The sequence below is a fragment of the Crassostrea angulata genome, chromosome 8, assembly GCF_025612915.1.
Source record: "Crassostrea angulata isolate pt1a10 chromosome 8, ASM2561291v2, whole genome shotgun sequence".
Classification (NCBI taxonomy): Eukaryota; Metazoa; Mollusca; class Bivalvia; order Ostreida; family Ostreidae; genus Magallana; species Magallana angulata.
Genome location: NC_069118.1, coordinates 39563222 through 39619628, shown reverse-complemented (window position 1 = coordinate 39619628; position 56407 = coordinate 39563222). Strand labels below are relative to the sequence as shown.

The following is a 56407-nucleotide window of genomic DNA, read 5'->3' as shown; positions in this document are numbered from 1 at the left end:
TCTAAATGCATTGATGCTATGCTTGTTATTAAATATATAGCTTTTTCTGTGCAACATATGGTGCATGATATACTTATGACCATGTTGCATGTATTTATAATTAACTTGAACTACATGTTAACTACAACAACAATGCAATGTAAAAAAAACCCACGATAAAACAAACATTAATGTGTAAAAAATAGAACTTGATACGAAAACAACTGGATTTGCCTTAAATTCATAAATAATGTTTGTTGTAAAATGTTCAGAGAGAAACTGGGAGAGAGAGGGGGTGAGGAGAGGAGGGCGAGCAAAATTATTTATTTTCTTTAAAAGCATGGCCCAATTAAACATTTCCGAAAATGACACTTCAATTGTTTTTCTTTTCTCCGATAATAATTTGAGAAAAATTAAAATGCAGAAAACGCATGGATATGATGTTTGTGAAATTCGTTGCCTCTTGGTTAATGGTTCATGTAAGCGTATTTGGAGAATTTATGAATTTTTTCTACTTCCACACCAAGAAAGATAAACTGAGTGCATGTTGTTGGTGTATATGAAGCCTGTTACAATTGTAAAATTAGATTCTATGCTGTACATTTTGTCATTACATGCCAGTAAACCAAGACTAGATGTTCAGGCGTTTTGGTAGGCCAAAATGAACAGCATTGTTTTGATGTTTATAATGACGTTTTTTTAAATACTGATTTTGTACCGTATTGTAAGAAGTAGTCCATAGTGTTTGAAGTAAATCTCTTTGTCTTCCCTACACATTGATAGCTTTAAAAAGGATAAAGTGCAACTTCAATCACAAAAAAGCGTCAGAACTATTAAAGTTCACTACATTTTCGGGTATAATTTTCATTTTACTCATTGACAAATGACCACAAAAGCCTCTGGGTCTCTTTTTACCAAAATTTTACAATTTTTGGCACCTGGAACTATGATACAGATCGACAATCTGAGATTCCTACGACGCTTGCCCCCTCACTCCCTGATTTAATGAATTGAGGATGTTTGCAAATATCAAATAATAATAGTACGTTTAACAGGCAGAGTAGTCATTAATTAGGGTATATATCAAACAACAAAGCTTATAATAAGAATTTAAAAATTCAAATTGATGAGACAACACTGATGTTTTTTTTTTTAATCAAGCATCCGTTAAATTAAATAAGGCGGCCCATGTTAATAAGATCCATGGATTAGTTTTCTGTAGAGAAAAAAATAAAATATAACATTACTATATAATATACAATATAAAATTGTATTTTGTCGGTTCTGATTTCCTTTCTACAAGAATTTTTATAAAGTGTAAAGAAAAAAAAACATTACTTTTTGACAGATGATACGAAAATCTATATTGATGAATGATTCAAACATCTCGTTTCTCGCTACAGATCAATACAGTGTGTCTGCCTCCAGCTGACGTGTTATAAACTGATACCAGTCATTAGTATCAGGTTACAAATGCACTGTAAAGTGCAGGTTTGTTCATATAGAAATGTAGTCTAAAAACAAAAGTAAAATTTTTAACCAGAGTGCATGTTTAGATAATAAATCTATGATACAACATTCCCAGATCTAGACGGGTAGGTTAGAATGTGTTAGGAAGTAAATAATACGGTGTCATTTTCATTAAATAGCATAACGATTTTTTTAAAACATTTTTAACATAATGTTTAAACTATTAGACACAATAAATAAAAATATATATTTAAGGTGGTATGGGACATCGGTCAGTATTTATGTTGATTAAAGTTCATTATAATTGATAGACTTTCACCGGTTTAGACATTTCATATCTAAAATATTAAACCAAAATATAACTTCTAAAAATATTTGGAGAGGTAAAAATTGTAAATCCCCCAGCTGGATTCGAACTCATGACTTGCATATTCGTAGTAAACACTCTAAACCACTGCGCTACTCTGATAGGTGACACAATTGGTAAAGAAACTACTTATTATAACTTCACTTGGTTGTTTGTTTCTTTCGATAATCAATACGTCACAACATGGAAATGTCCCATATCATTTTAACTCTAATTCAAGATTTTCTTTTTTTCATATTTCTCATAAAATGTTGTAGTTTTTCTTTCCAAAATTGATGCCAAATAAACAGAAAGTGTTAGCAATATTCAGTCATTAACAAACCGATTACATATATTGGATGCCAAAATAGTGTAGAAAAACTTCAACGTGTAATATTACCAGCTAAGAAAAATTTAACGTAAAATCTTGGTTTACAGTAGCTCACATGTACTATTAACATATTTGAAATCATAACATGTGTTCAAATTCTGTGGTTTTAAGTTAGAACATCAAAAGATTAATCATCCAATTTCCTAAACTACTACATCTTGATACGTGTGTGTGTTGTGTGGTTGCATTGTAATAACCATATTATTCTTTTTAGTATTTTTTTTTTCTTTGGCTACATGACGTGATTATTTTTACCCATCATATGTTCGTACGTACTAGCATTAAATTACTCAGCTTTAAACAAGCCCATCTGTCAATATATATGCAGGATTCAATTTTGCAATTTTTTGTAAATTCAAGAGCATGTATATGAATATCTGATGTAAACGTGTTCATTGCAGCAGGACGATAGTTGATAGCACAACTTGTGTTCCATCAACTGCTGTCTGATGACCAAATATCTGTTTACTGGAAAAAAATCATGTGACTGTTTAATTGCATGACCAGTAAAATATATCTTAGAAAGATTGCTTTTATGATAAAGCAGTCCGATAAACGCACAGTCACATTTAATAAGAAATTATATGAGGAATCGATAAGAATATACATATCTGTTTGTGGCGTTTTAAAAATTCGATAAGGATTAGTAGTGTGTTGAACTAATCGACAAGAATACAAGTGATTGTGTAGGTGAGACCGAATTCGTGCTAGTACAGATTCTCAAAGTTAAGTGCCGAAATATTAACTGTGGCATTACTAATGATGTAGCAATAGACTCCAAACATGTTACAGGCCGAGGAGGTAAAGCCTTGGGTGTTAACTCCAAATTACCTGCAGGTGAACATTATTTCTTTTGAGATATGTAAATAATTGAAAATAAACAATCAATTTTATAGTAAATGAATTCTTACATTGCTAATAAACATTTTCTGCAGAATAATCTCTTTTTTTAATAACTTTGGATTGTATGATAGACTCAGATTCTTCTTAATTTGAAAAATGAGAAAAATATCTTCCAGTATGATAAATGGAAGCTTTGAAGAATCCGATGTCAACTCTCTTTTGGCCAACTGAATTATCTGGGTACATTATGTATGTCAAAAAGAGGTTAAGTAAAGAGCAAGAGAAATAGGGACCACGTTTGACAAAATGGCAGATGATTTTTTGTCGCGAATACTCCCAGGAAGAATCTAAATTTTAACTGTTACTAATATTATTCTTGTTATCCAATTCAGTATATTTACATATGAACAGTTTTTAATCCTTTTATAAATATTACAAATTTTGTTTTTAAAAATGTACCATTACAATTAACCATTCTTCCATAGGAGCGATATCAATATATTAGTAATTTTTGATGCTCACAATAGCCTCACAGGTACATGAATTATATCTCATTTTAGGACAGATGGTAGGCATTTATAATTACATATAAGAATACAGTTTTTCTAAACGTTTTTTTGAATCGCTGGCAAGACATAAGAAAAACAGTAACAGTTTAACTGAAACCTGGAAGTTTGATCAAATGACTGAAGTTTGTCTTCAAGGATATTCTTCCTTAATCGGCGTGAAGGCCAACAAAATGTATTGGGTACTCTGTCAAAAGTAAAAGATGCCAAATTCGCTCCTCCGCTCAAAACAAAAAGTGTGTACCAATCGTTATATCAGACCAGAAGTAGAAATTAGCCTTGAAGCAACAACGGTCACTGATATAACTTGCGTCGGAGTGATCATGATTGCTCTAAAGAAAAAGGGTGTACCTAAGAACATGCATTTAAATTAAATTGGACAGGATTAGATGAGGTGATGGAGCCAGCTATGGCATATGAAATGTTGCAAAACATTTTAGATCAAGATGAAAGGGTATATACATTGTACATTGATAATGATGAAAAACAGGTTGAATACCTGAAGTTGTTTGTTTGTTTCTGTTGTTTTTGTTGTTTGATTTGACTTCTATATTTTTTTGCCTTTGTCCAACATTCACAGTTTTCACTAGAATATCTTCGAAAGGAATTCAAATCAATGTACATGTTTTGTACCATATGGCACTGTTACGGGAAAGTTAAATATTAACAATGATACAATGTTTATGAAAAATTACCCAAATATTTTGACTTTACAGTTCATTTCAGGTAAAGACATTAGTTATGGACAAAGACTCCACCACCATAGCTAATATGCGAGATACTGTGAACCCTGTCCGACAGCAACCATACAAAGAAGGGTTTCGCCAGGATTCTTGTCAATCTGAGTACTTCACATAAAGTTCTAAAAAATCTGAAAGTTAGAGCACACATACAAAGATGGTTAACATATTGTATGAAACAAGCCAGAGGATGTGCTGATCATCTATCTTGTGACTTACTGAAAATGAAAATCGTCCCTCACTTGTATGGTAAGTACATAATAAGTAGTAACAAGCATTCCGAGAGTATTGCATAAGCAATACACGCCCCCTACTGGTTTGTATTATTCTATGAAAGCTTTGAATTATGCGTCTATTTCAAAACTATTATAAACGAGATGTTATGCTTTAATCAGAAATAAAAGAACAGAAGAAATTCAAACTTCATAGTTGATATCAAAATTAAATTGGTAAAATAATACTCTTTATCTTATCTCCTGTAATTTCGCCAAGTCCATTAAGTATTTGCGGGGAGAAATTTATGACAACAATGCACTATTATGCAGAATATCATTTCTTATCGTCTTCTGTACCCCGAATCAACAGACCAACCCAATAACAAACCCGATTGTAATAATACAAAAAAAACTGTGGATTATATTCACAACACAATGCTTGACACTATTTTACATACCTGTTTTGTTTGTTAGAAACAATAAAAGGAATTGTACAAGTAATTAACGATATCATTACTGACGACATATTATCGTTTTACTAACAGCGTGCCAGTTTGCTTGTCGGGCCGTGCTAAAATGTTGTATGCCGGTTATTATATTACTCACCGATTGGTTGGTCGACTTCATTGATGTGAATGCTAATTTGCATATCAAACACAGAACCCAGAAACGCACTGACCAATGACATTACATGATGTTTTGGTAGTAATTATCACCACGTGGACAGTCCAAAGCTTGTTTATTAAATTTATTTCTTTACGTTTTTAACTTCGTTAATATCCGATAGTTTCCGTAATATTTGGTTTACATGTACTTCAAGATTGGTTATTTCATGCAAGAGCGCTTCGACTCCCAGTATAAATAGATTTACCGGGGAGTATTATATTAATGCGACGTTCGATTAACAAGTAAAAACGATTGAGGACGTTTATTTCATTTGAATACATTGTCCATCTTCCCCTTTCTAGCGTTTTGTTGAAATGAAAATGGATGAAACAGTATGTAAATGTTAGTACCATATGCAGAAGATCCCGTCGAGGAGGTCCGAGTAAAATGGTGAAGGCATGCTACTATAAATCACTTATTTCTAGGCATATATATTTATACATTTAACAAACAACAAGCTTTGGACTGTCCACGTGTTGATATTCACTACCAAAAAATCATGTAATGTCATTGGTCAGTGTGTTTCTGGGTTCTGTGCTTGATATGCAAATTAGTATTACTTCAATGAAATCGAACAGCCAATCGATGAGTTATATGGTAATCAGCGTACAAAATTTTAGCACGGCCCGACAAGCAAACTGGCACGCTGTTAATAAAATGATAATATTTTTCTCGTTTATTCAATACATACCGAACCCGATAACCAACCCGAACATTAAATCAAAGTACTGAAGTACTGACGATAGTTGATTTTATCGATTATCATTTATTTTAAAATCAACTTATCTTGCATGGCAATTAGTTCCGAGTCTGTATTGAATTTCGCGCTTTTTTATTACATGTATATGAGTTTTTAGACTTTTTCAACAAGAATTTCGAGAAACCCCATATGAATCATGTTGTGTAATATTTAAAGATAGATTTCAAACTATGTAAAAGTAATCGAAACACTTCTAAAAAATCGTATGGATGCAAGCACTATTGATATCAAACTCTAGTCTTGTTCAACTAGACGCTCGGCTGTCTCCGTTACTCTATGACAAGCAAGAGAGCCTCTGTGCTTGTAAGAGATTTACGGAGACAGTCGAGCGTCTGGTTGAACGATACTTTATTAATCTCTGGCGTAGGAACACGTGAGACTAAAAAGATATCTAAATTGTTCGAATTATAAAATTATATAAAATCTGACTATTTTCAAAGTGTTTATAGATAAGTTTCCTTGAAAAACAATGCTTCAGCATACATTACATCGAATTATTCTATTATTTTCAAAAACTGAGTCTTGCCAGCGGTGATGATTTGTGCTTAGGTCCAAACAATGTTTCACTTTCGGTTTGCTAGAGTAACTGCATAGGAGAGTTGATTAAAATCAACTCCCAAAAATTGTCAACCAGACGCTACAAAAGTGTAAACTTGATCTGTAGTTTGAAAATTTGAAGCTGTTCAGCAAATTTCATATTAATCCTCAAACGCATTAAGAAAAAAACGTGTGGAAAAGTGAAGTGGGGCAGACAAACGGACAGACAGACTGACAGACGGACGGACTGACGGACGCAGAGGAAAGCTAAAGTCTCCTCCTGTAAAACTGGTAGGGGACTAATAAGCATTAATATTTGCAATGATACACGAATTGTTTTAAGTTGATTTTCGTCTGTTAGTTTTGTATGTTCTATTAATACACTATGTGATAATCAATATATAAATTAGGTAAACATACGTCACGTAGTTCATAATGTAAGAGCGAAAACGATGGTTACAGGCCCAAGAACCTGCCTTATGGGATACTACTTTCAAATTTGCAATGGGGATAAGCTCTAGAGAACCTTTTCCAAAAGTATGCAGCAAATGTTGATGAGTTAGTTGAAATGGGTTTTACACAAGTGAATGAAATTTTTAATCACAACTTTTTTCATGATTTCTTAACGATAAATCATAATGTCCACACAATAGGTTTTATGGCAGTTCCGAGAGTTTTTAGACAAGAGTGTCTGCAACAGTATGCCAAAAGAATGAAGGGTGTAATTATAAAAGTAAGGTTCACCAGTGTTTGGAATTACCACATCTTCAGTTTTTGACAGGTTTTCCGTTGGTTTGTTTCCGAGTTGTAAATTAGCTTGGATCGATAAGTCTGGGATAAATAAAAACACCAAACTTAATAAAAGAATTCGATGATTTAAATGCTGCTTCTCCTTAAGGTCTACTGCTTACAAAAGTAATTTCAAACCCTGTCTGTTAGCAACATTTTCTGAAATAAGATTGTTGGAATTCAATACACCTAATGTTAATTTAAGGTCAGACGACACGTTACTCAATTTTAGATAACTTTTTCCAGGAATTTGTTAATGGTTTACTACTACTTTGACAAGCTTTCCTGCAAAAAATTAGGGTACCTTACCAGGCATTTCTGCAAAATACTAGAGTATGCAATTTCCTTTATAATCTTCTTGAAAATACACTTGGATTGCTGATATAAAAATAAATACATCTACATCACAGCGAAATTCACTATTTGAGAACTATATATATCTTCGCCGGGGCAGGCTTTGAACTCACGACCTCAAGAACCTATAGGCTTCTGGCAGTGAGCGGCCACGGTTCTAACCACTCGACCATCTAGACACATAACCAAAGCCAAGTATTTTTTTTTTATCCTTTTTAAAGTAATTATAAATTAATATTTGGTATTGGAACTCTTTTTTACGAGGAGATACAAAAAAGATTCTCGAGGAACGTGTCGTCTGACCTTAATTTATTTTTCATTTATTTTTTATGCTAACACCATTTTTCTTGATTTTATTTATGCACGTTATAATTGATTATTTCTGCATGAATATAAAGTATAGTTTTGGATAGATATGGATATTCACTTTCTGATTCACAAATGTTAAAGATTTAAAAACCTTTTTTTCTACAAACAGCTTAATACGAAGTTAGCTATGTCTCCAGGAATGTACACCGTAAAGCGTTCATAGCTTCTCACAAAAAATCTAAAAAAAACTAGATGCTGTCATTAGACAGTAATACCCGCACCATGTGTTTGCCCCTAAATAACACTGTTTTGTACCAGTTTAATTAAAAATGAAGGCTATATGCAAGCTCCGGTAATACAATTAAAATTTATAATTTTCATATGATAATACACATCGTGACATGAGCAGCACTTTATGTGCAATATGGGGTAGAACTATTTGCATTGAATTTTCAGTTTATCAATAATCTTAACATTTTATGTCATAGAAAGTATAATGGTCTATATAATTATTACAAACAAAATTGAAAATTAAATTATGCCCCCTCCCCGTGGCGGTTGCCGGTTTTAGATTTGCTTCTGTGTGCCTACATGAACATCATCATGTGCACAGATTTAGAGAAGGGGTGGGAGTGAGGGGTCCAGACCCCCCCCCCCTCCCCATGAAAATTCATTTATATCAATTGTAAAAGTACCAAAAATACACCTTGGACCCCAATCCTCTTACAGGCATGTAAACGCTCAAACCCATTGCGCTTCAATGTTAGGTAACATTATTTGCGGGGTAAATATTTAAACAATATTTGATATAATTTATTGTTTATCTCAATAGAAAGTATACATGTACATCACAATATGCAGGTGTCCTGCACCACCTTAAAGCTGTTATTTACCTAATAAAATAGTGCAAGTGGATTTGAAGAATAGGTCATAAAAATACATGCATGTTACAAATGATCTTTGTCTGAAGTTACGTACACAACACAGGTCTGCATGTCTCATTAGCGGGTACTAGTTTTACCCAGCTCTTCGATTAGATGGGTTCACGTGTATACATACATGGGTGTTGCTAAAACGCGGAACGGAAAACGGAACGGAAAGCGGAACGGAAGGGAAAACGGAAAATCTTATCTAATGTTATTTACCTCATAGATTTGTTAATCATGCTAAAACGATATACTTTATGTACCTTTTTATTTTTTTTTTGGAAAGATTAGCAATATTAGATTATTTATTCAAGAATATTTATTACCTCAAAATTAACAGTACATGCATTGACCACTATATTCTGTCCCAAAATATCCTCGATTCACTTTTTGCTGTATATTTATATATACCTCAGGGTTTAAGCGATTCTCTTTTAGAAGCATTACACATTCTCATTATTCTTTCTTTAAAACGTCCTCTCTAGCTTATCAGCTGGTATAAATACACGGCTAAAAACAAAGAAGTCTACGGGGTTTTGCATTTCAACAGACCCGGATTATAGTGTTGAAAAATTGTGCAAGGTCTTCTGAGTGAATTCCAAATGGAGAAAAGATGTCAACATTTTCCATTATAAATCGTCCAAATGTGCTGCATGAATGTTTTGGGATCGACATACTATAGTCCCAATATATAATCTTAAAATCAAATTAGGCAACGTCTAGAGCTCTCTATTCGGATCATATGTTTATAGCTGCTGGAATAAACAACTGCTTAGTAATGCAAACGTAAACAAAATTGCATTGCTAAAAATACTAGTTTCACAAATTACTAGTTTCACAAATTACCGGGTATATTTTAATGTTTTCTGTATTTTAATTTTTAATGTCGTCAGTCCTACGGTTTTTTTTTCTTCCATCTCAATGATACTGTATCGTCTGTATGATAAAAGATCGTCTAGAACACCGACAATTCAATTTTGATGTAAGTATATACATGTACATCATCATATTTGAAATATAAAAATGTATACATTTGATTTTTCCGTTTCGTACTCAACTAAAGCCGAATGAATACAATGCTATAATTGATAGACATTCATATGAATATTAATAAGATAACAACATGTTGATAATCATTCATTAGATATAAATAAAAGATACAAAGTAAATCGTTTCTGGCCAGTCTTTACCCTTTTTAAGCGATAAACGTGATGCTATTTTCCATTCCGTTCCGCTTTTCGTTCCACGTTTTAGCAACACCCATACATACATGTCTGTGTTTTCCGTATGCAGAAAAGGATTAGGCCCCTAGTTAAGATCAGCTAAAGGAATTCATTATTGTGTTTTAATTGGATTATCATTATGATGTTGACCAATTTAGGTAAGCATAATAGCATGTAGTAGCAATAGCGCAATACAATGAGATGCCAGCATGCATATATAAGTTCTACTTTCACTTTCTAAATGTGATCTCCCTTTGACAGCATACTGTATCATCATCTTTTAATATTCAAATAAGCTTATCATTGTTACCTATTCTATCGCATTTGTAAAGTTTCTGTCATTTTAGTTGCAAAAGTTATTTTTTTCATTTGTCAGACTGCATGATCATGCACTATTGAGTTGACCCCATATTGACCCTGTATAAACAATTTCTTATTAAATTTGTGTATTACATGTAAGTAGGTGTAGACACTTATCATTTTTATATGAGTTATAATAGGAAGGAAGGAGTATTTCTTTCCTAATGTATTATAATGCATCAAATACAATGTAGGTCATGACCTTATGGGACTGTTCTGACCCTACGAAACAGGAAAATACAAAATATCTTCTAATGTCATTATGCATGCATGATGCATCAAATGGTGTAAAGTACATTAATGACCCCCAGGTGTTGTCTTTAACCCCCCAACCCCCATTATAATGTATTTTATCTTATTCATATGTTATACAGTAGTGTTTGATCCATGTGCCGGGTAATTCCTAGCCTAATGATATGTCACTGCTTTGTTTAGGAAACTTTACAATTGCCCCAAATAGGCGATTAATACACATGGAAGTGATGCATATAACATTTTGTTAATCCAAAATGTTAATCACAAGAGAAAAAGCAATCAAGAAATGATTTAAAATGTGCTTCTGTACACATGTAAGAATGTATTAAGAATCTTGACTGAATCTTTTTAACCAGATTAGATTGGGGGGGGGGGGGGGTGAATGTGGATATAAACATTTATAATTTGAATAATTTATTGTTATTAATTTTAACTTGTCAATGAATACTACTTATTGATCCCAAGGTAGAAATATGACCTCTGATCATATCTCAATAGATCATTTGTCAATTATGCAAGGTGTAATATAATTTTTTTAAGAATAACATTTTTTACCAGTTTATGTAAGTTTTTAGACACCCAAATTATATTTTGATTTTGATAGATCATTCGACAAGGGAGGGGGGGGGGGGAGAACAGTTTATATTTGAGTTTGTTTGGGAGTGGGGGTTCCAAGTCATATATTTGACAATTTTTTAATGTAATTTAAAATAAGACTTAAAGCCATACTACAGTCATGAACATGAATAGTATAGAACAAAACAAAAACTAATACATATACATGTATATATACATAGGAAGTATTACAAAACAGATGATTGATCTATATCTGTGTTCTTAAATTGATCGATCATATATCATGTACATATTATATTATTGTTTCTTTGTTCAAGGCATTTAAGATGGTATGTAGGTCATGATCCCAAATGCTCTTCCTGAAATTATTAAATATCATAAAAACCATCCCCACCTTAATCCAAAGATATTATTCCTCCTTAGGTCATGCAGGCGCATCAGATCATTATGGCATGTAAGGCATGACCCTAAGGGGTCAACCTGACCCCCTTAGAATCAGAAATTGTCAATTATCTTTAAATTATTGAGATGTTTGATGATCCTATCTCTATTTAATCTTTATTATTAAGTCTCCCGAATAAAATTTGAAGACTTATTGTTTTTGTACGGTTCTTAATACATGTATTATTATTCTTCATCTTCTTTTTCTTCTTTCCTGCTCTGAACTTGTTTCTTAGAGATGGCTGAACAGAATTGTACAAAACTCTAGGATTTGATAGGCCTGCATATCTAGTTGTGCACCCTGGTTTGATTTTTCTCATTTTGGGTTAGACAACCACTTTTCGGGGGAGGGGGGTGTCAAAAGGGTGTGGGGTCTAACATTGAACCTTTTAGGAAGAATCGTAGACTCTATTGTAAATGGTAACTTGAAAACGGACAAAGATAATAATATAGGGTTTTCAAAATCATATATTGGCTGTTACTGGCAATATATAGGGTTTATTAGATCTGACCCCTGGGGTCATCCCCACCCCCCAGGAATTTGAAATTACTATATATCTCAGAAACTGTTATAATCATGACCCCTAAACCATATATATTCATGTTTCTGATGTCAAGGGGCATCAAATGTTATGTAGGTCATGGGCCCTGTGGGTGGTCCTGACCCCCTCAAACAGCAAGTCCCTTAATATCTTCAAAACAGTTGAGATCCCCACCCTTAAACCATATATATTCTTGTTCCATGTGTCAAGGGGCATCAAACGGTATGTAGATCATGGGCCCTGGGGGTGGTCATGACCCCCTTGAACAGGAAGTGCACGAATATCTCGAAAACAGTTGAGATCCCCACCCCTAAACCATATATATTCTTGATCCATAAAGGGCATCAAAAGGTATGTACCGGTTAATTTTAAATTAAGGGTTAAATTTAATTTTTCAAAACCGTAATGCACATCTATGGAACAGTTCCTATCATATCCCAAGATATGATGTGTCTATCCATTAAATCATAAAAGGATTTCTAGGATCTATGTTTTTTTTTTAAGTGATAAACGTCAATTTTCTGCTACTTTTTGACTCCCTGGATGAAATTTAAATTTTTAAAACCTTACTGCACATCTATATAACAGTCCCTATCATATCCCAAGATATGATTGTCTATCCATTAAATCATAAGAGGAGCTCTTGGATCAATGTTTTGTTTTTTAGTAATAAACATCAATTTTCTGCTACTATTTGACTCCCTGGATGAAATTAAAATTTTTAAAACCTTATTGCACATCTTTAGGACAGCCCCAATTATATCCCAAGAGATGACGTAGCTACTCCAAAAGTTGTAAGAGGAGTTCTGGGAACCATATTTTTTTGGCCAAAAAACGTCATTTTTTGTTGCCCACTGAACCCCTTAATAAAAAAAAAAATTCTGGAACCTGATCACGCCTCAATATGACACCCCCAATCATATTCTAGAAGATCATTTGGCTACTGCCAAAAAAAAGTGACGTTTTTGAAACCAGTTTTTTTGTAAAAAAAAACGTCATTTTTCAGCCATTAAATGACCCCCAGGACAAAATTGAAAATTCCGAAACCTTATTGCGCATCTACAGGATACCCTAAAACATATTCCAAAAGATGATTTGTCTACTGTTGAAAATGTAGGAGGAGTTCGAGGAAGAAGGTTTTTTGTGAAAAAACGTCATTTTTTACCAATTATTTGACCCCCAGGACTAACAGAGAATTTTTGAAACCTTTTTACAAAACAACATGATACCCCAAATCAAACTCCAAGAGTTCAGTTTGCTGGTTTGTAAGATGTAAGAGCAGTTTGAGAAAGTAAAACGTGACAGACGGACGGACGGACGGACGGACGGACAGACGGACGGACGGACGGACGGACGGACGGAACAGGGTAACAACAATATACCCGAACTTTCTTTAGAAAGTGCGGGTATAAAAAGGGGGACTCAAGGTTATTAGCAAAATAATCCCTCATCTGTTTTATGAGTTGGCATCAGAGTTTTGAAATAACCAAGCCAGTGATTTTCGAAATTTTATTTCACAGCTGACACATATTATAGCAACATTGGGCTTTATAACTATCCTGAAGATATAATTTTTGACCAGCCAGATCCTTTTTCAACCTTTAAACCCTTCTTGGTTTTTCACTTGTAGACAAGAGGTTTAATAAGTATGGTACATGTATTTGACTTAATAAGAAACATAAAATTAAACAAAAATATTAACAAATTTTCTTTAGAATTCATATGATATATGTCTGTTTCGATTATAGCAGCTAATCATTACATCAGACCAGAAGAAAAAATTAGCCTTGAAGCAACAAAGGTCACCGATATAACCTGAAACAATGGAACTGCTGTTGAAAGAAGTGATCCTGGAGCAGGACTCCAAGACTCATTGATTTAATCAATTTATTTTGAGAGCAAACCAATAGTTCTTGGTCACAATATCCAGTCTTACGATATTCCTGTTCTTATGCATCATCTTACCAAATCCAGGTTATTAGATGGTTTTAAGATCAGTATCTCTGGGTTTCTTGACACTTTGAAAGTGTCCAAGAGAGCTTTCTGTAAATCAGTTACTGAAAACTTCAAACAAGAAACTCATGTGAAAACTTTTCTTGGAAAGCAGTATGAAGCGCACAATGCTTAAGCCGATGTGAGGGCTCTGAAAGAGCTTTTTGAAGCAAAATTACTGCCGTTTTGAGGTACAGTTGATGTCTTTAAATTTTATTATTATGTCATTAAATCTTCCAAAGACAAAAGCTATCTCAACTGTCACATCGAATAAACCTATTGAAAACACATTGACCTTGCCCAGATTAAAGATAATTCATAGGTGAGATCCTGATCATGATATTTGACACGTTTTTAGTGAGCCTGTTTCCATACATTTATCCAAACCAAGGATTTTTAGTGTACAAATGTCATCACTTAAGTCAAAATTACCTAAATAAATTTTGGTCTGTGTAACATCATCACATTGATGCTCATTTCATTGCTGGAAAATTGTCAAATTGTGTGATCAATTGAAATTTTGTGCTGATTCAGCATTTTTCATTTATTAATATTGAATTGCCGTTCTCTAGCTTTGGTACACGTTCATAAATGATATTTGTTTTATCCTATATCAATATTCATCTTACAGTTTTTTTTAATTATCACATTTTGTCATTTATTGCATATGATGTCCATGTTATCATTTTTCAGTTTCTTCACTAGCAAGGGTTGTGTGTACATTTAACTACCATACATGGCAATATGAGCAATTACCTAATATGCTTATTTAAAGTTAAATGTATGCCTTATACATCAATGTTGATACTGTAGATTCCTTATTTTACGCGAGTACTTAATTCCGCGATTCAATAATTAACCAACAAATCGCGAGAACATAAAATCGCGAATGCCGAAATTTTGTCGTAGTTTCATGTAGTTTTCATGTGTCCCAAAATTAAAAGCGAGATTCTAGAATTCGCGAGACGGGCTTCTCGCGATTTTACGCGGATATTAATTCCTTGCGTTTAATTAGGAATTTACAGTAATCAAGAACAAAAAAGTATGATAAACACGGTAATATTTCTAAGCTAAACATTAATTTTTTATAAGGTGCCACTTTTATTTTTCACTCACTTTTGTCTTTATATGTTTAATATTTTCCTTATTTTGTATTTCATTTTGGTAAACTTTCTGTGTACATTTGCTTACTTATAATGTTCCTGAGAAGTTCGAGCAACCTTCGTATACAATTTGTATTTCAACTCAAAGGCGCTAATTACAGGACACTTGGTACAATCCATTCGATACTTTTCAAATTAAAGTATACAATTACATGTAAAGTATACGCAGCACTGTTAAGCTTCAGGGATATGTTAACTATGACATCACACAGAACGACCATTCGTCACAAATGCAAATTAATAAAGAAATTTCCAATTGTTATGGGGATGACACTAAACTACATTGAAAATTACTTGTGCGTGCAACTTTGTAGTCAAACAACTGACTGATCGCGGTGCACTTGTCGATGTGACGTAATACATTAAATTTTGACGCATATTTTAAGTAGAGAGAGGCGGATCAATCAATTTTTCAACATGGAAAAATGCATTTTATAAATCAACAGGGCCTAATCTTAAAACAAATATTACAGCGATAAATCCTATATATTAGGGCTTTTCGACTTTTGGTCGAAAGACCTATTGTTTTCGTTCTGTTTCGTCAGAGATTTTTTTGAAAACGAAAGAAAATAATCAAAATTTAATGTGAAGTTCTTTTGACAATTGTTAAGATCTCAAGTATGTCCCTTTTTTGACTTCTGGTCTTTAAACTTCCGGTTTACACATGCTAAATACAAAATATAAAAAAGCCACATGTGTTGTTTTTTTTTATAAACTAAGACATTTTGGATTTAGATACTTCATGATATGATATACAAAATCGTAAGCGACAACTTCTTTCTATCTCTTACTATTTTCGAGATATTAGACTTCAAACTATGAAAACGGGGGAATGAAAAAAGTAAAAATTGAAGTAACCACCAAATTTTTTTAATGAGGCACAGTAAATGTCAAAATTGTCATAATTATCATATATTTTCGTTTTGTTTCGTTTAAAACCATTGAGAACTTCCGGTTTTTTAAGTTGATAAAAAGTTGATAAGAAATCGCCTATGGGAGTTTTAATGTTAAACTGAATTAACACGTGGCACGTTTTCTCAAACAGTTTTCAAGTCAATATTTTCAAATACTTCCGCTTTTAACAAGGGCATACACGAAAAAGATCATTACAATCTTTTGGACGTAAATTAGGACAATGTTTAGTTTAGGCTGAATCGTAAAGTTTAGTAGCCGCCCGATCCATTTCATTATTTTGTACTGTATGATGAGGATAATTAAATCGCGATGCGATTCCATTTTGTTAGAACTATTTAGGAATGTATATTATTTCAAACGCGATGAAAAGAATATTAAGAGAACTTTGGAATTAGATTCCGAACCAGGTATATTCGTTCTTGAATATCTTACGGTAAAACAGGACGCTATTGGTCCATTTATTACGATATTTTTATCTATATTAAAAAAATAAGTAAAAATCCATTTATTCTGTTTATTATAATAAATAATAAACACAAACGTAATAAATACCAAGCTCGGTTCCCTTATGTTTCTGTTGAAATAAGGTATCCTGAAAAGGAGTTGTAGTGGCCCTGAATATTTCGGTCGTGCGCAAGACGTCTCACCCAGACCCTATCTCCTTTATCCATTGACAGTACCACAATTCTTGTACTACTTTCCCAAGGTGTGTTAGCCGATGACACTGGTAAAACACTCTGACCGTTTTTTATGATTCCGAGAGTTATTGTATTTGCATTCGTTGCCATTACTGTGCAACTAAAAACGTAAAGCCCTTTTGTAGGTACCACAAAGTGTCCACACCACTTGTCATATCCGTTTCCCAAGTTTGTAAGGACATTGTTATATTTTATTGCATCATCATTGCCCAAGTGAGTATCGTTGCTTAAAACCGCGCTGAAGCCTATAGCCGGAATGGTTAAGCCTAAAGAAATATAACGTCTAAATTTTACGCTTTAAAATTTGAAATAAGAAGAAATCATGAGTATGAGATACATGCACTAGTTATTGATCTTTTTAGTCAAGAAAGAAAGAAAGAAAGAAAGAAAGAAAGAAAGAAAGAAAGAGAGCCACAGAGAGAGAGAGAAAAGTTTACCTTGTTGGATAACTGTCGATACAGTTACTAAGGTTGCAATGACGTTTGCTCTATTCATACTCTTAAATCGTTGTCTGTGGCAATTCAATCTGCAATGAAAAAAAAAATTTCATTGATATCTAAGTAAACTTAATGATTTGAACATAGTACATAAAACAAGAAAAAATAAATATCAATTTTTGACCGCCAAAAACTTTCGAAAAACTTGACATTTTTTGTTAAGTTAAAAAATAAAGACAAAAGTGTTTACTCATTCCAGTACGGAATTGTCTGATCAAAATCTGATCCACATTTTATAATACAAATATATTAATTTTGAAATTGTCTAAACTTCATTGCCCTCTCTAACATTTTTTTTTCATATAATAATAATAATAAACATTCACATGGCATATACTAATATTGAAATATTTTAGCAGAATATTTAACGGAATAGTCTACGAAATATTTATGTAAAAACTAGAATAAGTGAGTATTAAAATAAACCCGTTAAAAAATTGCTTTTTTAATCATTTTTATGAAAGAGAAAAATAGCAAAACTGAGATTACAATGAATTAAATTTTAAATTTATTTTAAAAAAAAATAAGCAACTGCGTAAGCAAATAAAACATTACCTTATCTTGCCTATCCTTGATTTTCAATGCATTGGTGCAATTCTGGCTGTTATATATAGAGCTTTCCACAGTGCAACACCTGATATACAACATACTTATGACCATGTTGCGTGTATTAATTATCAGCTCGAACTACATGTAAAAAACAGTGCAATTTAAAAAAAAATAGACAAGGAAAGCTTTCAAAGTTTCCAGATTTACAACTTAGTCTTGTTTTAGCAATTTGCTCATATTTTCTCTAACTGGTAGCTTTTACTTTTGCCTAAACGATTTTTAAAGAGTAGTAATTCACTTTTTGGGCACCAATGTCCAAAATATATTTTTTTTTCTTTTTTGCGAACATGATAAAAACATATAGTTTATTATTCAACACTGTCCCGGACAATTATGCCAGTGCAAATGTGACATATTTGCACCCGCACAAGATTCAGTTTCGTATAACTCCATATAAACTAAAAGGTAGACCATTGTCTAGAGAGTATATAATCACATTTGTTCTTAAAGTCTCTTATCTGCCAGATGATATATTCACCTTTAGAAATTAATATAACATTAGAAAATAATAAATCACATAGGAGATATAATTATCCTACTGAAATTATTGAAATCTTTTAGGATTTTCTAAAAGCCTTATTTATATAGAAGACTTAGTATATTTACTATAGGTTTTCCTGTATTTCATTTAAACAGGAAGTTTTCCTGCAGGATATAAAAAATCCTACGGCAGTTTTGTTAAAATCATATCAGAATATAAATTCTTACAGGAAGTTCTTTTATTCTGGTAGGGAATTCCAAATATTCTTTAGTAAAATTGCTTTTCGGATGAAAAAATATTTTCCTTTCGGATTTTTTTTTAAAGGTATATATCTCACCCGACCGGTGCATATATTTTAACCATAAGCAACGCTTTATCATATGACATATTTGAATTTTTCGACACATGCAGCTTAGACGGGTGCAAATATGCTTTCTTGGCACTGGCATAATCATCAGACATATTATCATTAATATTCGCTGGATTCGTACCTTTTATTCAAGGTATAGACGTCAATTTGATACAAATTAACAGTGTCCTATTTTTTATTTGATAGGATGTTAATGGTTGTTTCAAAGTTTGGCTAAATATGAAGGAAACCTCGGCCTAGCATTGTACATGTAATCATCAATACCCGTCAATATAGAAAAAATATATTTGAAATTTTCAGCTCAAATTTTACAGTGCAGCGTTAAACAAAATAAGTCGATTGGAAGAAGTATATAATGTAAAGTCAACTTTTCTACAAATGATAATTATTGTTACTAATATTGTACTTACATTTGTTACATTTGTTGAAACAACGGTGTCTTGGTGACAAGTTGTATTTGGTTATTATTTATTAATTGATTTATTTATTTGCTGGGTCTTTTCTTATTTAATTGAAGTTTCTTTATCAATCTCTAAAACTTACACTTTAAAAAGGTGTAACATACCCATATTATTTTGAGGCCTTGTGTTATCCTTTTGTCTTTTTACATAACTCTTATTTTAAAGGAGATCAAAAGCATTCTAAAATAGCCACGATATACACCTCCCTTATAGTTTGAATTTAATAGATTAAAGTGTAAAATAGTTTGTACGTCAATTTCTAGGATGTTTGTTTATTTTTTAAACGTATATATTACTTTTCAATTAAAGTTCATGTAAACTGGCTGCAACAAAAAACAAATAAAATCCGTTTGTGTGCGAAAGCGGAATTATTATTTCACATACATAAACTATATGAGTATTTGGAGCATGCACTGATTTTCTTTCTGTACTTTGCCAATGGCTGGAGATAAATTAAATGAATCGTTTTGATGTCTATAATGACGTCTTTATGTAACTAATTGTAAATTGTATTCCATAGTATTTGAAACAAACATATTTGCCTTCACTATACAAAGATAGCTCCAAAGACGATAAGAACGTGCAAACTCAATCACAATTATGCTTCAGGGCTATCAAATTTCACTACAAGCTGGAGTATAATTATTTTTTTTACTCACTGACAAATGAACACAAAAAACCTGCATGTCTCTTTTTACCAAAATGTTATAATTTTTGGCACCTGGAACTATGATACTAACAATCCAAGATTCCTACGATCCCCCCCCCCCCCTCCTCTCCGGGTTAAATGAATTGAAGATGAAGATGTTTGCAAATATCAAATAATAATAATTATAGTAATTATAACAGTCAGAAGAGTCAGTGATTAAGGCATATATACTCAAATACTGAAGCTTAAAATAAAATTTTAAAATCAAAATTGATTTGACAACACTAATGTTTGTAAACCAAGCATCTGTTAAATTGAATAAGATGGAGTTTCTTTATAAGATCCATGAATTAAATTTTTGTCGAGGAAAATAATTCATAACTTTACTAATTTTATATGTCTGATCCGATTTTCTTTCCACAGAGAGGTGGGTAGAAATTATTTTAAAGCGTAAAGAATAAAAAAAACAGTACTGTTCGAGAGATGATACGAAAGCCTATATTAAATTAAGGAATGATTCAAACACTCGTTACTTCTACCTATCAGATCAATACAGTGTGTCTGCCTCCAGCTGACATCGAAGTGTTATAATTTGATACCAGTCATTAGCATCAGATTACATAAGCACGGACAAAACATGTTTCCATTTTTACCAACACTGTTAAGGGAAGCTTTTTTTCATATAGAAATAGAACTGTAGTGTAAACGTCAAAAGTAGAGTGTTTAACACATTACTTTTTAGGTATTAAATCTATGAAACAACATTCTTAGATTTGTGAGGCTAGGTCAGATTGTGATAAAAAGTAAATAATAAAATGTCATTTTTATTCACTATTATAAGGTAATGTTTTTGTACATTTTTGACACAATGTTTAAATTATTAGACACAATAAATCAAAAAAATATAGCTAAATCTAATACAAGGATTTTATTTTATTTCAAATTTCACATAAAATTGTGTAGTTTTTTTCTCCAAAATTGGTGTCGAATTAACAGAAAACGTTCGCAATATTAAGTCATTAACAAACTCATTACATATATTGGGTGCCAAAAAAGTGTAGAAGAACTCAAACGTATAATATAAACAGCTAAGTAAACTTAACGTAATATCTTGCTTTACAACAGCTTACATGTATCAAATTTGAAATCATCACATGTGTTCAAAGTTTGTTGTTTTAAGGTAGAACATCAGAGTAATAATAATCTAATGCATCCTGAGGTATGTGTGAGGTGTATTGCATTAAACATATCATTTCTTTAAGTATTTTTTATCTTTGGCTACATTACGTGATTGCGTGTATTTTTCGTTCAGGTGTTCGTATGTATACTAGAATTAAATTACTCATCTTAAAAGAAGCCCAGCTGTCAATATATATAGAATTCAATTTTTAAATTATTCAGAAAATTTTAGAATATGCATATGAACATCGATGTAAACGTGGGTTTTTTTTGCAGCAGCACGATAGTTGATAGCATAACGTGTGTTCCCCCAGGACTCTAATGACAAAGATATGTTTACTGAAAGTATTTTTATATGTTTGATTGCATCACCAGCAAAATATATCAGAGAATTTTTTTATTATGATAAAGTTGTCTGATAAACGCAGTACATCACATTTACACGTAATAAGAAATTGATTAAACATATACATATGTGTATGTCCCGTATATATATATATATATATATATATATATATATATATATATATATATATATATATATATATATATATATATATATATATATATATATATATGTTTTAAAAGCAGTTGGTATTGTGGATTTTATTAACTTAAAACATATCTTAAAACATATTAAGTACTGTAAATATATCCACAATACAACTTTACAGATTATCAGTTATGCCTAGAAAGAATAGAAAAAATATCATTTTTTATAAGTTATTAATTCAAAGTATTTATCAACACAAAAACAGAAAGTTTAAACGGCACTTAATATGCAACAACAACCATTTTTTGATTTTATTACAGATTTTAATACAGAAAATTTTATTTAGCTATGAGCAAAAAAACATATATCTGTAAACAATGAAACTATGTTTAAAAGATTACTCTTTTACATTTCTTAAAAAGAGGATTTAGTGTATCATTTCATAGTATAGTATTTGATGTTAAAAAATATATTTACGCCCAACGTGGGGCTCGAACCCACGACCCCGAGATTAAGAGTCTCGTGCTCTACCGACTGAGCTAGCCGGGCTTATGATATAATATAAATGTCATTGGCAGGTTCGGCTCACCTGTACCTTTTGCTTAATTTAAGAAGGGTAGTGTGTGCAGGTAAATCACACACTGAACGGCCGTAACATCGATAACAATTGTTTTATTAAGAAAATGATTTATTCTATCCAATTAAATTTGTTTCCGATATCAAAATGAAAATATTTAATAAGATTTAATCTGCTGAAAAAGTCAAACGTATTTTCCCCACCGGGATATTTCAAATTATTGAATCATATCCCATAAAAATTATTTTTTTAAATTCTAAATGAAGAATATTTTTAGAATATATTACTCGTAGTAATTTGATTTTAATTACATCAAGAATTCGAAAAAAATCCTTTTATGAATATTAAAATCCTTTTATAGCACAAGATACCCGCAAGCCACGTTCATAAGAGGACCATTACCCTTAGAAATCTCTTATAGAGACTCATGTTGGCATTTAAAGTTTCATCTTTAGGTATATACCCTAATTTGAGACTTTTCTGACTGTTACCTCAACTTCTTTCTTTTAACTTTTGCAAACATCATAAATGGGCGGGGGTGTGGGGGCGAGAGTAAAAAATATCAGATCATCCATATTCCTAGCCCCACGGGACAGAAGTTATAAACGCTTGATAAATAGAGACCTGCATGAGCTTTAATGGTAAATCTTTTAAAATATTCAGTTTCATTTTAATTGCACAAACACATACAATGCACAGGAAATTAAAGTAGATTTCCAAAAACACATATTTGATTTAATATGGCAAAGTGACAAAGTTTAATTTCCTGTTAGTTATGTTTTTAAATCACAAACAACGAGCGTCCAACAGCTGTAGATTGCTTCTGTGTCTAAAGTGCCTTTCAAAAATACATGCTCACTACATGTATAAATACATACTTGTCACTCCCCCCCCCCCAATCCATTATGAAAATTCTCAACTCCTGAATTTCACTATTTAGACAGAGGACATCATGGCCATAATAATAACAATGCACTTATTTATCACCAAAAACAGTGAAAGTACTGAAGAAACTATTTTTAAGTTAAAAAAAATTTCACTATGTTGCCATATTGACTATTGACCTTATCGAATGCGCCTGAACCTCTGATCAAGGGTCACAAATTTTACAATTTTGGTTTATTGGACCTTTCATACAGTACATAACTTCAATACACTAGTAAGTCAAAGTGCATTTATTGTAATTTATTGAATTTGTTTATTTTGATACCGAAATTGGAAATCATCCGCTAGTAATGAAGATTATCCAATAATTTTAAAAAAGATTTTGATTTGAATTGAACATATTTTATTGACTAAAGCGTTGTCAAAAGGATTGAACACAACTTCATAAACTAGGGTAGTCCTTTTCTTGTTACATAATTATATATTTAATATTACGCTGCCATAAAAGACAAATTTATAACAATTGTGGTACAAAAATGAAACAATTAAAACATTTGTTTTTAAACGCTGTAACAATGTGTAGAAATCGTTGTTGAATGTGAAAATTATCGAAATCCAATCAAATAATTTTAAATAAGTTAAATCTTTCACATTCAAGAAAAATTACATTTTCATCATTGCACAAAGATTTATCCCCCCAAAGTATTAGATGTTCATCAAATATATTTAAAAGTTCAATGATAAAAGATTAAACATAAAGACTTGTCCTTCTAAAGTATATTTTTTACACACAAAAACAGATGTTGTGCATTTTCTAAGATTCCAAATGAACACATTATATTTCATCGACGAAGATCAGAATTAAGAATGCAATTGACTGTGCCTTAGTTTTTTACGAATATGTTTAAATATCTTCTACAGAAGGAAAACTATTTTGGAGGTTTTGCTATATTGTAATGTAGTTTTTAAAAAACAACTTTATGAGGTAGATTTCTTCATATGAAATATGGTGATAACGAACAATGTTCATAATTCCAAAGTCCAAAGGTAAATACAACACAGGAGCAGAGCAAATACGGGCCTCTACAAAAATTAGAGGTAGGATAAGGTGCCATTAAAGAGTGAGCATCCTCTGCTGTCCAGTCACAACCGCCATGTGCTTTTTGTCGTAATCGGAAAAAAGGGAAGATCCGTAGACAATTCAGTGATTAATAATGGCCTAATAATAAGTATGAAAAAAGTCAGCATTCGACCTAGCGGAGGATTGTATTTGCTGACAAGGTCGTAGTATCGATCATAGAACTTACAAAATGATGACTTCAATCTAGACTGTTGATAATCCTGTTTTATCAACTTGTTTGTCAAGACATGTAGTTTGCCTCGTTTTAGAAACTGTTCATACGTAGAGTATGCCCTTGCGTATCAAATCAACTTAGGAACAATGCTAATTCCATAGGCAGGTGATGAAGGTATATCGCTAACTAAGGAAATTAACGATAGAAAAATTGAAGTCATCATGTTTATCATAAAGTTTTGTTGTTAGGTTACCATTAGTGTCTTTTCTAGTAAAATATATAGATATGAAATAGATGACTAGGACTCTGTGGTGCCTTTTTTTTAAAGTTCAATGGGATATTTCGAGTCGACGTATTAATGGAAGTAACAATTGTTAACTAATAATACGTCACTGATATACCTAAATCACAGGATGAATCTCTGCCATTCAGTCAATTGAAATAAGACAGAAAGGTAACTGAAAAGTGACTGAATGGCATATTTGTGCCATTCAGTCACCTTTCCAGACCATTAAGTTATCATTCAGTGTACTGAATGGCAGAGCTTCATCCTGTGAATGTCGAGTTGAAAGCCTCAGCGAGCGATTTCTTTTGTTCATGTACAAATATTTGAATAATGTCTGTTTTATATATATATATATATATATATATATATATATATATATATATATATATATATATATATATATATATATATATATATATATATATATAGGCTATATATATATATACGGTTACCACCTTAGCTGTACCTGAAGTATGTAAAACATAGTGCTTAGCGCCGTCATGATTTTGCAGGCTGTTTTTTAAACAGCCTGCAAGTTCATGCTCTTTGTATTTGAGTGTCGTTTACTTATCCGTAAATCTTTTTCACAAAAAAGAAACTACAATGTTTCAGCTTTCAATTGGTGTATGAATTTTTAATGTAGACAATAATAAAAAAGAGTAATTAGACATCAAAGGTGGGTACCCTCTCGGAGTGTATATCGAATAGGGTAAAAACACTGGCTTGCTGGACTATGCTGGTTTTTGTCAATTCTCATTCTTAAATTAGATATATAAGAAGATGCCTGTACTATCTATCTATGTAAGGAATACTATTACATCTTTGATTGAAAGATCTCGCCTTAAATCTCCTGCTTTTATTCATAATCACTGTTTTTCTATTTTACCTGTGCAAGTTTTACAGTTTGTTTTGATGTATATAACTACGCATGCTCAGTGCATCAAAAATGTTATAAAATAGGTCATTACAAAATGGCGTCTATGTTCGCTTCGAAATGCTGTTCTGTTATGTATTTGATGATTCGTTTATGTGTCAATTTAATGTTAAAAATTTCTCTGTGGAGTCATAGTGATTTACCATGAATCATGATTATGATGGATAAACATAAAGATTTCGGTATGGCAAACAGAAGGCTATTCAACTTCTCAAAGATAAGTATTAAATTGTTTATACAAAACGTGTATGTTATACGGTATAGCTCTCCAAAGATATTATGTATATGGCAAAACACATTTTCATGTATTCTTTTTAATCGTCATAATAGTATTGCTTTATTAACTGACAGTGGTATAAATGATAAGCAACATATCTGAATTTATCGACACTCTTTCCCCTTGTAATGTAAACGAATTCAACACCTCATTTTTTTTTTACATTTTGATTGCTGGATAGAAAATACGGTTTCGATTAACTCACTTAATAATGTTTATTTGTGTACATAACAAACTAACAAGGAGGACATTTTCTTAACACAGATTATTATTGAAATTAAACAAACGTAAACAAATCCATGGCACAAGCTTGTTTACATAATGAAACTCAAATGTACCCTTGACGGGATTTGGGATTAAGTTAAACAACTAATCAAATCGCTATCTACAAAATAAGCAATATTTTACTCATGTTTAAAACTACACAAAATCAACGATATTAATGAAATGAATATATAAAAAAAGAAACGGCGATTTTTGATTAACATCCAGATAGCTTAAAGAAAAGCAGCCATGAACTCATTATGGTTTATCTAGGTTCAAGTCCTAGTCTGGATAAATTATTGACAAAAATCGTTTCCGTTTTATTTGAGTCTCTTTGCAAAAAAAGAAGATAAATCCTTCTAATTCCACTGAGTTACCGAAAAACCACATTCCAATCGTGCACTTTAAGTGAACCGATGACCCACATAACGTTACCTCCCTTCCATTAGGATTTTGCGTTTCAGCACACATATATCTCATTAGTTTGTATCAAAGATTATTTTCCAGTAGCAGCATGTTTATATTTACCTTACTAGTTACTAGAAAATACTTCTGATATTAAAACAAAAACATGTACTTTTAGTTTGAATTAGCACTGATCCTTCTTCATTCCTAGCACACGCTCAATATGAATACAACACTGAAAATATATTTCTTCCATCCTAGAAGATCAAAAATACATGCTGGATATTATTTACAAAAGTCATTTATAAAGTATTTATATACAAAGAATTACGGCATAGATTCCTATTTCAATCTTTTTCAGTTTAACTAAGAAATAAGAAACTGTTTAAAAGTATGAGTTTTTTTAAAGAAAAAAGACCCTGAGTACAGAAATTGTAATTTTATTATTTGTATATCTTCAGCTTAATTTGGGAGTATATGTAATTTTTATCTGATGATTATATTTTAAGTTACATATTATCATGGCAGATATCTTGCGTACTTGTTTACAATTACACTGATTAAGCATCTATCAATATCTGTTCTTTTAAGGAGGCTGGGGGTCAAAATATAATATAATATAAAACCATCAGATTTATCTTAAAAAATTATAGGCGATTTCTGAAGCTATCAACTACTACTTGATAAAGAAAAAAATCATATATTTTAATATAAAATTTTATCATTTTCTATTATCTTTATATGGAGCTCTTCTTTTAAAGGAGATCAATATTGTCTAAAATGGCAGCCACCCCCAGCCCCCTTAAGCAACTAAATAAAACTAAACAATCACTAGAGCTACATTACAAAATTTACTTGATGGGCTAAAAAACATTTTTCCCCATATCATTATTACATTTATTTAATGTTTTTTTCCTTTAAATGAGTACATGAAATGTATATTATGTAACGATATCAAATATCTATATTCTACCTCAAACATAAATTACAAACATACAAAATTCTATATTTATATATGGACAAGCGGGAAATTATGTATAATATAATTGTGGAATGTTGATTAATTAAATCAAATTGAGTGGCTACTAAAATCGTGTTTATAGCACCAACAGTATTTAAAGTCAATTTGTTGCAACATTTAGAAATCTTTTAAATGCACTCTTCATTTCTATCAAGCATCATTCCTCCGCATTTCGAAAGTGATCAAGATTACACTTTACATTCACAATCAGTTAACATTATCAAAATGTATTCATCCCAATCATATACCTCATTGCGGTTGATATTTATTTGTTCGATATATTAGACTATTTTGAGTCTTTTCTAAAACTTTTTCAGATTTTTCATTTCTATCAAGCATATTTTCTATCAAGCATAATTTCTCCGCCTTAAGAAAGTGATCAAGATGACACTTTGCCTTCATCAATCATGACTTATTATATCACAATTTATTCCTCTGAATTATACAACACATTCTTATCAACACTATATAGCTGACAGGTCTCTTCATTAAATTCAAGCAAACTATTTCTATTTTTTTTAAAAATAATGACAAAATATTAAAAATTCATCAGAATAAGATAAAATTCAAAAATTAACAATAAAGATGCCTTGTTTTACAACTTTAAAATACGTGTTTATAATCAATTTCTTCTGTTTTGCGATATAAAGGCAAAAAAAAAATTTCATTTCGTGTTCATTGTTTTACAATAAGTTGTTTACAGGCCATTGAATACCCTAGACTTGTTCCATTCAATGAACACCTCTCAAAACAGATTTCATCTACTCATGTGCAGAGTGTAGAATGGAGAAAACATTTCCAAGTAAAATTTGTTACAGAACAAGATTTTTAATTTAGAACAAGCTATTAAATTGAGTGCTAATGACCAATATCTCATGATTTGTTACATTAATTGCATACTAAGATAGAACTCGCGCTCATTTTTTTTTTTCAAAAAGTGTTAAACAGGCCATTGACTACCATAATTATGTTCTATTCTATAAACACATATTAGAAAATTTCCCTGTAACATCCATGTGCCAATGTAAAGACGAGAGTTTGGAGGGAATATATCTTAAACCAATCTATTCGAAGATTTTTATTTCAGATTTCCTCCGTTCCTCCGTTTAGAAAGGTGATATTGATGAACCTTCATCAATCATTATAAATCATCTAAATTTATATATTAAAATAAAACACATTGCAATCAAACCTTGATAGCTAGCCGTTCTCTTCAATTAACCTTAAGCAAACTGTTTCTATCAAATCTTATCATTATAAACTCATCGGGATAAAATAACATTCAGATATTAACTATAAAGATGTTCTGTTTAACTCTCTAAAATAAGTGTTAATGATTATTATCTTAAAGGTACTTGGTCCGATTTTATATCAAATTTTGTTTAAGCTTTTTAACGATGGTTATTGGTCAATTAAGCAATATTTCAATTAGAATTGAAGTACAAGATTATTCAACAAAACAAATCTGATAAAACGGGTATCGCGTTATTAATTTCTCCTCATTTTAAAATTTGACCTGATGTCGATGCGGGAATGACTGTATTACGACTTTGACATTCTTGATTCCTTCTCTATTGTTTTAGTAGTTCGTGTTACTCTGCTGTAATTTCTATTTTGTTTTATAGATTTTTGAGATGGTTGCCGGTTTGTTATTGTCATTTTTTCATTTAAGTAAAGGTCCTAATGGTTTGGAATATCAAAAATAAACCTGTCAACATTTTGTTCACTTTTATTTGAGAAGTCTGCTTTGTAAATTAAAGTACTGAAAGTACTAAAAACCGCTAACCTAGCTTGGTTCTAAGAAAATTTACTGTGTGCAAGCGTAGGCGGAAATGAGCCTTATTGAAATTTTGGTTTATGTTTAATGAATATCAATTTAAAGTATCGAAGGCCAGATTTCTTTAAATATATGTTACTTTCTGAAGATAATGTGAATTAAAGCTGAACTTGACTTGTATATGGATACTTGCCAGAAAAAAGATATGTTAAAATCACAAATTATACCTTTTGAACAGTAATTTATCACAGTTTTTGACATTTTCTTGCAAAGAATCGATTTTATTTTTCTATATTTTAGCTTCTGATCATGAATACGCATTATATTTTTTCATCATTGCGTAGCTTCCCGTGCTGATGTACGTAAGCCCCGCAAACCAATCGTATCTACTCGGCCATTTCCGTCACCCAGATAACTGGTTCCCTATACCTCTTACCAGTTTAAATGATGTTTATTTCTGCTCATAGAGGGCAGTTATTCCTTGCACCGGAAATAGAAGTCTAACGAAAATAAAGCGCTGAGCTATGCTTAGCGCTTTAAAAATTGATGCAAAACATGCGATGGGCGAAACTAAACGATTCACTATCCTGCACATTCCAATCATGCATTTGGTTTGAATATATTGTAAACCTATAAAGAATTAATTCTTATTCACTTTAAATATTTCTAACTTTGACATGAGACCGATTCTGCTGGTGTAAAAAGGCGAAAGTCTATTACTTTGTAAGATAATTAGACTAAATGGAATATTAATTAGTACTGTTAAAATAAAATGGACCATGCATGTTTAATATGTTTTGTCATATAATTGACACTAGAAATCAAATTTTGTGTTCATTTTTTTTACAATGAGTAGTTCACATGCAAATTGCCCCCTTTGATGTGTTCCATTTTATAAACACATCTTATAATATCTCATAAACTGCCTTTTTTCCTGCACTATTCATGTGCTCCAGTGTAGAAGGTAGTTTAAAAGAAAAATGTCGACGTCCAATCCGTTGAATCGTTTTTTAAGATTTTCTCTACAACTCATACGGGTTCTTCATTTCTAATAAGAACCACTCCAACGCTTAAGGAGAGGAATCAAGGCGACACTTTACATTCGTCAATCATTATACATCATCAAAATTTATTCCTCAAAATCATACAATGCATTGCGACTTAATACTATACAGATGACATTTTTTTTTCTTTTATCCTCAAACAAACTAGTTCCATCAAATCGTATTTTATCATTACAAACTCGTCCGAAAACGAAGAAATTTAGAAACCAACAATAAAAATGTTCTGTTTATAACCTATTATAATAAGTGTTAATGATTAAAACGTCAAGTGTCATATGAATGGCATTAGACATTCCCATTTTGTGTTCATATTTTTACAATAGGTGCTTCACAGGCTTCGATCAACCTATTTGTGTTTTATTCCATGAACATATCGTTGAAAATATATCATACATTTCCTATTTCCGTGTACTATATATGTTCACATATGCATATTAGAGTTAAGAGGAAAATGTGTAAGTCCTATATCACTTACATCATTATCAGTTTTCTCCATAACTCTCTCAGATTCTTCAATTTCTTACAAGCGCAATTGCTCTGCATTAGGAGAGTTATCATGATGACACTTTTCATTCATCTCTTAGTACACATCATCAAAACTTTATTTTTCCGAATCACATAACACATTGCTATCAAAACTATATGCATGGTAGTGTCTTCAATTAACCTAAGCAAACAGTTTGTATCAAACCTTACGATTTTATCATTGGAATTTCGTCCAAATATTACGAATGTAAGATATTAACAATAAAGATGTCTTGTCTTAGCCTATTAAATTGAATTTTAATTATCATTATCCCATGTTTTGTCATATAAATGGCATATAAAAATCACATTCGTGCTTTTTTTTCTAAATTAGTGGTTCAGAGGCAATTGACTACCCTAGATGTGTTCCATCTCACAAACAAATTTTGGAAAATATCTCACACACTGCTCATTTCCATACACTATTCGCGTGCCTATGAGCAGAAGGAGGTTTTTGTTTAAATCATTCAGATTCTTCATTTATAACTGATATAAGTCAAATGATCAAGATGATGTTTTACAATCAGCAACCATATTAACATATCACCCAAATTTATTTATCTGATTTATATACCAAATTGTAATCAAACTCTATAGCTGGCAAGTCTCTACAGTAAACCTCGAGACACCTATTCAACCTATCAAATATACTAGCGGAAAAAAGAAATTGTGCATTATTTAATATATGAAAAAACATTCAAAAATTACAATGAACACATTTTTTTTGTAATACTGTTAATACATGTATTCGTAACAACATCTCATAACACATTAATGTCAACGTCGAATAACGTCAATTTCAGCACACTCGAAAGTCACTGTTATTTGAAATTGAATTAACAAAATTAATAACGCGTGTGACCACCATTTGCGTTCACGCATGCTTGACAGCGACGCCTTATTGATGCCACTAAAGTGTTCAGAAATGCTTGAGGGATGTTGTTCCAGATGTTGGTTAAAGCCTGGCCTAAATCAGCCAATGTCTCTGACTGTTAAACGGCGTAAACGTCTTTCCATTTCATCCCAGACGTGCTCGATCGGCGACTAATCGGGGGAAACAGCTGGACAAGGCAAGACATCGACATTCTGTTGAACAAACAAGTCCCTGACCACACGTGCAACGTGGGGCCTTGCGTTGTCTTGCTACAGAGTGGTGTGATTTTGATGTTTCTGTATGAAGGGTGTCACATGAAGCTGAATAATTTCATCTCGATAGCGTACGCCGTTGAGATTTGTAGAGGGGTCCTTCCACGTGCTGACATTCCAACCCACACCATAACGCTACCTCCACCAAATTGTCGACATTGCACAACAATTGTGTCCTGGTAACGCTCCCCAACGCGACGATACATCCTACAGCGGCCGTCACTGCTATCCAAATGAAATCTGGATTCATCAGTGAACAGAATTTTGGCCCAGTCCTGTATTCTGAATCGCAGATGTCGTGCGTACCACGCTAGTCTCGCGATACGATGACGTTGAAGCAGTCCTGGCGCACCGCTGGACGTCTTGGTCTAATGTTTTGCTCGCGCAGACGATTACGCACAGTTCTTGGACTAATTAGTCGATTTCTTGGCCCTGAAATGCTACGGGCAGTCAGACTTGCTGTCTGGAAAACGATTTATCACATGCACCAGTCTAATGTGTTTGTCCTGTTGAAGTGACGTCACACGAGGTCGCCCAGGACGCGGTCGATCATGAGTGTTGCCAGATTGTTGAAAACGTCTCCATAATTACTATAGGGTGTTCCGATGAACTCCAAAGTGTCTTGCTACAGTATTTTGTGCCTTTCCAGCTTTCAGCATCCCAATAGCACGATTACGTTGGTTTTCTTTGAGTCGTGGCATGACATAAGGTAGATTCTGTTGAAACTAAAGTGATGTCCTTAACAAAAGAAGTTTAAACAAATCCTTTGCAGTTCTTATTCCAAACAATATTGGCCCGTAAAACTCGTGCGTACAAATTCTTCAATAGACAACTGGTGCTCACTAACCATGAAAAAGTCCGTGCACCCGGATGGTTACCATCCAATATTGTCAAAACCTTTATTATTATCGATTGTTTGAAATTTATAAATACAAACAATAGATATCGAAAAATTGGAAGATGAAAGCCACACTTTGTGTTTATTTTTTCTTTCTTCAAAAAATGATTCAGAGGATTTGACTACCCTAGACGTATTTTATTATATGAACACATTTTGGAAAATATCTTACACATTGCCTATTACCATGCACCATCTATGTGCTCATGTGTAGATTGGAGTTTTAAGGGAAAATGTCCAACATGATGGAATATTTTCCGTTTGTTGTTCTGAATCCTCATTCCATTCCTACAGATTACAAATGTGGCCAGGATGACACTTTGCATTCATCTCCCATTATATATTATCAAAATTTATTCTTCCCAATCAATTACACATTGCTATCAAAGATTTACAGCTGGCAAGAGTCTTCAATAATCCGCAAGCAATATTTGCTATTAAACCTTTAGATATTATCATTAAAAACTAATCCAAATAAGATGAAACTGAGAAATCAACATTAAAAATGTCCTATTTTAACCTATCAAAATAAGTGTTAATGATCAGTTTTCTATATTTTGTCATTTAAATTATATCAGAAAAATCCTATTTTTGAATTCATTCGGTTTACAATAAGTAGTTTACTGGCCATCAGTCACCCTAAATATTGTTTCATTCAATGAATACATGTACATTATGGAAAATATTTCATTTACTGCCTATTTCCATGTACTATCTATGTGCTCATGTGCAGATTGGAGTTTTAAGAAAAAACTGTTAGTCTTGTCTGTTTGATTTATTTATCTTCAGTTCTCTCTTCAACTCTTTCAGATTTTTCATTTTTAACAAGCACACTTCCAGCGCATTGGGAAAGTGACCAAGATGACACTTTACTTTCATCAATCATTACCAATCATAAAAATGTATTCCTCCTAATCATATATAAGACATTGCTATCAACACTACATAGCTGGAATGTTTCTTCATCAAACTTTAAGCAAACTGCTTGCGGGAAGTTTTAAATTTCATCATTACAAAATAATTAAAATTAGATGAAAGATGAAGTCAGAAATCAGCAAAAAAGATGCCATGTTTTAGTCATTCAAATTTGAGTGATAGTGATTAACACCTCATGTATTGTCAAATAAACGACATCGAAAAATACAATTATGTACGCACAAAATTTTAACAATGAATGGTTCAAAGGCGATTGTCCATCCTAGATGTGTTCATGAACACATCTTTAAAAATTATCTCATATACTGCTTATTTCAATGCACTATCCGCGTGTGTTAATGCATGTACAGATGGAAGTTTGTTGGAAAACCCTGAGTTTAAACTGTTAGGAGATTTTCGATTTTATGATTAGATCTTTCAGATCCTTCATTTTTTACAAGTACCATTCCTCTGCATTTGAAAAATGATAAAGATGACATTTTACACCCAGCAGTCATTTATACACCATCAAATGTAATTCCTTTGAATCGTATTGCACCTTGAGATTACACTATATAGCTGGCAGGTCTCTTCTTTAAACTCTCAGGGGACTGTTTCTATTCTATCATGGGATTTTATCAATACAAACTCATCCGCATAAAGTTCAAAAATCAAAATGAATGATGTCACGTTTTCAAGAGGTTCGCTCCTCTCTTTTTGGGTAACTATTTTATGTCACCTCTAATCTAAAATTTTTGCATCATATAATGATTCTATTTGTATATTTATATACAACAATGCCAAAAAAAACCATATTTGATAAACATTTTAAAAGAAAATTGTATATTTACAGAGTGTAGATGGGGATTATATATTGTGGCGGAAGAAAATGAACAATTTTCCTAATTCAATAGTTTTAGAGTTCTGTTACTGCGGCCTCCTAATTTTCAGAGCAGACTAAACTTTTAAATAATTTGTGTCTTACGATACACTTATGTTGTTCTGAAAAACATTTCTGAACAATATTTTTATCGATACATTTTGGCATATTTCGCTTATATTTCATAGAAGTGAAGAAAAATTTAACTCGTATTTTTGCCTAAAATAAGCTTATTTCATGTAATATCTTTTTTATCTTTTTTAGATGTTACCCCTACTTTTACTTAATTTATAGACATTAGACATTAAATGCATGACTGTTTGTATGCAAAGTTTTCGAAAAATGTCATTACCTTTCTATTTTTTTTTATTTGCGTTATGATTTGATTGCTCCAAAGTATTATAACAATCTTTACATTTGCTGCTGTATTTACATTTAAAGGCATCAGTAAAGCAAGGTGTTTTTTTTAACTCTGACTTGGATATTACTTTTATAGTCACTACATGTGTTCAACATCATAATGTATTGAAATCATAACTAAATATTAGTTCAAATTATAAATATTTGTTTGATTTCTTCAATGAATCAATTTATGGCAAATTTTAGCAATAATTTCAGGATAGTTATCATTTCTGTTTTGGGCCCCATATTTCCGAAAGATGGCATGTGAAATAGGTCACAAATAAAATAAATGAACATGCTAGATCATCATGCTTATATCCAAGTGGTTTTCGGATAATTGACATTACTAGCTTTTGAGGTACTGACCTCCCTAACACTGTAAAATAAGTGTAAATGATCAATATCTCATGTTCTGTCACTAAAAAGGCATAAGAAAAGCCCATGTTGTTTTCATTGTTTTTCCATTAAGGGGTTCAATGGCCATTGACTACCCTAAATGTGTTCATTAACATAAGCACATCTTGAAAAATATCTCTCACACTGCCTATTACCATGTACTATCCATTTGTTTATGTGCAGATTGGAGTTTTGAGGGAAAATGTCCGAGTCCAGCGTAATTTGAACATTTTCAGTTTGCAGCATGACGATTCAAATCTTTCTAGCTTTTCATTTTTAACAAGCACCATTTCTTTACATTTCGAAAGCGATCAAAATGATACTTTACATTCAGCAACCATTACACATCATTAAAATTCATTCCTTCGAATCATAACACATTGCAATCAAAACTATATAGCTGGCATGCCTCTTCATTAAACATCAAGCAAACCGTTTCTATCAAATCAAAGGCTGTCTGATTACAAACAATAAAAATGTCCTGTTTGCACTTATCAAAATAAATGTTAATGATCATTATGTCATGTTTTGTCATATAAATGGCATAAGCAAATTCCATTTTGTGTTACAATAAGTGGTTTAGAGGCCACAGGCCACTCTAGATGTATTTTATTCTATGAACACATTATGGAAATATCTCATTATTGCCTATTTCCATGAACTGTATAGCTGTATATAGTATTCACGCATTATATCACACAGTTAAATGCGTATAACCCGCACATAGATTTCATTGTATTGATGCATCATTTTGCATATGGTTGCTTGTAATATGAACCTGAACATTCTAGATTTTCTGTTATCTGTTCATTATCTGTTGTAGTCATGCTATTATTGTTTTTAATGTATATACCCCGTAAGGGCCTTTTATTGGTGAATAAATAAACATGTATATGAAATATCTATATGCTCATGTGCAGATCGGAGTTTGGAGGAAAGTCCAAACAGTTACATCATTTTCATTTTTCTCTACAACTCTTTCGAATTTTTCATTTCTAACAAGCACCATGCGCATTTCAGTGCATTGGGAACTTGACCAAAATGACATCTTACATTCGTCAATCATTACACATCATCAAAATTTATTCCACCAAATAATATAACACCATGCGATTAACACTACATAGCTGGACTTTTTACTTATTAAATCTCAAGCGAACTCTTAGAATTACAATTCATTACAAACTCATCTAAATAATATGTAATGTAGAAATCAACAATAAAAAATGTCCTGTTTTAACCTATTAATTTGAGTGTTGATGATCATAATCTCTTGCTTTGTTAAAAAGTGACAATTATAGAAGTTCTCATTTTGTGTTCATTTTTTAACAATGACTGGTTCTTTGGTCATTGACTTCCCTAGATCCCCTAGATGAGTTCATTCCAAGGACACATCTTCGAATTTATCTTACACATTATGCATTTTGCTCATGTGCAGATTGGAATGTTTGGAGGAAAACACTCAAAGTCGAATCGTTTTTATTATCTTCAGTTTTCTCTACAACTCTTTCAGATTTTTCATTTCGATCAAGATCATCTCCTCTGCATTAGGAAAGTGATCAAGATGATACTTTACATTCATCGATCATTACACATCATCAAAATTTATTCCTCCAAATCATATACATACTATACAGCTGGCAGGTCTGTTGATCAAACCTCAAGCAAACTGTTTCTATCAAATCTTAGGATTTTAACATTACAAACTCATCCAAATAAAATGAAATTCAGAAATCAACACTAAAAATATCCTGTTTTAATCCATCAAAATAAATGCTAATGATCAATATGTCATGTTTTTTCATATAAATGGCATAAGAAAAGCCTATTTTGTGTTCGTTTTGTTTTACAATAAGTGGTTCACAGGCCATCGTCCACCCTATATGTGTTTTATTCTATCTACATCTATACACATCTAGGAAAATATCTCATACACTGCCTATTTCCATGTAATATTTGCTCATATGCAGATTGGAGTTAGGAGGAAAAATGTGTCAATCAAAATTGTTACATCATTTTCATTTTTCTCTAATAGTCTCTCAAACTCTTTAATTTCTTTCAAGCACCATTCCTCTGGAATTCAGAAATCAACAATAAAAATGTCCTGTTTTAACCTATTAAACTATTGTTAATGATTAATATCTCATTTTTGATCATAAGAGGGTCTTATAAAATCACATTTTTGGTGTATTTTTTACAATGACTGATTCTTTGACTACCCTAGATGTGTTCTTTCCATGAATTATACTGTTTCTATGATATCATAGGATTTATCAACACAATATCATCAAAATAAGATGAAATTCAGAAGTCAACAAAAAAACAGTGTCATGTTTTATCACATAAAATTGGGAGTTATAAAGATCAATATCTAGATTAAATTCACAGCCTATATCCATCCAATAACTGTGTGGTCATGTGTAGATGGGAGTTTGGAAGGAAAATTGCTAAGTCCATTCTGTTTTTAGCATTTTGATTTGTTTAATGTACAAAATTTCAGGCACTTTTTTTTTTACTGAAAAGCACCATTCCTCTTCATTGGAATCATAATTTGAAATTATATAAGCTATTAAAATACTGAATTCTGTGTGATTTTACATTCTTTGTTATATTTCAGAAAACACTAGTTTTTAGCAGAATCTCTTGTAATTGAGAGAGAGAGAGAAATAAAGAGAGAGAGAAAGAGAGAGAGAGAGGGAGAATACATGCATGATATGCACTTAGAATCATAATAAACATAATAAAAGTTGATGAGAGTGACTGGGGATATAATTAATATTAAGATATTGATCCTCTGGTTTAGTTTCCATCTTTATTTTTTAGTTTCTTGTTCTAATGATGTATTAATTCAAGATAACATATGACCATTAGCTGTTACAAATTGAATACAGAGAATTGCAGATTAATCATTTATATCTACTCATTCTGTGTGCATGTACATATATCTTCTTTCTTTGAAAGTGGTTTTTTTTTAATATTCAATAAAACTTTTTTTCAACTTCTATTTGTTGTAACATGAAAATCCTTTATCCTGTGTTCGGAGGAAAAAGGGGGGGGGGTGCATGAACTCTCTATCGCTAGCCTAGTTGGTGAGTTAAAATCCACACTGGAATGTTGTACCAAAACTGAGTCAGATAAGAAATATGAAACCTTGCTGAAACACACATGTGGCAATTATCAAGTCAGAGACAGAGAAAAAGGGGAAAAAAGGGGCCCAAGAGAGGATTGATGACGTGAAAATCACATGGAATTAAAAAAAAAAAGAAATCGATTTAGACAGAACAAAAAATAAATAAATGTATAAATGTGCAAATTTCTATAATTGTTTTGTACACATGGATCAGACATAAAGTAGAGAGAGAGAGAGAGAGAGAGAGAGAGAGAGAGAGAGAGAGAGAGAGAGAGAGAGAGAGAGATCATCAAGAGAGAGAGCTGAGTAATATGAAGAGGGATTGATTGAAGACAAAAAATCAGAAAAGGATGTTAGAGGGAGGCAGAAAGAGAGAGGCAGAAAGAGAGAGGGAGAGAGAGAAAGAGAGAGAGACAGACAGACAGACAGACAAACAAGAGAAATAGACAAAAATCAAGCTAATGCAAAGATAAGATGGGAAGAAAAATAGAAAGGAAAAGAAAAATTAATGCATTCAAGGAGAGATATACACAGAGAGACTGAGAGAGAGAGAGAGAGAGAGAGAGAGAGAGAGAGAGAGAGAGAGAGAGAGAGAATCATATGGAGAGGGATTAATTGAAGTCAATAAATCAGAAAAGAAATTGCCAGAGGGAGGCAAAAATAGAGAGAGAGAGAGAGAGAGAGAGAGAGAGAGACAGAGAGAGAGACAGAGAGAGAGACAGAAAGACACAAAAGAGAAATAGACAAGAATCAAGCCAATGCAAAGATGAGATAAGGAGAAAAATAGAAAGGACAAGAAAAATTAAGGCATTCAAGGAGAGATATACACAAACAGAGAGAGAGAGAGAGAGAGAGAGAGAGAGAGAAAGAGAGAGATAAAGAGAGAGATAGAGAGATAGAGAGAGAGATGCCGCTTGTGATAGAAATACATATAGATAACAGAAACTGTGGAATCTAATCAAACTTTCCAGTCTGCGTTTATCAAATCTTTGTTATATTTTGTAACAGAATCGTATGCTATAAAAAAATTAATGATATATAATAATGAAAGAAAAATATTGGTTACATGTAGTAGTCAAATGACAGAAATTCGGGATGGGGTCAATTTCTTTGGAAAGTAATAAATTTAAAAAAATCAACAAATACTGGTTGTTGTAATTCTAATTGTTGTAATGTAATTGTAAATTTAATGCAATATAAATGTAATTTAATTCTTGTAATGTTGTTGTTGTTAGAGGTTGTTACCATTGACATTACATGTACTGTCAGTGTGATTTATATGATTTTTAAAAGTAATTAAATTACAATAACTTTGCAAAAGAAAATAATTTAAAAATTACATTGGAGAAAAAAGTCATCACCACAGTCCCCTAACCTACATCCATCCGATCTGAGAAAATTGTATGCAACACCTGCACTAAAGCGAATTTTTTTTGTATTTTTTTATTAATAAAACCATGCACATCCTAAAAAAACAAACAAAAAATTACCCCCCCCCCCCCCAAAAAAAAAAGAACACACCCCACTCACACAAATCTAAGCCAAATATGAAACACATAACGTTATTAAATGTATCAATATATCTTTATATTTGAGAGAGAGAGAGAGAGAGAGAGAGAGAGAGAGAGAGAGAGAGAGAGAGGTAGGTCCCAAATATAGAGAGAAATTTAATGTTTGGATAATTTTAAAAGCTTTCTAAAATATTCTAAAATTTCTAAAAAAAGGAATATTCTGTATCACGCGTACCAGCAAATAAAGACTTTCGACACATCATAAAATTATATGTAATTAGATCGGGTTTGTAAACCGGAAGTCAACAAGAAATCCGTGATGGCCATGATGGCGGGGAAGCTGAACAATGTTGTCATCGAATATAGAACTATTATATTGAATCGAAAAATGATCTAAGCTGTGGCCTTAAAGGTAATAAGTATTTCATATGCACTACCATCCACGCTATTATTTATTTTGGCTAGGTTTGCTTCATAAGGTTTTATTTCTCGACCGAATTTTGCATCATAGATCTTCAAGTTGATTTTATGACGCCACCGCGCCGGTTCACATGCAGTGTGATACATATTCGGGGAAAATACTGCTAAATTGGGGGAAAAAAATGATTCTATTTTTATTTGAAAATTGGGCCGAATTTCAGCTCCTGAGAAGGTACTGATAAATCCCTGGGTTAACTGTTAAATGCAGTTTATCCTTACATTGTATTTCCTATAATTTGACTGTTTGATCATACATGGATTTTCACATCTTTAAATGAGACTCAAGTTCATTTACTTTACAGTTTATTTACACAATTATAATATGTATAATATTATATGCAGTTATCCTATCTAATGATCACTTTTCATTCATCAAGAAATCATCATTTTTAAATAAATTGGTAAGTCTGGGAGATTGGATACACATGTACAGTTGAGCCCAAGAGCTCAGGATTTTCCTGGATGAACTCGGTAGATTACGGAGATTGAAATAAATTTTCATACTGTCAACCTATTTTTGATTCAACATAATAAACACTAAAGAATAAACAATTAATGCTTAAAGTAAAGCAAGATTTTTTTCTTAATTTTAAAACAAAATATTTTAACTTTTTTCCGTTACACGGATTATGACGTTTTTAGCAGCTTTACATATTGTTGTGTGAAATTATCCATTTTCCCTGGGCACTCTTGCGATAAGGTGAAAAAACTCCCCATAATTTATAGAGTAAAGTTTGCAGTGCCTTAGTCATGCATTTCGTCAAAAAACAGGTAGTTTTGATAATCACTGATTTGGTACATTTTTTGACTTTACATATTAACTTGATGTTTGGGTATTCTGGTAATTGTATTTAAATTTTGCATATCTAATTTCATTTAACATATTGAATGTTTTGGACCCAACATTTGTAGTGTTAAATCTACGATTTGAAAAGGGCATCTTAAATAATGGTATAAAGGGCACTTTTCTCTGCGGTTAATATTATAAAACCTTGAAAGGGGCACCTTTTTCTACGGTAATATTATAAATCATTAATCCTTGAAACAAGCGTATTATAAGGAAAATTTTGCATCGTAATCAAGTGTTACCTCGAGATCTGTAATGAAACAAGATAATTGAACAATAAATGATTTGCTTTTGCATTCACAAAAGTCTTATTCAATATTTTTTTTCTGAATCAATCTTTTTTTTTCTTTCTTAAATTGATTTACATTCATTTATATCCCTTAGAACAGTCATGGCATTGGTCTGACTAGTTTTAAAGTATAATGCATTAAAAATTCTATATATAGTCTGTCCCAAGTTATTGCTTCCATCACTTTTTGATGATTTTTAAAAAAAAAATACATATACATGTGTAAGAAATTCCATTGAAATAAATGAAATGGAATATATCCAAGATATCTTCATTGAACAATTATCCCTTTTCACTCATAAAATTTCACAGGAACGAAAACAATTGTTTACATCTTTTCTCCATTCGGAATACACTCGGAATATATCGCACAATTTTTTAACATTGTCATCCGGGCTTATTAATGGCTGATGCAATGCAAAATCTCGTTAGACTTTCAATTTTTGGATGTGTATTGAAACCTGAAGCGTTAGAGGGGGCGTTTCAAAACAGATATTCTGGACTTTTTTCATATTAGTGGATAAACATAGTTTGAGCACAAAGGTATTTACTATTATTGAAATATCAAGCAAAAAGTGGTTGAAGCAAAATCTCGGGGACAGAGTATAGATAACCTTACGATGTCTCAATGATAAGCTAGCTTGTACAATTAGCCTACTAATTTCAAGGAGATAGTTCAGTTGTTATTTATCAAATTATTGTACCAGTAATTAGGTGTCAAATCGCCCATTAAGGGCAGCTGTGTATACCCCCTCAGCTTGGGCCTCTCTAGTTTACCTGTATCGTCTATTGTCTCAGGTCACCCGTGCGTGAAGTCCAGCGAGTGTTGGTTTAACTTTGCAATCAAAACAGAGGCTAGGGCAATGGTGGTTTTGAATTAAATTTACTTTCAATAAAAAGGGCATCACTTTTATTTACTATTAAAAGGGCATGGCGCTGATAAAATGGGGCATGGCGCCGCGCCACGCTAGTTCGCTTTAGATTTAACACTAATTTGTATACATAACGCCATATTTACCAACAACTTCTTTTAATGAGTACAATGCATAAGGATTTCCGAGTTAAATTGCTTGTACACGTTTATTGTATTTCGCGTGTTTCTGATAGGAGTTGCTGCAACCTAAATTCCTTTTTGTAAGTGAGGCCCCTTGAGGGGTTATTTGACATATTTACAGGGGTTCAACATTTTTTTTATGATGGTCAAGTCTAGGACTTAAAGAGTAAATTTTAGGCGAGTCTGAGGAAGAAATTCCCAAGTCCACATTGTCATGATTGATAGATAAAATTATATCAACCTAAACATCGCTAAAACTAATGTGATAATTTATTTTAATTTGTTGCAATGAATAAAAACTATACGTTTAAAATAATGTTTTATTTTATACATTTTATATCATTGTATTTAAGCCAAGGCCTATCGTCACGCCAGTTGCTTTTGGAATTCGTGAATTCTCTTCTTTTCATAAGTTTTGTCTGAGGAATTATTATTTTTATCACACCTCAAGTCACCCCCGGCTTCATGTTCCTCACAGGGTCTTTCATTTGTCATTCCTTTGCGTATAGTACTGCTTGTAAATCCAACAAACTTACTGCCGTTTGTCATAGGGGAGAAACATGAGTAAATGTGTAAAAGCAGGTCATACCGCAACAGAAAATAAAATGAGGATTGTATTTTCGAAATGTTTGTAATGCTTATGTGTTCATTAAGGCAAAAAAATAACACATTTTTATTAAATTCATGATGGAATTTGATTTATTTTTAATTTAAATTTATAATTATGAACTTTTTTTTTAATTTAAAAAAAGATAAGCAAGACACAATGCCAAGTCCCTGGACTTCGGCGATTCTAAATGCCAAGTCCTGATCTGGAATTTGTTAGTCCGGGACGTTGGGCTTGAGGAATTTTGAACCCCTGATTTTTGTCTGTTCATTTTAAAATGAACCAAAATTGGTAAACCGACCATTAATAATTCATGAAGAAAGTAATGATGTGTTCCATTTAGAGAGTTCCTTTTACCTCGTATACCATGATGACTGTGCAGTCGGGCAAAGATCTTGTAGTTTTCAGCATGTGTCAATTATACTGTCAATCAAAAATCCACACGTAGCACAAATGAATGATGTAAGATTATTCCAGTTTGCACGACCCTTAAAATACTGTAAGTTCATAGTTACATTATTTAGGTATGTGAAAGGGATTTTTATGTATTTCAACTGTTACTATCAATGTTATTTCTTATTTCCTAATGATTCAATGGGTAAATCTGAAGTTATTCACACATGTGTTTTCAGCTGTACTGTCTCTTCAAAAGATGATAATGTGTATAATTTTCTAAAAGTTTAACCCTTAGGCTGCTGCATTAATTTTCGCCAAGATGGCCGCCACTGCTGAATTAATTAATCACAATTAATGGTAATTGACCATCGAGTTTTAAAATAATATATCTCAGCAACTATTTATGCTACAGTTACCAAACTTATATTTAAGTGCAAGAGAAAATGTTGAAGATTTCAATGCAATGCTCATCTTCCTCATTTAACTTGTATTTATCAATCTAGGTACGTTCAGTTGTGAAAATCAATTAAAATCAATGCGTTTTATTGTTCCATTCTTCAATTGTCATATTTTAGAACCCAAATGACTGTATAAGTTCCTTAGTATATCAATAAGTCATACATTGTGGGATTCATTTTTATTCATATCATTTTTGAACATCAGGTAAACAATTGATAGGTCAAAATAACTGAAAAATAAAGAAATACATCAAACAGTTTATCAATGTTTTTTAATGTTGGTCTTATTCACATTCTCGGACTGCACACGTATCTCGGTAAAGATGTTGATCAATTAAACAAGAATTTCCATAAACATATCATTAAGAAATATTTTAGAAACGATAAAGGTTCGTAATCCTCCATTTTAGCGTTTAATTTTTCCTCTCTGGTGAATGGGATATTCCATGGTGGTGGACCAACACGCGACCAGCCTACCTCGAGATCGGCATCAAATTCTCGGTCATTTCTTGGCACAAAGTCCATTTCTCGGAAGTTTACCGCTCTATAGCATTTATTTTAAACTCTGGAAAACTCTAGAAACCTTCCGAAAACATCAATTGACCAATCAAATTTCATTCCTAACAACAGCCATCGTGTTTTTGTTCAAAGCGAGGCTTGGGGAAACCTTAGATAACTCGCTCTCGGAAAAACGACAATAGTTGCGCGTAGCAGTGGGGGACCTGAAATTTCGGCTCGACAATAGTCGCGCGTAGCAGCCTAAGGTTCGGAATGAATTCTGATGAAACATTTCACATGATTCTTGCACGCTTTGCTCATAATGCTTTTCACGCCTGATGTGACCCTGAATTCATGACTCACTGTAATGGTAAAATATTTTTTCTTGCAAACATTTTGCTGAATGAAAAAACTCAACATTTTAGAACTTTAATTCTAAAATTACAAGTCCTCGATCGTAAAGGAAGAGAAAACAGCAAAATTATCAGGTAATGGTCCGTCCGTCTGTCCAACTTCAGTTTTCACACTTTTTTTCTTTATACGTTTGCGGAATAATATGAAATTTGCTGAACAGCTTCAAAATGTCAAACTACAGATCAAGTTTACACTTTTGTAGCATTTAGTTGACATTTTTTCGAGAACATTAATTTTTTATATTCCAATTTTAAATGTTCGGGTTCATTATCAGATTCGGTGTGTATTGAATAAACGAGGAAAGTATGTAGTCAGTAATAATTTCGTGCATTACTTGGACCATTCCTTGAATTGTTTTTAACAAACAAATAAGTTCTGTAAAATATTGTCAAGCATTGTGTTGTAAATTAAATCGACAGGGTTTTTAGCTCACCTGAGCTGAAAGCTCAAGTGAGCTATTCTGATCACATTTTGTCTGTCGTCCGTCTGTCTATCTGTCTGTCTGTCCGTAAACTTTTCACATTTTCAACATCTTCTCAAGAACTACTGTGCCAGTTTCAACCAAACTTGGCACAAATCATCCTTAGGCAAAGGGAATTCAAAGTTGTGAAAATTAAGGACCACACCCGTTTTCAAGGGGAGATAATTAGAAATTAATGAAAAATTTTGAGAATTTTTCAAAAATCTTTTTCTCAAATACCAGAAAGCCAGGAAAGCTGAAACTTGTGTGGAAGCATCCTCAGGTAGTGTAGATTCAAAGTTGTGAAAATCATGACCCCCGGGGGTAGGGTGGGGCCACAATGGGGGGGTCGAAGTTTTACATAGGAATATACAGTGGGGCCTCAGATATCCGGAGGCCAGATAACCGGACGCTTCAGTTTACGGACGATTTTATTTGGGAACAGATTTTTTTATACGTTATTTTCTCTCATTTATCCGGAATTCCGCGTTCCGGATCTGGACAGTCTGTTTTTACCACAAAACATTGATTTACTACTAATCTTGCTTCATTTAACTGGACAGTAAAATTTGATGATACATTACTCTGTACAAAAGATTTCCCCTGTCAATTAAGTTTCACACTTTTTTACGTGCTAGACCCTCATGAGTAGCTTGTATAAACACACTGACTTCCCAAATCACTTTCAAAAATTGGAAAATTGCGAACAACAGTGTATCACACACATATCACACTGAGACACAAAGAATTTAGCTAGATATGGTTATCATTATTGTCCGGTTAATATTTCATGACAAAATAATAAAATAAAGCAGAGTTCTTTATATCTAAAAACGTTCATATCAACAGACAACTCTAGCATGTGTTGCTATATGGTATGAAAGGCAAAAAACCTAGCATCAACTCTGGGAGTCATTGTATACAAATACATTTAATTTATCATTCATGACAACAATAGACACATTTCAGATATCCGGACGCTTCACCTATCCGGACGATTGGACTTGGGAACGAAAGCGTCCGGATAACTGAGGCTCCACTGTATAGAGTAAATCTTTAAAAATCTTCTTCTCAGAAACTAATCAGCCAGGAAAGCTGAAACTTGTTTGGAAGCATCCTCAGGTAGTGTAAATTCAAAGTTGTGAAAATCATGACCCTGGGGGTAGGGTGGGGCCACAATGGGGGGTCGAAGTTTTACATAGGAATATATATAGTAAATCTTTAAAAATCTTCTTCTCAGAAACTAATCAGCCAGGAAAGCTGAAACTTGTGTGGAAGTATCCTCAGGTAGTGTAGATTCAAAGTTGTGAAAATCATGACCCTGGGGGTAGGGTGGGGCCACAATGGGGGGGTCGAAGTTTTACATAGTAATATATATAGTAAATCTTTAAAAATCTTCTTCTCAGAAACTAATCAGCCAGGAAAGCTGAAACTTGTGTGGAAGTATCCTCAGGTAGTGTAGATTCAAAGTTGTGAAAATCATGACCCTGGGGGTAGGGTGGGGCCACAATGGGGGGTCGAAGTTTTACATAGGAATATATATAGTAAATCTTTAAAAATCTTCTTCTCAGAAACTAATCAGCCAGGAAAGCTGAAACTTGTGTGGAAGTATCCTCAGGTAGTGTAGATTCAAAGTTGTGAAAATCATGATCGCTGGGGTAGGATGAGGCCACATTGGGGGGGGGGGGTGTTAAAGTTTTACATAGGAATATATAGAGTAAATCTTTAAAAATCTTCTTCTCAGAAACTAATCAGCCAGATGATTCTTTATAATTGTTAAGACTGGCTCCAGGACAATTCTTCGGCCTCACAAGAAGGTTCAGAGTTTGATGTAGCTTTATATCCCATATATAAACAATTGTTAAGATCTTTTTGAGAACTGCAATACTCAACATGTGATATGACTATAAAATCATCCTGTTAGAAAAGGGACTAATGATTATAAACATAAGAATATCCAGGGGGAAAAATGGATTTTAGTTATACAGGATCTACATGTATTATTGTACATTGTCCAGATTGTTTGTATTATGATTCCATTAAGCTGATTTTATCATACCTATTGTTCCTCAGGTGAGCGATGTGGCCCATGGGCCTCTTGTTTGTATTATTACAATCGGGTATGTTATCGGGTTGGTCTGTTGAATCGGGGTACAGAAGTTGGTTAGAAATGATATTCTGCATAACAGTGCATTGTTTTTCACAAATTTCTACAAACCGATTATTGCTTATGCAATACTCTCAGAATGCTTGTTTATTTGGGTTTCAACCGTGAGTCAAGGTGTTTAAGTAAATGGGTTGGAAGAATTAATTTGGAATGGAAACAATCATAAACTGTTAAACTATTAAATGAATATAAGTAACTGTTCAAAATGTGCCATATGCAGATTATCTCATGAGTTGTAACTTGTATCACAAAAAGCTTGCTGCAAAATGACAGAAAAATTCGGATTGACATGCTGTGAAATCCAGTAGATTTTTTTCAGCATATGTCTTCACTAATTAACTTACAATAATTGTCCAAGTTTTGAAAATCTTTGAAACAGTAGATGTTTTTCAGCATATGTCCTCACATATTAACTTATAATAATTGTGTATTGAAAATCTTTGAAACATCATCACCAGCTCCGCAAAAAAAACAGTCATGTTAATTTTTAAATTGGCAACTCGATCTGCATCTGAATTTTACAATCTTAGGTTGAGTAGCATGTTTGAGCATATTTTTTTCTCTTAAGCAGAACACTCGACTTATCGTCTTGATCGACTTGTCTAAGGCTTGAGGTCAGAAAATAGTATTAAAAATCTTGGTTTTAATCATCTTGAGCTGGCTGTGTTATTGAAAATTACGTTGTTGAATTCAATGTTCATCTTTAATCATTATCATTTTCACTCATCTGTTAACACTAGAATACATATTAATAACAGTTATTAAACAATGGTGCATAATTGTCTTTAATCAATTAAAAGTTTTACCGTTCCGTTTTTATAAACACATTGTCACATGATTCCATATATCACTATAGTGGGAAGATAATATTGCACAGTAAAATTGAATCCAAACTTGAATGGAAAAAAATATTGCAGTAGGTCCGGGGAATGTTTTAAAGTTTTATTATTTTATTAGTAAAGAGTTCTTAGTGGAAAGTATAAATAAGAAATATTTTATGGTCGAAATCAATCTTGAAATACGTTATCGGCAATTATCAACTCTATTGTTTATACGGTAGGCTGATCCCGGTTGTGCTAATAATCTTGCTAAGGCTGACATCTATACGGCAATTTCACTCCCTGTGTATATAAAGAGTACAGTTATAAGAGTGATTATAGTTCATTGATTAATTATTGTCCAATTCTTTGATTATTGTTACCGTAAGGTCTCGTGTATAATACGCACTCGTGTATAATACGCACCCCCAAAGTTGACCAAAAAATGGCGAAAAAACAGCAGGTCCTATGTATAACACGCACAAAAAGAATGGCGAAATCAACGGCCGCTATTTCCCTCAAAACTATCGATGTTTCTTGATAATTTCATAACCCATGCGCAATTTCTTTAATTTTGTGATCGGAGCATAGCACAGACGATGAACATTGACGGCCGCCATTTTCCCAAATAACCATCAATGTTTAATGATAATTTTATAACCCAAGCGTAATTACTGTAATTTCGTGATTGGAACATGACCCAAGCGATATTAGAGTCAAAGTTCTTACAATTCTACTTAAAAAGGACGGCATGATTTACATGGGCGGTATTCAATATTATTTGCCACTTCTTAAAGAATTTCATAAAGTTGAAGATCATCATACGTAGAGAAGGATGGCAACCGAGCTTAGTGCTTAATTAAAAGTAATAATGTTTGCAGATATAAACCAAAACAACATCAAACGAAATGGTTTAATTGATTTATTATAGTCAAACCATTTGATTATTGTTTAAATAAACATTGTGAAGAAACGTATGTATGTCGTATATATCGTCATTTTCAAGTCGTACAAATGATCGATCTATTTCTAACAGTGTCTATGTAAAACTATAGCATGTAACTGCATTACTGGATACAAAGTAAACAAGTTTTATCAAATCATAGTAATTGCTAAGCTTTCTGCACTTGAGTACCCCCTTTGAAGTCCGACACAAGACAGGTGCATGCCTCTGACACCGGAAATTGTTAAACAAACATTGACCACGCGCCGAGTCAACAGGTGGCTGGTTACGTAATGGCGAATACACTGGCGATGGTCAGAGTGGGTGATGATTTTAATACATGGGAATAAAATATTTCTGTCAAAGTAAGTTTAGTTTTGCACATGATGGCACGTGATATCGGGAATTGTTTACAATGCAAGCGACTTTGTATATGTTGCCGGTATTTGAAAATATGATGCATAAGTATAAAGTAAAATTGTTTAAATGTTAATCATTAATAATAATTGGTATCAATATCGGGGACATCATGGCATCATACACTGATAATGTTACTGCAGTTTTATACGCCATTTTGAAGTGATAAGATCGACGTGTCATCTGAATTGACTTATTGTAGGATTTTGTTAAAATTTTGGCTAAAAATGAGCAATTTGACTAGTCGTCTGCATCGACGATTCGTTGTGAAAATACGGTAATCACAATCCAGTCCAAAATTGAGCATGTTTGTGCCGTAAAAGTTTTGTGTATGTTTGAAATTAAACTAATGCACCCTTGTGAGAGAAGTGGGCCATTGATTAATAGAAGTGGATAAAAATGCAATTTGTAATTTTTACACCCCCCGCAAACAAGGTTTCAGGGGTATATAGGAAGCACCTTGTCCGTCCGTCTGTCTCTGCAAAATTCGAGTCCGGTCCATATCTTTCTTATGGAGAAACATTGGAAATTCTTACTTCACACAAAGATTGCTTATGACCTAAGGGTGTGTCATGACCTTGACCCAAGGTCATTTGGGCAAGGGCAAGGTCACTGGCAGAAAAAGTGCAAAATTCGTGTTCGGTCCATATCTTTCTAATGGTGAAACATTGGAAGTTCTTACTTGACACAAAGATTGCTTCTGACATAAGGGTGTGTCATGACCGTGACCTAAGGTCCTTCAGGCAAGGTCAAGGTCACTGGCAGAAAAAGTGCAAAATTCGTGTTCGGTCCATTTCTTTCTTATGGACAAATATTGGAAGTTCTTAATTCACATAAAGATTGCTTATAACCTGAGGGTGTATCATGACCTGGACCAAAGGTCAATTGAGAGAGTTCAAAGTCATTGTTTAAAAAATGCTTAATTTTTGTCTGTGTCATGTCTTATATTAATGGAAATAATAAGAAGTTAAAATACTTGTCTCAGGCCACATAAAATTATTTTTAAGATTCTCATCCCTGTGTCTCTGAAACTGGCCTTCCTCATATTTTTTTATTTGGAAAAAAAAAAAGTGTGTGGAAAAAACATTTCGAACAAAAATCGGGCTCAGTATACCAATAATTCAAAATGTTTATATTATATGGCTGCTTGACATGTGGATTTTCGTTGATTCCGGTCATGTTTGTTAACAAAAGGATGCAAATGTCCTCATGCATTAACGGTTAACTTGAAATAAAATGGAATTTAAAGAATAGAAATTGGTTTCTGTACTCATATTAGCATTAATTAGCAGTTTAAAAAATAGAGTACTTATTATTTATAGACAATGGACGGTGAAATAGATTCATCCAATATTTTCTATAATAGAAAAAATACATGAATTATGATTTGTTCTTAGTGGGGGGTATCAATTGTGAGCTTGCTCACAGTACCTCTAGTTATTGTCAGTATCAGTTGTAAATTCTTTGAAAAAGGCTACAACAAAATAAATACTTTCTCAACTTAAATTAATCCACAAAAATGATTGAATTTATCGATGAACCATTATGCTGAAAAATGAAATGAAGAACCTATTCAAACTTTGTTTTTGACAATTGTTAACACCATAAAAAACAAGAAGCGATTATTGTGAGAACTCTTAGTCAATTATTGCAGTGATATAGTTTTTGTAGTCCTGATACTTATGTAAATGACAGCATTGTGTCTTCACTCAACACATCAGTCCATCAGTCGCAGCGTGTACACACCTCTGCTAGAATTGCGATAAAAAGGCAAGAGATGATTAACTTGATAGAATAAAATGGAAAAACTTGTAATTAAAATTGATTTAACTATTAACCTGATAGGATTTACCCATGATAGAATAATATACATGCACGATATGTCATTGGTGAACTTTATACACAGCAGGAACATGAGAAGCACATTTTAAAAATTAATGTTGGAGATACTGTAACACATAGTCAATTTATATTTTTGTGTGAGACTTTAAGAGAAACATGTAACTTTTATTTAGACTGCAATTTTTTGCTTGTTTCAGGAGTAGTCTCCTTTGATAAAGATCAACAGTGACAAATAAACAATGCTGTCTTGTCATCAACGGTGAAATTTGAGACTTTTATACCCATATATCTACCAATCACCTCTGTCCACTTTGTTTTGTACATCTGAGACAGGTAAGAAAATCAAGGTCATTGTTTGAAATCAATTTAATAATAATTTAACTCCCTTGTATAAGAATTTGTTACATTTTACATGGGTGGGTGTGCACATTTGGAAAGTAGGTATAGAAAAATAGGTGAGATTTGTGATGTGATAGCAATTATAGTCTGCTCTCAATTCAAGGTGTTACCTGGAATTTTAGCTGTGTTTTATCAGAGCAATAACCATGTTAATGATTTTATAATTTGTTGTTGGTGTACTCTCTTTTTACAACTTGGTTGTAAAATGCTTGTTTATAACTAGTTGTTTGGTATCCGCAGAAAGGGATTATATAAGGGGACAGATCTTTGTCACAAATATTTCAATTTTTAAAGGAGTGACTTTGACAGTAGTTTTAATGACATCACTGCTTAAGTATATTGTGGGTCACTTTTTGGTATTTCAAATCAGTAGCTAAACTGGCAAAACACAGTCCGACAAAAATATTTTAAATGTTAATTAATATACCCCAAACTGTGGACAGTTAAAAATGCCTGAATTAGGTCTACATTTGATATGTTTTGTGAATAATCTTTACAGTTCTCCGCAGGCGCCCTATAGTGATTAGTCTGTCTGTCAATCCCTCCATCCGTCTGTGTGTCTGTGATCACTTGTCCGGGGCATATCTTCATTCCCCTTGGCCCAATCTGGCTCATACTCCATCCACAAAATGTCTTTGGGAAAAGGTGTGCAGTGACTTTGAACTGTGTTTCTAAGTCAAAGGTAAATAACAAAGCAGAAGTATATACAAAATCATTGTCCGGATCATATCTTCTCTCCCCATGGTCTAATCTGGCTCATACCTCACCCACAGAGTGCCCTTGGATAAAGAGTATAATGACCTTGAAACATGTTTCTAGGTCTAAGGCTAAGGTCATGGCTAAATTATATATAAAATCCCTGTCCAGGGCATATCTTCTATCTCCGTGGTCCAATCTGACTCATACTTCACCCATAGAGTTTCTATGGCTAGAGGGTGTGCAGTGATCTTGAATGAAGTTTGAAGGTCAAGGGTCAAGGTCATATCAGACCACTCAAAACATTTTTTAGGTCACCAAAGTCACACAGGTGACCTATTGCAATTGGTCTTCATCCGTCGTCATGCGTCTGTGCATTGTGTGTTGTGCTGTAACAATTTTACATTTTTAACTTCCTCATGAAAACTACAAGGCCAATTGCTACCATTTTTGATGTGAAGTTTCTCTATGGTAAGAGGAATCAAAATTGTGAAATTCATGGATCTACCACCCCCAGGGCGTCACAGGCGGGGCAACATATGCAAAAAAAGCAAAATTTTCATTAATCTTCTTCTCTACTCCCACACATGTGAGAAAAAAACTGCATGCATCGTTATGATGTCCACAAACTCCTCTACCTAAATTGTGAAATTCATTGCCTTGGGTCATGGGTTCAGGTTGTGGGGGCATATAGTGTTAATGCACATACAATGTAAAGTTTAAAAATCTTCATCTCTACAGACACAGAACACGGAATAAAAACTACCGACCATAAAACCTGCTACTACACCTCTAAAACAAACTGTACCATTCCATGCAAGAAACGAACCGTACCGTTCACAAAACAAACCGTACCGTGCAAAAAGCGTGCAAGATAATTTATGCAAGACCCGCCTCCAGACAGACAAAAAAGCATACCGTACCGTGCAATAAGCGTGCAACTTCCATATATGGCTTATTGACCTAATGTTTTTCGATAAATACAGATGGAGATTATTGCTGACCAGTTAAGTTCAATATTTTGTTAGATTTTTTAATATGGGATTAAATAACACATACTAAGATTTAAAACTGTTATTCACATTAAAACAGTTACGAAATATTTTAATTTAATTTCCTTTCTAAGACCGTTATCATTTCTTTGGTTTTCGACAACACTTGCATTGCCGATTTCCTTAACATTGTAAACTTTTAATGTTCAGACAATTCGTGGTTATACTATTTTGATTATTTGTATGAAATGTTTGAAACACTGGGTACACGCACATACTGGACCTTACCTTCTCAGGAGAGAGAGAGAGAGAGAGAGAGAGAGAGAGAGAGAGATAAAAAAAAGGTGTATGTTTAGAAATAAGTACATTATGGCTAAACAAAAGGTTGAAATATTATGATATATAATTTTATATCCTTTTCAAATTGAAAAAAAAGATTGCCGACTTAAGTTACTCGGACACAGAAAATTATCGGTGCTTTCAACGTTAATGTTTTCACAGACGTGATGTTGTAACTGACAATCCGACTAAAATGTCGGGAGCTTGCCTTAACGTCTTATTTTCTGTTATCGGAAAAAACCCTTTTGATAGAACACCTTTTGATTTGTTAATTAATCTACAACTAAACTTTAAACCAATTAAAAATGAGAAAAGAAAACATTTAATATAATGTTTTCAAATATATGTGGATGTGCTGTACATGTAGTAAATGACAACCACATATTTCTGGTGACTCGAGTGATTTGTACTTCAGCTATTTATGTAGCAATAAATAACCAAAAAATCACTCTTATATGATAAATTATAGATAAATACATGTACAAAATTTTAATAAATTAAATGCAAGCATTGAACGAAAAAAAGTACACGCAATCCATAAAATAACTTTCAACTTTATTTCCCGCATAGCTGGTAATGTCGTCGTGATTTCACATGAACAAAAATCACACGTGCGATACATGTTTAAGTGTACAGAAGCTGATCAGAAACACAACAGCGTCTTTCATCTTGGGTTCTATACACAACAGGTGTTATTGTCTTATTTTGTTTTTTGGCAATTATTGTACTTTACAACTAAATCTGTATATTTGGATGCTTTATTAACAGGTGTACACGAGATGCCAGTATTCACTCCTTTCCACGGACACCTGTTAGGTAACTCATCACAATCTATCGTATGTAGAGTCTGAATATATCTTCTACTTTGTTAGTTTCATCGCTTTTCTTAATCTCTAAAAATCAAAAGAACTGTCTGTAGATATGTACACAAACAACTACACGTAAGACTAACGGCGCGTGGATCCGTAGAACAATTCAGCGACTCTATACATGCGGGATTTTCACAATTATTAAATTGCGATAAAAATATCATTTACCGGGTACGTTAATGTACCAAAAAAAAGAATAATTACATTGTAAATAGTTGAATGGAATTTTGCAAGTGGATGTAAGCACAAAAACAGCTCTTTTGAGATTTATTTTCAATCTAATATGTGTGATGTAAAAAAAACTATATTATTTTGCTATAAGTTTGTATAATTGGTCATTTGAGGGGGATTTTATCACAGGATCGCCGGTCAATCATATTTTGATTATACACGCCATCTTAGTTCAGATAAGAAAAGCGATGATGGGTTAATTGAAGGTATGATCTGTGTATACGAACAAGTGCAGAAAATCATAGAGTCAATATTTGAATGAATAAAAATTCGTGTCAAAAAACTATATAACAGTTGATTACAAGATTTATTATCTGAAAATCATTGTTTATCTTATCATTAACTGCGTGTAATTTTACATCGTCTATTCACTAAGGGAATTTGATCGGCAGTAGTACTACAATAGTACGCAATAAAGAATGATCATACGAATTATGAATAAAGAAAAAGAAAGATGCTTGTAAAAATAACAACTAGCCGAGAATCAAGACAACGATAAAGGAAACTAAAGAAATATCGGAATAAAGTCGGAGCAAATTTTTCAAAGCAATTTTAAATTGATTAGAAATATTTAATGACTTCACTTCAAGTACATGTACAGAAATAAAAACTTATTAATCTCGGCTAGTTGTTATTTTTACAAGCATCTTTCTTTTTCTTTATTCATAATTTTATTAGATGCTTTGTAAAATTATTGACAACTCACTGAATTAACAAAAATATGTTGGATTAAAGTCAAACAGTTCTTTACATCTATCTTAATGATTACATTTATCTAAAATTAAATATTATTAAATAATAACAGACT

General features: G+C 32.5%; 2 long non-coding RNA genes and 1 other non-coding gene across 3 annotated transcripts; 1 reads left to right on the top strand and 2 right to left on the bottom strand.

Moving 5' to 3' along the window:
• Positions 1-16864: 16864 nt before the first annotated feature.
• Positions 16865-18171, bottom strand: LOC128161586 (uncharacterized). Its single transcript, XR_008240391.1, has 3 exons — positions 18109-18171; positions 17494-17582; positions 16865-17322 (listed from the first exon to the last, which is right to left on the bottom strand). It is a non-coding gene; the product is annotated as an uncharacterized LOC128161586 (long non-coding RNA).
• Positions 18172-22271: 4100 nt separating this feature from the next.
• Trnak-cuu (transfer RNA lysine (anticodon CUU)) lies at positions 22272-22344 on the bottom strand. The gene has a single exon. It is a non-coding gene; the product is annotated as a tRNA-Lys (tRNA).
• Positions 22345-40697: 18353 nt separating this feature from the next.
• Positions 40698-55706, top strand: LOC128157737 (uncharacterized). The gene is made up of 3 exons (XR_008239852.1): positions 40698-40795; positions 52271-52406; positions 55268-55706. It is a non-coding gene; the product is annotated as an uncharacterized LOC128157737 (long non-coding RNA).
• Positions 55707-56407: the final 701 nt, after the last annotated feature.